Below are 72,089 nucleotides of genomic sequence, written 5' to 3' on the forward strand. Positions count from 1 at the left end.
TATTACATGCTTCGATTCGATAAGGCAAGGCCACTTTATGCCCTTTTTAGTGAAAGAAAAAGGGTTAAAAACGAGTAAAATCCGTAAATTAACAAGGAAATTCACTTTACCACCATTTTGGCCGTTTTTAAAATTTCTAAAATCAACCATGGAAGTCGTAGATATGCTCGTTAGATTTCCTAGGAACTATTACATGGTTCGATTCGATAAGGCTAGGCCACTTTATGCCCTTTTTAGTGAAGGAAAAAGGGTCAAAAACGAGTAAAATCCGTAAATTAACAAGGAAATTAACTTTACCACCATTTTGGCCGTTTTTGAAATTTCTAAATTCAACCATGGAAGTCGTAGATATGCTCGTTAGATTTCCTAGGAACTATTACATGCTTCGATTTGATAAGGCTAGGCCACTTTATGCCTTTTTATTGAAAGAAAAAGGGTCAAAAACGAGTAAAATCCGTAAATTAACAAGGAAATTCACTTTACCACCATTTTGGCCGTTTTTGAAATTTCTAAAATCAACCATGGAAGTCGTAGATATGCTCGTTAGATTTCCTAGGAACTATTACATGCTTCGATTCGATAAGGCTAGGCCACTTTATGCCCTTTTTAGTGAAGGAAAAAGGGTCAAAAACGAGTAAAATCCGTAAATTAACAAGGAAATTCACTTTACCACCATTTTGGCCGTTTTTGAAATTTCTAAAATCAACCATGGAAGTCGTAGATATGCTCGTTAGATTTCCTAGGAACTATTACATGCTTCGATTCGATAAGGCTAGGCCACTTTATGCCCTTTTTAGTGAAGGAAAAAGGGTCAAAAACGAGTAAAATCCGTAAATTAACAAGGAAATTAACTTTACCACCATTTTGGCCGTTTTTGAAATTTCTAAATTCAACCATGGAAGTCGTAGATATGCTCGTTAGATTTCCTAGGAACTATTACATGCTTCGATTCGATAAGGCTAGGCCACTTTATGCCCTTTTTAGTGAAAGAAAAAGGGTTAAAAACGAGTAAAATCCGTAAATTAACAAGGAAATTCACTTTACCACCATTTTGGCCGTTTTTGAAATTTCTAAAATCAACCATGGAAGTCGTAGATATGCTCGTTAGATTTCCTAGGAACTATTACATGCTTCGATTCGATAAGGCTAGGCCACTTTATGCCCTTTTTAGTGAAGGAAAAAGGGTCAAAAACGAGTAAAATCCGTAAATTAACAAGGAAATTAACTTTACCACCATTTTGGCCGTTTTTGAAATTTCTAAATTCAACCATGGAAGTCGTAGATATGCTCGTTAGATTTCCTAGGAACTATTACATGCTTCGATTTGATAAGGCTAGGCCACTTTATGCCCTTTTTATTGAAAGAAAAAGGGTCAAAAACGAGTAAAATCCGTAAATTAACAAGGAAATTCACTTTACCACCATTTTGGCCGTTTTTGAAATTTCTAAAATCAACCATGGAAGTCGTAGATATGCTCGCTAGATTTCCTAGGAACTATTACATGCTTCGATTCGATAAGGCTAGGCCACTTTATGCCCTTTTTTATGAAGGAAAGAGGGTCAAAAACTAGTAAAATCCGTAAATTAAAAAGGAAATTCACTTTACCACCATTTTGGCCGTTTTTGAAATTTCTAAATTCAACCATGGAAGTCGTAGATATGCTCGTTAGATTTCCTAGGAACTATTACATGCTTCGACTCGATAAGGCTAGGCCACTTTATGCCCTTTTTATTGAAAGAAAAAGGGTCAAAAACGAGTAAAATCCGTAAATTAACAAGGAATTTCACTTTACCACCATTTTGGCCGTTTTTGAAATTTCTAAAATCAACCATGGAAGTCGTAGATATGCTCGTTAGATTTCCTTGGAACTATTACATGCTTCGACTCGATAAGGCTAGGCCACTTTATGCCCTTTTTAGTGAAAGAAAAAGGGTAAAAAACGAGTAAAATCGGTAATTTAACAAGGAAATTCACTTTACCACCATTTTGGCCGTTTTTGAAATTTCTAAAATCAACCATGGAAGTCGTAGATATGCTCGTTAGATTTCCTAGGAACTATTACATGCTTCGATTCGATAAGGCTAGGCCACTTTATGCCCTTTTTAGTGAAGGAAAAAGGGTCAAAAACGAGTAAAATCCGTAAATTAACAAGGAAATTCACTTTACCACCATTTTGGCCGTTTTTGAAATTTCTAAAATCAACCATGGAAGTCGTAGATATGCTCGTTAGATTTCCTAGGAACTATTACATGCTTCGATTCGATAAGGCTAGGCCATTTTATGCCCTTTTTAGTGAAGGAAAAAGGGTCAAAAACGAGTAAAATCCGTAAATTAACAAGGAAATTAACTTTACCACCATTTTGGCCGTTTTTGAAATTTCTAAAATCAACCATGGAAGTCGTAGATATGCTCGTTAGATTTCCTAGGAACTATTACATGCTTCGATTCGATAAGGCTAGGCCACTTTATGCCCTTTTTAGTGAAGGAAAAAGGGTCAAAAACGAGTAAAATCCGTAAATTAACAAGGAAATTAACTTTACCACCATTTTGGCCGTTTTTGAAATTTCTAAATTCAACCATGGAAGTCGTAGATATGCTCGTTAGATTTCCTAGGAACTATTACATGCTTCGATTCGATAAGGCTAGGCCACTTTATGCCCTTTTTAGTGAAAGAAAAAGGGTTAAAAACGAGTAAAATCCGTAAATTAACAAGGAAATTAACTTTACCACCATTTTGGCCGTTTTTGAAATTTCTAAAATCAACCATGGAAGTCGTAGATATGCTCGTTAGATTTCCTAGGAACTATTACATGCTTCGATTCGATAAGGCTAGGCCACTTTATGCCCTTTTTAGTGAAGGAAAAAGGGTCAAAAACGAGTAAAATCCGTAAATTAACAAGGAAATTAACTTTACCACCATTTTGGCCGTTTTTGAAATTTCTAAATTCAACCATGAAAGTCGTAGATATGCTCGTTAGATTTCCTAGGAACTATTACATGCTTCGATTTGATAAGGCTAGGCCACTTTATGCCCTTTTTATTGAAAGAAAAAGGGTCAAAAACGAGTAAAATCCGTAAATTAACAAGGAATTTCACTTTACCACCATTTTGGCCGTTTTTGAAATTTCTAAAATCAACCATGGAAGTCGTAGATATACTCGTTAGAGTTCCTAGGAACTATTACATGCTTCGATTCGATAAGGCTAGGCCACTTTTTGCCCTTTTTAGTGAAGGAAAAAGGGTCAAAAACGAGTAAAATTCGTAAATTTACAAGGAAATTAACTTAACCCCCATTTTGGCCGTTTTTGAAAATTCTAAAATCAACCATGGAAGTCGTAGATATGCTCGTTAGATTTCCTTGGAACTATTACATGCTTCGACTCGATAAGGCTAGGCCACTTTATGCCCTTTTTAGTGAAAGAAAAAGGGTCAAAAACGAGTAAAATCCGTAATTTAACAAGGAAATTCACTTTACCACCATTTTGGCCGTTTTTGAAATTTCTAAAATCAACCATGGAAGTCGTAGATATGCTCGTTAGATTTCCTAGGAACTATTACATGCTTCGATTCGATAAGGCTAGGCCACTTTATGCCCTTTTTAGTGAAGGAAAAAGGGTAAAAAACGAGTAAAATCTGTAAATTAACAAGGAAATTCACTTTACCACCATTTTGGCCGTTTTTGATATTTCTAAAATCAACCATGGAAGTCGTAGATATGCTCGTTAGATTTCCTAGGAACTATTACATGCTTCGATTCGATAAGGCTAGGCCACTTTATGCCCTTTTTAGTGAAGGAAAAAGGGTCAAAAACGAGTAAAATCCGTAAATTAACAAGGAAATTCACTTTACCACCATTTTGGCCGTTTTTGAAATTTCTAAAATCAACCATGGAAGTCGTAGATATGCTCGTTAGATTTCCTAGGAACTATTACATGCTTCGATTCGATAAGGCTAGGCCACTTTATGCCCTTTTTAGTGAAGGAAAAAGGGTCAAAAACGAGTAAAATCCGTAAATTAACAAGGAAATTAACTTTACCACCATTTTGGCCGTTTTTGAAATTTCTAAATTCAACCATGGAAGTCGTAGATATGCTCGTTAGATTTCCTAGGAACTATTACATGCTTCGATTCGATAAGGCTAGGCCACTTTATGCCCTTTTTAGTGAAAGAAAAAGGGTTAAAAACGAGTAAAATCCGTAAATTAACAAGGAAATTCACTTTACCACCATTTTGGCCGTTTTTGAAATTTCTAAAATCAACCATGGAAGTCGTAGATATGCTCGTTAGATTTCCTAGGAACTATTACATGCTTCGATTCGATAAGGCTAGGCCACTTTATGCCCTTTTTAGTGAAGGAAAAAGGGTCAAAAACGAGTAAAATCCGTAAATTAACAAGGAAATTAACTTTACCACCATTTTGGCCGTTTTTGAAATTTCTAAATTCAACCATGGAAGTCGTAGATATGCTCGTTAGATTTCCTAGGAACTATTACATGCTTCGATTTGATAAGGCTAGGCCACTTTATGCCCTTTTTATTGAAAGAAAAAGGGTCAAAAACGAGTAAAATCCGTAAATTAACAAGGAAATTCACTTTACCACCATTTTGGCCGTTTTTGAAATTTCTAAAATCAACCATGGAAGTCGTAGATATGCTCGCTAGATTTCCTAGGAACTATTACATGCTTCGATTCGATAAGGCTAGGCCACTTTATGCCCTTTTTTATGAAGGAAAGAGGGTCAAAAACTAGTAAAATCCGTAAATTAAAAAGGAAATTCACTTTACCACCATTTTGGCCGTTTTTGAAATTTCTAAATTCAACCATGGAAGTCGTAGATATGCTCGTTAGATTTCCTAGGAACTATTACATGCTTCGACTCGATAAGGCTAGGCCACTTTATGCCCTTTTTATTGAAAGAAAAAGGGTCAAAAACGAGTAAAATCCGTAAATTAACAAGGAATTTCACTTTACCACCATTTTGGCCGTTTTTGAAATTTCTAAAATCAACCATGGAAGTCGTAGATATGCTCGTTAGATTTCCTTGGAACTATTACATGCTTCGACTCGATAAGGCTAGGCCACTTTATGCCCTTTTTAGTGAAAGAAAAAGGGTAAAAAACGAGTAAAATCGGTAATTTAACAAGGAAATTCACTTTACCACCATTTTGGCCGTTTTTGAAATTTCTAAAATCAACCATGGAAGTCGTAGATATGCTCGTTAGATTTCCTAGGAACTATTACATGCTTCGATTCGATAAGGCTAGGCCACTTTATGCCCTTTTTAGTGAAGGAAAAAGGGTCAAAAACGAGTAAAATCCGTAAATTAACAAGGAAATTCACTTTACCACCATTTTGGCCGTATTTGAAATTTCTAAAATCAACCATGGAAGTCGTAGATATGCTCGTTAGATTTCCTAGGAACTATTACATGCTTCGATTCGATAAGGCTAGGCCATTTTATGCCCTTTTTAGTGAAGGAAAAAGGGTCAAAAACGAGTAAAATCCGTAAATTAACAAGGAAATTAACTTTACCACCATTTTGGCCGTTTTTGAAATTTCTAAAATCAACCATGGAAGTCGTAGATATGCTCGTTAGATTTCCTAGGAACTATTACATGCTTCGATTCGATAAGGCTAGGCCACTTTATGCCCTTTTTAGTGAAGGAAAAAGGGTCAAAAACGAGTAAAATCCGTAAATTAACAAGGAAATTAACTTTACCACCATTTTGGCCGTTTTTGAAATTTCTAAATTCAACCATGGAAGTCGTAGATATGCTCGTTAGATTTCCTAGGAACTATTACATGCTTCGATTCGATAAGGCTAGGCCACTTTATGCCCTTTTTAGTGAAAGAAAAAGGGTTAAAAACGAGTAAAATCCGTAAATTAACAAGGAAATTAACTTTACCACCATTTTGGCCGTTTTTGAAATTTCTAAAATCAACCATGGAAGTCGTAGATATGCTCGTTAGATTTCCTAGGAACTATTACATGCTTCGATTCGATAAGGCTAGGCCACTTTATGCCCTTTTTAGTGAAGGAAAAAGGGTCAAAAACGAGTAAAATCCGTAAATTAACAAGGAAATTAACTTTACCACCATTTTGGCCGTTTTTGAAATTTCTAAATTCAACCATGAAAGTCGTAGATATGCTCGTTAGATTTCCTAGGAACTATTACATGCTTCGATTCGATAAGGCTAGGCCACTTTATGCCCTTTTTAGTGAAGGAAAAAGGGTCAAAAACGAGTAAAATCCGTAAATTAACAAGGAATTTCACTTTACCACCATTTTGGCCGTTTTTGAAATTTCTAAAATCAACCATGGAAGTCGTAGATATACTCGTTAGAGTTCCTAGGAACTATTACATGCTTCGATTCGATAAGGCTAGGCCACTTTTTGCCCTTTTTAGTGAAGGAAAAAGGGTCAAAAACGAGTAAAATTCGTAAATTTACAAGGAAATTAACTTAACCCCCATTTTGGCCGTTTTTGAAAATTCTAAAATCAACCATGGAAGTCGTAGATATGCTCGTTAGATTTCCTTGGAACTATTACATGCTTCGACTCGATAAGGCTAGGCCACTTTATGCCCTTTTTAGTGAAAGAAAAAGGGTCAAAAACGAGTAAAATCCGTAATTTAACAAGGAAATTCACTTTACCACCATTTTGGCCGTTTTTGAAATTTCTAAAATCAACCATGGAAGTCGTAGATATGCTCGTTAGATTTCCTAGGAACTATTACATGCTTCGATTCGATAAGGCTAGGCCACTTTATGCCCTTTTTAGTGAAGGAAAAAGGGTAAAAAACGAGTAAAATCTGTAAATTAACAAGGAAATTCACTTTACCACCATTTTGGCCGTTTTTGATATTTCTAAAATCAACCATGGAAGTCGTAGATATGCTCGTTAGATTTCCTAGGAACTATTACATGCTTCGATTCGATAAGGCTAGGCCACTTTATGCCCTTTTTAGTGAAGGAAAAAGGGTCAAAAACGAGTAAAATCCGTAAATTAACAAGGAAATTCACTTTACCACCATTTTGGCCGTTTTTGAAATTTCTAAAATCAACCATGGAAGTCGTAGATATGCTCGTTAGATTTCCTAGGAACTATTACATGCTTCGATTCGATAAGGCTAGGCCACTTTATGCCCTTTTTAGTGAAGGAAAAAGGGTCAAAAACGAGTAAAATCCGTAAATTAACAAGGAAATTAACTTTACCACCATTTTGGCCGTTTTTGAAATTTCTAAATTCAACCATGGAAGTCGTAGATATGCTCGTTAGATTTCCTAGGAACTATTACATGCTTCGATTCGATAAGGCTAGGCCACTTTATGCCCTTTTTAGTGAAAGAAAAAGGGTTAAAAACGAGTAAAATCCGTAAATTAACAAGGAAATTCACTTTACCACCATTTTGGCCGTTTTTGAAATTTCTAAAATCAACCATGGAAGTCGTAGATATGCTCGTTAGATTTCCTAGGAACTATTACATGCTTCGATTCGATAAGGCTAGGCCACTTTATGCCCTTTTTAGTGAAGGAAAAAGGGTCAAAAACGAGTAAAATCCGTAAATTAACAAGGAAATTAACTTTACCACCATTTTGGCCGTTTTTGAAATTTCTAAATTCAACCATGGAAGTCGTAGATATGCTCGTTAGATTTCCTAGGAACTATTACATGCTTCGATTCGATAAGGCTAGGCCACTTTATGCCCTTTTTAGTGAAAGAAAAAGGGTTAAAAACGAGTAAAATCCGTAAATTAACAAGGAAATTAACTTTACCACCATTTTGGCCGTTTTTGAAATTTCTAAAATCAACCATGGAAGTCGTAGATATGCTCGTTAGATTTCCTAGGAACTATTACATGCTTCGATTCGATAAGGCTAGGCCACTTTATGCCCTTTTTAGTGAAGGAAAAAGGGTCAAAAACGAGTAAAATCCGTAAATTAACAAGGAAATTAACTTTACCACCATTTTGGCCGTTTTTGAAATTTCTAAATTCAACCATGAAAGTCGTAGATATGCTCGTTAGATTTCCTAGGAACTATTACATGCTTCGATTTGATAAGGCTAGGCCACTTTATGCCCTTTTTATTGAAAGAAAAAGGGTCAAAAACGAGTAAAATCCGTAAATTAACAAGGAATTTCACTTTACCACCATTTTGGCCGTTTTTGAAATTTCTAAAATCAACCATGGAAGTCGTAGATATACTCGTTAGAGTTCCTAGGAACTATTACATGCTTCGATTCGATAAGGCTAGGCCACTTTTTGCCCTTTTTAGTGAAGGAAAAAGGGTCAAAAACGAGTAAAATTCGTAAATTTACAAGGAAATTAACTTAACCCCCATTTTGGCCGTTTTTGAAAATTCTAAAATCAACCATGGAAGTCGTAGATATGCTCGTTAGATTTCCTTGGAACTATTACATGCTTCGACTCGATAAGGCTAGGCCACTTTATGCCCTTTTTAGTGAAAGAAAAAGGGTCAAAAACGAGTAAAATCTGTAAATTAACAAGGAAATTCACTTTACCACCATTTTGGCCGTTTTTGATATTTCTAAAATCAACCATGGAAGTCGTAGATATGCTCGTTAGATTTCCTAGGAACTATTACATGCTTCGATTCGATAAGGCTAGGCCACTTTATGCCCTTTTTAGTGAAGGAAAAAGGGTCAAAAACGAGTAAAATCCGTAAATTAACAAGGAAATTCACTTTACCACCATTTTGGCCGTTTTTGAAATTTCTAAAATCAACCATGGAAGTCGTAGATATGCTCGTTAGATTTCCTAGGAACTATTACATGCTTCGATTCGATAAGGCTAGGCCACTTTATGCCCTTTTTAGTGAAGGAAAAAGGGTCAAAAACGAGTAAAATCCGTAAATTAACAAGGAAATTAACTTTACCACCATTTTGGCCGTTTTTGAAATTTCTAAATTCAACCATGGAAGTCGTAGATATGCTCGTTAGATTTCCTAGGAACTATTACATGCTTCGATTCGATAAGGCTAGGCCACTTTATGCCCTTTTTAGTGAAAGAAAAAGGGTTAAAAACGAGTAAAATCCGTAAATTAACAAGGAAATTCACTTTACCACCATTTTGGCCGTTTTTGAAATTTCTAAAATCAACCATGGAAGTCGTAGATATGCTCGTTAGATTTCCTAGGAACTATTACATGCTTCGATTCGATAAGGCTAGGCCACTTTATGCCCTTTTTAGTGAAGGAAAAAGGGTCAAAAACGAGTAAAATCCGTAAATTAACAAGGAAATTAACTTTACCACCATTTTGGCCATTTTTGAAATTTCTAAATTCAACCATGGAAGTCGTAGATATGCTCGTTAGATTTCCTAGGAACTATTACATGGTTCGATTTGATAAGGCTAGGCCACTTTATGCCCTTTTTATTGAAAGAAAAAGGGTCAAAAACGAGTAAAATCCGTAAATTAACAAGGAAATTCACTTTACCACCATTTTGGCCGTTTTTGAAATTTCTAAAATCAACCATGGAAGTCGTAGATATGCTCGCTAGATTTCCTAGGAACTATTACATGCTTCGATTCGATAAGGCTAGGCCACTTTATGCCCTTTTTTATGAAGGAAAGAGGGTCAAAAACTAGTAAAATCCGTAAATTAAAAAGGAAATTCACTTTACCACCATTTTGGCCGTTTTTGAAATTTCTAAATTCAACCATGGAAGTCGTAGATATGCTCGTTAGATTTCCTAGGAACTATTACATGCTTCGACTCGATAAGGCTAGGCCACTTTATGCCCTTTTTATTGAAAGAAAAAGGGTCAAAAACGAGTAAAATCCGTAAATTAACAAGGAATTTCACTTTACCACCATTTTGGCCGTTTTTGAAATTTCTAAAATCAACCATGGAAGTCGTAGATATACTCGTTAGAGTTCCTAGGAACTATTACATGCTTCGATTCGATAAGGCTAGGCCACTTTTTGCCCTTTTTAGTGAAGGAAAAAGGGTCAAAAACGAGTAAAATTCGTAAATTTACAAGGAAATTAACTTAACCCCCATTTTGGCCGTTTTTGAAAATTCTAAAATCAACCATGGAAGTCGTAGATATGCTCGTTAGATTTCCTTGGAACTATTACATGCTTCGACTCGATAAGGCTAGGCCACTTTATGCCCTTTTTAGTGAAAGAAAAAGGGTCAAAAACGAGTAAAATCCGTAATTTAACAAGGAAATTCACTTTACCACCATTTTGGCCGTTTTTGAAATTTCTAAAATCAACCATGGAAGTCGTAGATATGCTCGTTAGATTTCCTAGGAACTATTACATGCTTCGATTCGATAAGGCTAGGCCACTTTATGCCCTTTTTAGTGAAGGAAAAAGGGTAAAAAACGAGTAAAATCTGTAAATTAACAAGGAAATTCACTTTACCACCATTTTGGCCGTTTTTGAAATTTCTAAAATCAACCATGGAAGTCGTAGATATGCTCGTTAGATTTCCTAGGAACTATTACATGCTTCGATTCGATAAGGCTAGGCCACTTTATGCCCTTTTTAGTGAAGGAAAAAGGGTCAAAAACGAGTAAAATCCGTAAATTAACAAGGAAATTCACTTTACCACCATTTTGGCCGTTTTTGAAATTTCTAAAATCAACCATGGAAGTCGTAGATATGCTCGTTAGATTTCCTAGGAACTATTACATGCTTCGATTCGATAAGGCTAGGCCACTTTATGCCCTTTTTAGTGAAGGAAAAAGGGTCAAAAACGAGTAAAATCCGTAAATTAACAAGGAAATTAACTTTACCACCATTTTGGCCGTTTTTGAAATTTCTAAATTCAACCATGGAAGTCGTAGATATGCTCGTTAGATTTCCTAGGAACTATTACATGCTTCGATTCGATAAGGCTAGGCCACTTTATGCCCTTTTTAGTGAAAGAAAAAGGGTTAAAAACGAGTAAAATCCGTAAATTAACAAGGAAATTCACTTTACCACCATTTTGGCCGTTTTTGAAATTTCTAAAATCAACCATGGAAGTCGTAGATATGCTCGTTAGATTTCCTAGGAACTATTACATGCTTCGATTCGATAAGGCTAGGCCACTTTATGCCCTTTTTAGTGAAGGAAAAAGGGTCAAAAACGAGTAAAATCCGTAAATTAACAAGGAAATTAACTTTACCACCATTTTGGCCGTTTTTGAAATTTCTAAATTCAACCATGGAAGTCGTAGATATGCTCGTTAGATTTCCTAGGAACTATTACATGCTTCGATTTGATAAGGCTAGGCCACTTTATGCCCTTTTTATTGAAAGAAAAAGGGTCAAAAACGAGTAAAATCCGTAAATTAACAAGGAAATTCACTTTACCACCATTTTGGCCGTTTTTGAAATTTCTAAAATCAACCATGGAAGTCGTAGATATGCTCGCTAGATTTCCTAGGAACTATTACATGCTTCGATTCGATAAGGCTAGGCCACTTTATGCCCTTTTTTATGAAGGAAAGAGGGTCAAAAACTAGTAAAATCCGTAAATTAAAAAGGAAATTCACTTTACCACCATTTTGGCCGTTTTTGAAATTTCTAAATTCAACCATGGAAGTCGTAGATATGCTCGTTAGATTTCCTAGGAACTATTACATGCTTCAACTCGATAAGGCTAGGCCACTTTATGCCCTTTTTATTGAAAGAAAAAGGGTCAAAAACGAGTAAAATCCGTAAATTAACAAGGAATTTCACTTTACCACCATTTTGGCCGTTTTTGAAATTTCTAAAATCAACCATGGAAGTCGTAGATATACTCGTTAGAGTTCCTAGGAACTATTACATGCTTCGATTCGATAAGGCTAGGCCACTTTTTGCCCTTTTTAGTGAAGGAAAAAGGGTCAAAAACGAGTAAAATTCGTAAATTTACAAGGAAATTAACTTAACCCCCATTTTGGCCGTTTTTGAAAATTCTAAAATCAACCATGGAAGTCGTAGATATGCTCGTTAGATTTCCTTGGAACTATTACATGCTTCGACTCGATAAGGCTAGGCCACTTTATGCCCTTTTTAGTGAAAGAAAAAGGGTCAAAAACGAGTAAAATCCGTAATTTAACAAGGAAATTCACTTTACCACCATTTTGGCCGTTTTTGAAATTTCTAAAATCAACCATGGAAGTCGTAGATATGCTCGTTAGATTTCCTAGGAACTATTACATGCTTCGATTCGATAAGGCTAGGCCACTTTATGCCCTTTTTAGTGAAGGAAAAAGGGTAAAAAACGAGTAAAATCTGTAAATTAACAAGGAAATTCACTTTACCACCATTTTGGCCGTTTTTGAAATTTCTAAAATCAACCATGGAAGTTGTAGATATGCTCGTTAGATTTCCTAGGAACTATTACATGCTTCGATTCGATAAGGCTAGGCCACTTTATGCCCTTTTTAGTGAAGGAAAAAGGGTCAAAAACGAGTAAAATCCGTAAATTAACAAGGAAATTCACTTTACCACCATTTTGGCCGTTTTTTAAATTTCTAAAATCAACCATGGAAGTCGTAGATATGCTCGTTAGATTTCCTAGGAACTATTACATGCTTCGATTCGATAAGGCTAGGCCACTTTATGCCCTTTTTAGTGAAGGAAAAAGGGTCAAAAACGAGTAAAATCCGTAAATTAACAAGGAAATTCACTTTACCACCATTTTGGCCGTTTTTGAAATTTCTAAATTCAACCATGGAAGTCGTAGATATGCTCGTTAGATTTCCTAGGAACTATTACATGCTTCGACTCGATAAGGCTAGGCCACTTTATGCCCTTTTTAGTGACAGAAAAAGGGTCAAAAACGAATAAAATCCGTAATTTAACAAGGAAATTCACTTTACCACCATTTTGGCCGTTTTTGAAATTTCTAAAATCAACCATGGAAGTCATAGATATGCTTGTTAGATTTCCTAAGAACTATTACATGCTTCGACTCGATAAGGCTAGGCCACTTTATGCCCTTTTTAGTGAAAGAAAAAGGGTCAAAAACGAGTAAAATCCGTAATTTAACAAGGAAATTCACTTTACCACCATTTTGGCCGTTTTTGAAATTTCTAAAATCAACCATGGAAGTCATAGATATGCTTGTTAGATTTCCTAAGAACTATTACATGCTTCGACTCGATAAGGCTAGGCCACTTTATGCCCTTTTTAGTGAAAGAAAAAGGGTCAAAAACGAGTAAAATCCGTAATTTAACAAGGAAATTCACTTTACCACCATTTTGGCCGTTTTTGAAATTTCTAAATTCAACCATGGAAGTCGTAGATATGCTCGTTAGATTTCCTAGGAACTATTACATGCTTCGATTCGATAAGGCTAGGCCACAATTTATGCCCTTTTCAGTGAAGGAAAAAGGGTCAAAAACGAGTAAAATCCGTAAATTAACAAGGAAATTCACTTTACCACCATTTTGGCCGTTTTTGAAATTTCTAAATTCAACCATGGAAGTCGTAGATATGCTCGTTAGATTTCCTAGGAACTATTACATGCTTCGATTCGATAAGGCTAGGCCACTTTATGCCCTTTTTAGTGAAAGAAAAAGGGTTAAAAACGAGTAAAATCCGTAAATTAACAAGGAAATTCACTTTACCACCATTTTGGCCGTTTTTGAAATTTCTAAAATCAACCATGGAAGTCGTAGATATGCTCGTTAGATTTCCTAGGAACTATTACATGCTTCGATTCGATAAGGCTAGGCCACTTTATGCCCTTTTTAGTGAAGGAAAAAGGGTCAAAAACGAGTAAAATCCGTAAATTAACAAGGAAATTAACTTTACCACCATTTTGGCCGTTTTTGAAATTTCTAAATTCAACCATGGAAGTCGTAGATATGCTCGTTAGATTTCCTAGGAACTATTACATGCTTCGATTTGATAAGGCTAGGCCACTTTATGCCCTTTTTATTGAAAGAAAAAGGGTCAAAAACGAGTAAAATCCGTAAATTAACAAGGAAATTCACTTTACCACCATTTTGGCCGTTTTTGAAATTTCTAAAATCAACCATGGAAGTCGTAGATATGCTCGCTAGATTTCCTAGGAACTATTACATGCTTCGATTCGATAAGGCTAGGCCACTTTATGCCCTTTTTTATGAAGGAAAGAGGGTCAAAAACTAGTAAAATCCGTAAATTAAAAAGGAAATTCACTTTACCACCATTTTGGCCGTTTTTGAAATTTCTAAATTCAACCATGGAAGTCGTAGATATGCTCGTTAGATTTCCTAGGAACTATTACATGCTTCAACTCGATAAGGCTAGGCCACTTTATGCCCTTTTTATTGAAAGAAAAAGGGTCAAAAACGAGTAAAATCCGTAAATTAACAAGGAATTTCACTTTACCACCATTTTGGCCGTTTTTGAAATTTCTAAAATCAACCATGGAAGTCGTAGATATACTCGTTAGAGTTCCTAGGAACTATTACATGCTTCGATTCGATAAGGCTAGGCCACTTTTTGCCCTTTTTAGTGAAGGAAAAAGGGTCAAAAACGAGTAAAATTCGTAAATTTACAAGGAAATTAACTTAACCCCCATTTTGGCCGTTTTTGAAAATTCTAAAATCAACCATGGAAGTCGTAGATATGCTCGTTAGATTTCCTTGGAACTATTACATGCTTCGACTCGATAAGGCTAGGCCACTTTATGCCCTTTTTAGTGAAAGAAAAAGGGTCAAAAACGAGTAAAATCCGTAATTTAACAAGGAAATTCACTTTACCACCATTTTGGCCGTTTTTGAAATTTCTAAAATCAACCATGGAAGTCGTAGATATGCTCGTTAGATTTCCTAGGAACTATTACATGCTTCGATTCGATAAGGCTAGGCCACTTTATGCCCTTTTTAGTGAAGGAAAAAGGGTAAAAAACGAGTAAAATCTGTAAATTAACAAGGAAATTCACTTTACCACCATTTTGGCCGTTTTTGAAATTTCTAAAATCAACCATGGAAGTCGTAGATATGCTCGTTAGATTTCCTAGGAACTATTACATGCTTCGATTCGATAAGGCTAGGCCACTTTATGCCCTTTTTAGTGAAGGAAAAAGGGTCAAAAACGAGTAAAATCCGTAAATTAACAAGGAAATTCACTTTACCACCATTTTGGCCGTTTTTGAAATTTCTAAAATCAACCATGGAAGTCGTAGATATGCTCGTTAGATTTCCTAGGAACTATTACATGCTTCGATTCGATAAGGCTAGGCCACTTTATGCCCTTTTTAGTGAAGGAAAAAGGGTCAAAAACGAGTAAAATCCGTAAATTAACAAGGAAATTAACTTTACCACCATTTTGGCCGTTTTTGAAATTTCTAAATTCAACCATGGAAGTCGTAGATATGCTCGTTAGATTTCCTAGGAACTATTACATGCTTCGATTCGATAAGGCTAGGCCACTTTATGCCCTTTTTAGTGAAAGAAAAAGGGTTAAAAACGAGTAAAATCCGTAAATTAACAAGGAAATTCACTTTACCACCATTTTGGCCGTTTTTGAAATTTCTAAAATCAACCATGGAAGTCGTAGATATGCTCGTTAGATTTCCTAGGAACTATTACATGCTTCGATTCGATAAGGCTAGGCCACTTTATGCCCTTTTTAGTGAAGGAAAAAGGGTCAAAAACGAGTAAAATCCGTAAATTAACAAGGAAATTAACTTTACCACCATTTTGGCCGTTTTTGAAATTTCTAAATTCAACCATGGAAGTCGTAGATATGCTCGTTAGATTTCCTAGGAACTATTACATGCTTCGATTTGATAAGGCTAGGCCACTTTATGCCCTTTTTATTGAAAGAAAAAGGGTCAAAAACGAGTAAAATCAGTAAATTAACAAGGAAATTCACTTTACCACCATTTTGGCCGTTTTTGAAATTTCTAAAATCAACCATGGAAGTCGTAGATATGCTCGCTAGATTTCCTAGGAACTATTACATGCTTCGATTCGATAAGGCTAGGCCACTTTATGCCCTTTTTTATGAAGGAAAGAGGGTCAAAAACTAGTAAAATCCGTAAATTAAAAAGGAAATTCACTTTACCACCATTTTGGCCGTTTTTGAAATTTCTAAATTCAACCATGGAAGTCGTAGATATGCTCGTTAGATTTCCTAGGAACTATTACATGCTTCAACTCGATAAGGCTAGGCCACTTTATGCCCTTTTTATTGAAAGAAAAAGGGTCAAAAACGAGTAAAATCCGTAAATTAACAAGGAATTTCACTTTACCACCATTTTGGCCGTTTTTGAAATTTCTAAAATCAACCATGGAAGTCGTAGATATACTCGTTAGAGTTCCTAGGAACTATTACATGCTTCGATTCGATAAGGCTAGGCCACTTTTTGCCCTTTTTAGTGAAGGAAAAAGGGTCAAAAACGAGTAAAATTCGTAAATTTACAAGGAAATTAACTTAACCCCCATTTTGGCCGTTTTTGAAAATTCTAAAATCAACCATGGAAGTCGTAGATATGCTCGTTAGATTTCCTTGGAACTATTACATGCTTCGACTCGATAAGGCTAGGCCACTTTATGCCCTTTTTAGTGAAAGAAAAAGGGTCAAAAACGAGTAAAATCCGTAATTTAACAAGGAAATTCACTTTACCACCATTTTGGCCGTTTTTGAAATTTCTAAAATCAACCATGGAAGTCGTAGATATGCTCGTTAGATTTCCTAGGAACTATTACATGCTTCGATTCGATAAGGCTAGGCCACTTTATGCCCTTTTTAGTGAAGGAAAAAGGGTAAAAAACGAGTAAAATCTGTAAATTAACAAGGAAATTCACTTTACCACCATTTTGGCCGTTTTTGAAATTTCTAAAATCAACCATGGAAGTTGTAGATATGCTCGTTAGATTTCCTAGGAACTATTACATGCTTCGATTCGATAAGGCTAGGCCACTTTATGCCCTTTTTAGTGAAGGAAAAAGGGTCAAAAACGAGTAAAATCCGTAAATTAACAAGGAAATTCACTTTACCACCATTTTGGCCGTTTTTTAAATTTCTAAAATCAACCATGGAAGTCGTAGATATGCTCGTTAGATTTCCTAGGAACTATTACATGCTTCGATTCGATAAGGCTAGGCCACTTTATGCCCTTTTTAGTGAAGGAAAAAGGGTCAAAAACGAGTAAAATCCGTAAATTAACAAGGAAATTCACTTTACCACCATTTTGGCCGTTTTTGAAATTTCTAAATTCAACCATGGAAGTCGTAGATATGCTCGTTAGATTTCCTAGGAACTATTACATGCTTCGACTCGATAAGGCTAGGCCACTTTATGCCCTTTTTAGTGACAGAAAAAGGGTCAAAAACGAATAAAATCCGTAATTTAACAAGGAAATTCACTTTACCACCATTTTGGCCGTTTTTGAAATTTCTAAAATCAACCATGGAAGTCATAGATATGCTTGTTAGATTTCCTAAGAACTATTACATGCTTCGACTCGATAAGGCTAGGCCACTTTATGCCCTTTTTAGTGAAAGAAAAAGGGTCAAAAACGAGTAAAATCCGTAATTTAACAAGGAAATTCACTTTACCACCATTTTGGCCGTTTTTGAAATTTCTAAAATCAACCATGGAAGTCATAGATATGCTTGTTAGATTTCCTAAGAACTATTACATGCTTCGACTCGATAAGGCTAGGCCACTTTATGCCCTTTTTAGTGAAAGAAAAAGGGTCAAAAACGAGTAAAATCCGTAATTTAACAAGGAAATTCACTTTACCACCATTTTGGCCGTTTTTGAAATTTCTAAATTCAACCATGGAAGTCGTAGATATGCTCGTTAGATTTCCTAGGAACTATTACATGCTTCGATTCGATAAGGCTAGGCCACAATTTATGCCCTTTTCAGTGAAGGAAAAAGGGTCAAAAACGAGTAAAATCCGTAAATTAACAAGGAAATTCACTTTACCACCATTTTGGCCGTTTTTGAAATTTCTAAATTCAACCATGGAAGTCGTAGATATGCTCGTTAGATTTCCTAGGAACTATTACATGCTTCGATTCGATAAGGCTAGGCCACTTTATGCCCTTTTTAGTGAAGGAAAAAGGGTCAAAAACGAGTAAAATCCGTAAATTAACAAGGAAATTCACTTTACCACCATTTTGGCCGTTTTTTAAATTTCTAAAATCAACCATGGAAGTCGTAGATATGCTCGTTAGATTTCCTAGGAACTATTACATGCTTCGATTCGATAAGGCTAGGCCACTTTATGCCCTTTTTATTGAAAGAAAAAGGGACAAAAACAAGTAAAATCCGTAAATTAACAAGGAAATTCACTTTACCACCATTTTGGCCGTTTTTGAAATTTCTAAATTCAACCATGGAAGTCGTAGATATGCTCGTTAGATTTCCTAAGAACTATTACATGCTTCGATTCGATAAGGCTAGGCCACAATTTATGCCCTTTTCAGTGAAGGAAAAAGGGTCAAAAACGAGTAAAATCCGTAAATTAACAAGGAAATTCACTTTACCACCATTTTGGCCGTTTTTGAAATTTCTAAAATCAACCATGAAAGTCGTATATATGCTCGTTAGATTTCCTAGGAACAATTACATGCTTCGATTCGATAAGGCTAGGCCACTTTATGCCCATTTTAGTGAAAGAAAAAGGGACAAAAACGAGTAAAATCCGTAAATTAACAAGGAAATTCACTTTACCACCATTTTGGCCGTTTTTTAAATTTCTAAAATCAACCATGGAAGTCGTAGATATGCTCGTTAGATTTCCTAGGAACTATTACATGCTTCGATTCGATAAGGCTAGGCCACTTTATGCCCTTTTTAGTGAAGGAAAAAGGGTCAAAAACGAGTAAAATCCGTAAATTAACAAGGAAATTCACTTTACCACCATTTTGGCCGTTTTTGAAATTTCTAAATTCAACCATTGAAGTCGTAGATATGCTCGTTAGATTTCCTAGGAACTATTACATGCTTCGATTCGATAAGGCTAGGCCACTTTATGCCCTTTTTATTGAAGGAAAAAGGGTCAAAAACGAGTAAAATCCGTAAATTAACAAGGAAATTCACTTTACCACCATTTTGGCCGTTTTTTAAATTTCTAAAATCAACCATGGAAGTCGTAGATATGCTCGTTAGATTTCCTAGGAACTATTACATGCTTCGATTCGATAAGGCTAGGCCACTTTATGCCCTTTTTAGTGAAGGAAAAAGGGTCAAAAACGAGTAAAATCCGTAAATTAACAAGGAAATTCACTTTACCACCATTTTGGCCGTTTTTGAAATTTCTAAATTCAACCATGGAAGTCGTAGATATGCTCGTTAGATTTCCTAGGAACTATTACATGCTTCGATTCGATAAGGCTAGGCCACTTTATGCCCTTTTTAGTGAAGGAAAAAGGGTCAAAAACGAGTAAAATCCGTAAATTAACAAGGAAATTCACTTTACCACCATTTTGGCCGTATTTTAAATTTCTAAAATCAACCATGGAAGTCGTAGATATGCTCGTTAGATTTCCTAGGAACTATTACATGCTTCGATTCGATAAGGCTAGGCCACTTTATGCCCTTTTTAGTGAAAGAAAAAGGGTTAAAAACGAGTAAAATCCGTAAATTAACAAGGAAATTCACTTTACCACCATTTTGGCCGTTTTTGAAATGTCTAAAATCAACCATGAAAGTCGTAGATATGCTCGTTAGATTTCCTAGGAACTATTACATGCTTCGATTCGATAAGGCTAGGCCACTTTATGCCCTTTTTATTGAAGGAAAAAGGGTCAAAAACGAGTAAAATCCGTAAATTAACAAGGAAATTCACTCTACCACCATTTTGGCCGTTTTTGAAATTTCTAAATTCAACCATGGAAGCCGTAGATATGCTCGTTAGATTTCCTAGGAACTCTTACATGCTTCGATTCGATAAGGCTATAGGCCACTTTATGCCCTTTTTAGTGAAGGAAAAAGGGTCAAAAACGAGTAAAATCCGTAAATTAACAAGGAAATTCACTTTACCACCATTTTGGCCGTTTTTGAAATTTCTAAATTCAACCATGGAAGTCGTAGATATGCTCGTTAGATTTCCTAGGAACTATTACATGCTTCGATTCGATAAGGCTAGGCCACTTTATGCCCTTTTTAGTGAAAGAAAAAGGGTTAAAAACGAGTAAAATCCGTAAATTAACAAGGAAATTCACTTTACCACCATTTTGGCCGTTTTTGAAATGTCTAAAATCAACCATGAAAGTCGTAGATATGCTCGTTAGATTTCCTAGGAACTATTTCATGCTTCGATTCGATAAGGCTAGGCCACTTTATGCCCTTTTTAGTGAAGGAAAAAGGGTCAAAAACGAGTAAAATCCGTCAATTAACAAGGAAATTCACTTTACCACCATTTTGGCCGTTTTTGAAATTTCTAAATTCAACCATGGAAGTCGTAGATATGCTCGTTAGATTTCCTAGGAACTATTACATGCTTCGATTCGATAAGGCTAGACCACTTTATGCCCTTTTTATTGAAGGAAAAAGGGTCAAAAACGAGTAAAATCCGTAAATTAACAAGGAAATTCACTCTACCACCATTTTGGCCGTTTTTGAAATTTCTAAATTCAACCATGGAAGCCGTAGATATGCTCGTTAGATTTCCTAGGAACTCTTACATGCTTCGATTCGATAAGGCTAGGCCACTTTATGCCCTTTTTAGTGAAGGAAAAAGGGTCAAAAACGAGTAAAATCCGTAAATTAACAAGGAAATTCACTTTACCACCATTTTGGCCATTTTTGAAATTTCTAAATTCAACCATGGAAGTCGTAGATATGCTCGTTAGATTTCCTAGGAACTATTACATGCTTCGATTCGATAAGGCTAGGCCACTTTATGCCCTTTTTAGTGAAGGAAAAAGGGTCAAAAACGAGTAAAATCCGTAAATTAACAAGGAAATTCACTTTACCACCATTTTGGCCGTATTTTAAATTTCTAAAATCAACCATGGAAGTCGTAGATATGCTCGTTAGATTTCCTAGGAACTATTACATGCTTCGATTCGATAAGGCTAGGCCACTTTATGCCCTTTTTAGTGAAAGAAAAAGGGTTAAAAACGAGTAAAATCCGTAAATTAACAAGGAAATTCACTTTACCACCATTTTGGCCGTTTTTGAAATGTCTAAAATCAACCATGAAAGTCGTAGATATGCTCGTTAGATTTCCTAGGAACTATTACATGCTTCGATTCGATAAGGCTAGGCCACTTTATGCCCTTTTTATTGAAGGAAAAAGGGTCAAAAACGAGTAAAATCCGTAAATTAACAAGGAAATTCACTCTACCACCATTTTGGCCGTTTTTGAAATTTCTAAATTCAACCATGGAAGCCGTAGATATGCTCGTTAGATTTCCTAGGAACTCTTACATGCTTCGATTCGATAAGGCTATAGGCCACTTTATGCCCTTTTTAGTGAAGGAAAAAGGGTCAAAAACGAGTAAAATCCGTAAATTAACAAGGAAATTCACTTTACCACCATTTTGGCCGTTTTTGAAATTTCTAAATTCAACCATGGAAGTCGTAGAAATGCTCGTTAGATTTCCTAGGAACTATTACATGCTTCGATTCGATAAGGCTAGGCCACTTTATGCCCTTTTTAGTGAAGGAAAAAGGGTCAAAAACGAGTAAAATCCGTAAATTAACAAGGAAATTCACTTTACCACCATTTTGGCCGTTTTTGAAATTTCTAAATTCAACCATGGAAGTCGTAGATATGCTCGTTAGATTTCCTAGGAACTATTACATGCTTCGATTCGATAAGGCTAGGCCACTTTATGCCCTTTTTAGTGAAGGAAAAAGGGTCAAAAACGAGTAAAATCCGTAAATTAACAAGGAAATTCACTTTACCACCATTTTGGCCGTATTTTAAATTTCTAAAATCAACCATGGAAGTCGTAGATATGCTCGTTAGATTTCCTAGGAACTATTACATGCTTCGATTCGATAAGGCTAGGCCACTTTATGCCCTTTTTAGTGAAAGAAAAAGGGTTAAAAACGAGTAAAATCCGTAAATTAACAAGGAAATTCACTTTACCACCATTTTGGCCGTTTTTGAAATGTCTAAAATCAACCATGAAAGTCGTAGATATGCTCGTTAGATTTCCTAGGAACTATTACATGCTTCGATTCGATAAGGCTAGGCCACTTTATGCCCTTTTTATTGAAGGAAAAAGGGTCAAAAACGAGTAAAATCCGTAAATTAACAAGGAAATTCACTCTACCACCATTTTGGCCGTTTTTGAAATTTCTAAATTCAACCATGGAAGCCGTAGATATGCTCGTTAGATTTCCTAGGAACTCTTACATGCTTCGATTCGATAAGGCTATAGGCCACTTTATGCCCTTTTTAGTGAAGGAAAAAGGGTCAAAAACGAGTAAAATCCGTAAATTAACAAGGAAATTCACTTTACCACCATTTTGGCCGTTTTTGAAATTTCTAAATTCAACCATGGAAGTCGTAGATATGCTCGTTAGATTTCCTAGGAACTATTACATGCTTCGATTCGATAAGGCTAGGCCACTTTATGCCCTTTTTAGTGAAAGAAAAAGGGTTAAAAACGAGTAAAATCCGTAAATTAACAAGGAAATTCACTTTACCACCATTTTGGCCGTTTTTGAAATGTCTAAAATCAACCATGAAAGTCGTAGATATGCTCGTTAGATTTCCTAGGAACTATTACATGCTTCGATTCGATAAGGCTAGGCCACTTTATGCCCTTTTTAGTGAAGGAAAAAGGGTCAAAAACGAGTAAAATCCGTCAATTAACAAGGAAATTCACTTTACCACCATTTTGGCCGTTTTTGAAATTTCTAAATTCAACCATGGAAGTCGTAGATATGCTCGTTAGATTTCCTAGGAACTATTACATGCTTCGATTCGATAAGGCTAGACCACTTTATGCCCTTTTTATTGAAGGAAAAAGGGTCAAAAACGAGTAAAATCCGTAAATTAACAAGGAAATTCACTCTACCACCATTTTGGCCGTTTTTGAAATTTCTAAATTCAACCATGGAAGCCGTAGATATGCTCGTTAGATTTCCTAGGAACTCTTACATGCTTCGATTCGATAAGGCTAGGCCACTTTATGCCCTTTTTAGTGAAGGAAAAAGGGTCAAAAACGAGTAAAATCCGTAAATTAACAAGGAAATTCACTTTACCACCATTTTGGCCATTTTTGAAATTTCTAAATTCAACCATGGAAGTCGTAGATATGCTCGTTAGATTTCCTAGGAACTATTACATGCTTCGATTCGATAAGGCTAGACCACTTTATGCCCTTTTTATTGAAGGAAAAAGGGTCAAAAACGAGTAAAATCCGTAAATTAACAAGGAAATTCACTCTACCACCATTTTGGCCGTTTTTGAAATTTCTAAATTCAACCATGGAAGCCGTAGATATGCTCGTTAGATTTCCTAGGAACTCTTACATGCTTCGATTCGATAAGGCTAGGCCACTTTATGCCCTTTTTAGTGAAGGAAAAAGGGTCAAAAACGAGTAAAATCCGTAAATTAACAAGGAAATTCACTTTACCACCATTTTGGCCGTTTTTGAAATTTCTAAATTCAACCATGGAAGTCGTAGAAATGCTCGTTAGATTTCCTAGGAACTATTACATGCTTCGATTCGATAAGGCTAGGCCACTTTATGCCCTTTTTAGTGAAAGAAAAAGGGTCAAAAATGAGTAAAATCCTTAAATTAACAAGGAAATTCACTTTACCACCATTTTCGCCGTTTTTTAAATTTCTAAAATCAACCATGGAAGTCGTAGATATGCTCGTTAGATTTCCTAGGAACTATTACATGCTTCGATTCGATAAGGCTAGGCCACTTTATGCCCTTTTTAGTGAAGGAAAAAGGGTCAAAAACGAGTAAAATCCGTAAATTAACAAGGAAATTCACTTTACCACCATTTTGGCCGTTTTTGAAATTTCTAAATTCAACCATTGAAGTCGTAGATATGCTCGTTAGATTTCCTAGGAACTATTACATGCTTCGATTCGATAAGGCTAGGCCACTTTATGCCATTTTTATTGAAGGAAAAAGGGTCAAAAACGAGTAAAATCCGTAAATTAACAAGGAAATTCACTTTACCACCATTTTGGCCGTTTTTTAAATTTCTAAAATCAACCATGGAAGTCGTAGATATGCTCGTTAGATTTCCTAGGAACTATTACATGCTTCGATTCGATAAGGCTAGGCCACTTTATGCCCTTTTTAGTGAAGGAAAAAGGGTCAAAAACGAGTAAAATCCGTAAATTAACAAGGAAATTCACTTTACCACCATTTTGGCCGTTTTTGAAATTTCTAAATTCAACCATGGAAGTCGTAGATATGATCGTTAGATTTCCTAGGAACTATTACATGCTTCGATTCGATAAGGCTAGGCCACTTTATGCCCGTTTTATTGAAGGAAAAAAGGTCAAAAACGAGTAAAATCCGTAAATTAACAAGGAAATTCACTCTACCACCATTTTGGCCGTTTTTGAAATTTCTAAATTCAACCATGGAAGCCGTAGATATGCTCGTTAGATTTCCTAGGAACTCTTACATGCTTCGATTCGATAAGGCTATAGGCCACTTTATGCCCTTTTTAGTGAAGGAAAAAGGGTCAAAAACGAGTAAAATCCGTAAATTAACAAGGAAATTCACTTTACCACCATTTTGGCCGTTTTTGAAATTTCTAAATTCAACCATGGAAGTCGTAGAAATGCTCGTTAGATTTCCTAGGAACTATTACATGCTTCGATTCGATAAGGCTAGGCCACTTTATGCCCTTTTCAGTGAAGGAAAAAGGGACAAAAACGAGTAAAATCCGTAAATTAACAATGAAATTCACTTTACCACCATTTTGGCCGTTTTTGAAATTTCTAAAATCAACCATGAAAGTCGTAGATATGCTCGTTAGATTTCCTAGGAACTATTACATGCTTCGATTCGATAAGGCTAGGCCACTTTATGCCCTTTTTAGTGAAAGAAAAAGGGACAAAAACGAGTAAAATCCGTAATTTAACAAGGAAATTCACTTTACCACCATTTTGGCCGTTTTTGAAATTTCTAAATTCAACCATTGAAGTCGTAGATATGCTCGTTAGATTTCCTAGGAACTATTACATGCTTCGATTTGATAAGGCTAGGCCACTTTATGCCCTTTTTAGTGAAGGAAAAAGGGTCAAAAACGAGTAAAATCCGTAAATTAACAAGGAAATTCACTTTACCACCATTTTGGCCGATTTTGAAATTTCTAAATTCAACCATGGAAGTCGTGGATATGCTCGTTAGATTTCCTAGGAACTATTACATGCTTCGATTCGATAAGGCTAGGCCAATTTATGCCCTTTTTAGTGAAGGGAAAAGGGTCAAAAACGAGTAAAAACCGTAAATTAACAAGGAAATTCACTTTACCACCATTTTGGCCGTTTTTTAAATTTCTAAAATCAACCATGGAAGTCGTAGATATGCTCGTTAGATTTCCTAGGAACTATTACATGCTTCGATTCGATAAGGCTAGGCCACTTTATGCCCTTTTTAGTGAAGGAAAAAGGGTCAAAAACGAGTAAAATCCGTAAATTAACAAGGAAATTCACTTTACCACCATTTTGGCCGTTTTTGAAATTTCTAAATTCAACCATGGAAGTCGTAGATATGCTCGTTAGATTTCCTAGGAACTATTACATGCTTCGATTCGATAAGGCTAGGCCACTTTATGCCCTTTTTATTGAAGGAAAAAGGGTCAAAAATGAGTAAAATCCGTAAATTAACAAGAAAATTCACTCTACCACCATTTTGGCCGTTTTTGAAATTTCTAAATTCAACCATGGAAGCCGTAGATATGCTCGTTAGATTTCCTAGGAACTCTTACATGCTTCGATTCGATAAGGCTAGGCCACTTTATGCCCTTTTTAGTGAAGGAAAAAGGGTCAAAAACGAGTAAAATCCGTAAATTAACAAGGAAATTCACTTTACCACCATTTTGGCCGTTTTTGAAATTTCTAAATTCAACCATGGAAGTCGTAGATATGCTCGTTAGATTTCCTAGGAACTATTACATGCTTCGATTCGATAAGGCTAGGCCACTTTATGCCCTTTTCAGTGAAGGAAAAAGGGACAAAAACGAGTAAAATCCGTAAATTAACAATGAAATTCACTTTACCACCATTTTGGCCGTTTTTGAAATTTCTAAAATCAACCATGAAAGTCGTAGATATGCTCGTTAGATTTCCTAGGAACTATTACATGCTTCGATTCGATAAGGCTAGGCCACTTTATGCCCTTTTTAGTGAAAGAAAAAGGGACAAAAACGAGTAAAATCCGTAATTTAACAAGGAAATTCACTTTACCACCATTTTGGCCGTTTTTGAAATTTCTAAAATCAACCATGGAAGTCGTAGATATGCTCGTTAGATTTCCTAGGAACTATTACATGCTTCGATTCGATAAGGCTAGGCCACTTTATGCCCTTTTTAGTGAAAGAAAAAGGGACAAAAACGAGTAAAATCCATAAATTAACAAGGAAATTCACTTTACCACCATTTTGGCCGTTTTTTAAATTTCTAAAATCAACCATGGAAGTCGTAGATATGCTCGTTAGATTTCCTAGGAACTATTACATGCTTCGATTCGATAAGGCTAGGCCACTTTATGCCCTTTTGAGTGAAGGAAAAAGGGTCAAAAACGAGTAAAATCCGTAAATTAACAAGGAAATTCACTTTACCACCATTTTGGCCGTTTTTGAAATTTCTAAATTCAACCATGGAAGTCGTAGATATGCTCGTTAGATTTCCTAGGAACTATTACATGCTTCGATTCGATAAGGCTAGGCCACTTTATGCCCTTTTTATTGAAAGAAAAAGGGACAAAAACGAGTAAAAACCGTAAATTAACAAGGAAATTCACTTTACCACCATTTTGGCCGTTTTTGAAATTTCTAAATTCAACCATGGAAGTCGTAGATATGCTCGTTAGATTTTCTAGGAACTATTACATGCTTCGATTCGATAAGGCTAGGCCACTTTATGCCCTTTTTAGTGAAAGAAAAAGGGACAAAAACGAGTAAAATCCGTAAATTAACAAGGAAATTCACTTTACCACCATTTTGGCCGTTTTTGAAATTTCTAAAATCAACCATGAAAGTCGTAGATATGCTCGTTAGATTTCCTAGGAACTATTACATGCTTCGATTCGATAAGGCTAGGCCACTTTATGCCCTTTTTAGTGAAAGAAAAAGGGACAAAAACGAGTAAAATCCGTAAATTAACAAGGAAATTCACTTTACCACCATTTTGGCCGTTTTTTAAATTTCTAAATTCAACCATGGAAGTCGTAGATATGCTCGTTAGATTTCCTAGGAACTATTACATGTTTCGATTCGATAAGGCTAGGCCACTTTATGCCCTTTTTAGTGAAGGAAAAAGGGTCAAAAACGAGTAAAATCCGTAAATTAACAAGGAAATTCACTCTACCACCATTTTGGCTGTTTTTGAAATTTCTAAATTCAACCATGGAAGTCGTAGATATGCTCGTTAGATTTCCTAGGAACTATTACATGCTTCGATTCGATAAGGCTAGGCCACTTTATGCCCTTTTTATTGAAAGAAAAAGGGACAAAAACGAGTAAAATCCGTAAATTAACAAGGAAATTCACTTTACCACCATTTTGGCCGTTTTTGAAATTTCTAAATTCAACCATGGAAGTCGTAGATATGCTCGTTAGATTTCCTAGGAACTATTACATGCTTCGATTCGATAAGGCTAGGCCACAATTTATGCCCTTTTCAGTGAAGGAAAAAGGGTCAAAAACGAGTAAAATCCGTAAATTAACAAGGAAATTCACTTTACCACCATTTTGGCCGTTTTTGAAATTTCTAAAATCAACCATGAAAGTCGTAGATATGCTCGTTAGATTTCCTAGGAACTATTACATGCTTCGATTCGATAAGGCTAGGCCACTTTATGCCCTTTTTAGTGAAGGAAAAAGGGTCAAAAACGAGTAAAATCCGTAAATTAACAAGGAAATTCACTTTACCACCATTTTGGCCGTTTTTTAAATTTCTAAAATCAACCATGGAAGTCGTAGATATGCTCGTTAGATTTCCTAGGAACTATTACATGCTTCGATTCGATAAGGCTAGGCCACTTTATGCCCTTTTTATTGAAAGAAAAAGGGACAAAAACGAGTAAAATCCGTAAATTAACAAGGAAATTCACTTTACCACCATTTTGGCCGTTTTTGAAATTTCTAAATTCAACCATGGAAGTCGTAGATATGCTCGTTAGATTTCCTAGGAACTATTACATGCTTCGATTCGATAAGGCTAGGCCACAATTTATGCCCTTTTCAGTGAAGGAAAAAGGGTCAAAAACGAGTAAAATCCATAAATTAACAAGGAAATTCACTTTACCACCATTTTGGCCGTTTTTGAAATTTCTAAAATCAACCATGAAAGTCGTATATATGCTCGTTAGATTTCCTAGGAACAATTACATGCTTCGATTCGATAAGGCTAGGCCACTTTATGCCCATTTTAGTGAAAGAAAAAGGGACAAAAACGAGTAAAATCCGTAAATTAACAAGGAAATTCACTTTACCACCATTTTGGCCGTTTTTTAAATTTCTAAAATCAACCATGGAAGTCGTAGATATGCTCTTTAGATTTCCTAGGAACTATTACATGCTTCGATTCGATAAGGCTAGGCCACTTTATGCCCTTTTTAGTGAAGGAAAAAGGGTCAAAAACGAGTAAAATCCGTAAATTAACAAGGAAATTCACTTTACCACCATTTTGGCCGTTTTTGAAATTTCTAAATTCAACCATGGAAGTCGTAGATATGCTCGTTAGATTTCCTAGGAACTATTACATGCTTCGATTTGATAAGGCTAGGCCACTTTATGCCCTTTTTATTGAAAGAAAAAGGGTCAAAAACGAGTAAAATCCGTAAATTAACAAGGAAATTCACTTTACCACCATTTTGGCCGTTTTTGAAATTTCTAAATTCAACCATGGAAGTCGTAGATATGCTCGTTAGATTTCCTAGGAACTATTACATGCTTCGATTCGATAAGGCTAGGCCACTTTATGCCCTTTTTATTGAAAGAAAAAGGGACAAAAACGAGTAAAAACCGTAAATTAACAAGGAAATTCACTTTACCACCATTTTGGCCGTTTTTGAAATTTCTAAATTCAACCATGGAAGTCGTAGATATGCTCGTTAGATTTCCTAGGAACTATTACATGCTTCGATTCGATAAGGCAAGGCCACAATTTATGCCCTTTTCAGTGAAGGAAAAAGGGTCAAAAACGAGTAAAATCCGTAAATTAACAAGGAAATTCACTTTACCACCATTTTGGCCGTTTTTGAAATTTCTAAAATCAACCATGAAAGTCGTATATATGCTCGTTAGATTTCCTAGGAACAATTACATGCTTCGATTCGATAAGGCTAGGCCACTTTATGCCCATTTTAGTGAAAGAAAAAGGGACAAAAACGAGTAAAATCCGTAAATTAACAAGGAAATTCACTTTACCACCATTTTGGCCGTTTTTTAAATTTCTAAAATCAACCATGGAAGTCGTAGATATGCTCGTTAGATTTCCTAGGAACTATTACATGCTTCGATTCGATAAGGCTAGGCCACTTTATGCCCTTTTTAGTGAAGGAAAAAGGGTCAAAAACGAGTAAAATCCGTAAATTAACAAGGAAATTCACTTTACCACCATTTTGGCCGTTTTTGAAATTTCTAAATTCAACCATGGAAGTCGTAGATATGCTCGTTAGATTTCCTAGGAACTATTACATGCTTCGATTTGATAAGGCTAGGCCACTTTATGCCCTTTTTATTGAAAGAAAAAGGGTCAAAAACGAGTAAAATCCGTAAATTAACAAGGAAATTCACTTTACCACCATTTGACCGTTTTTGAAATTTCTAAATTCAACCATGGAAGTCGTAGATATGCTCGTTAGATTTCCTAGAAACTATTACATGCTTCGATTCGATAAGGCTAGGCCACTTTATGCCCTTTTTATTGAAAGAAAAAGGGACAAAAACGAGTAAAAACCGTAAATTAACAAGGAAATTCACTTTACCACCATTTTGGCCGTTTTTGAAATTTCTAAATTCAACCATGGAAGTCGTAGATATGCTCGTTAGATTTCCTAGGAACTATTACATGCTTCGATTCGATAAGGCTAGGCCACAATTTATGCCCTTTTCAGTGAAGGAAAAAGGGTCAAAAACGAGTAAAATCCGTAAATTAACAAGGAAATTCACTTTACCACCATTTTGGCCGTTTTTGAAATTTCTAAAATCAACCATGAAAGTCGTAGATATGCTCGTTAGATTTCCTAGGAACTATTACATGCTTCGATTCGATAAGGCTAGGCCACTTTATGCCCTTTTTAGTGAAAGAAAAAGGGACAAAAACGAGTAAAATCCGTAAATTAACAAGGAAATTCACTTTACCACCATTTTGGCCGTTTTTGAAATTTCTAAATTCAACCATGGAAGTCGTAGATATGCTCGTTAGATTTCCTAGGAACTATTACATGCTTCGATTTGATAAGGCTAGGCCACTTTATGCCCTTTTTATTGAAAGAAAAAGGGTCAAAAACGAGTAAAATCCGTAAATTAACAAGGAAATTCACTTTACCACCATTTTGGCCGTTTTTGAAATTTCTAAATTCAACCATGGAAGTCGTAGATATGCTCGTTAGATTTTCTAGGAACTATTACATGCTTCGATTCGATAAGGCTAGGCCACTTTATGCCCATTTTAGTGAAAGAAAAAGGGACAAAAACGAGTAAAATCCGTAAATTAACAAGGAAATTCACTTTACCACCATTTTGGCCGTTTTTTAAATTTCTAAAATCAACCATGGAAGTCGTAGATATGCTCGTTAGATTTCCTAGGAACTATTACATGCTTCGATTCGATAAGGCTAGGCCACTTTATGCCCTTTTTAGTGAAGGAAAAAGGGTCAAAAACGAGTAAAATCCGTAAATTAACAAGGAAATTCACTTTACCACCATTTTGGCCGTTTTTGAAATTTCTAAATTCAACCATGGAAGTCGTAGATATGCTCGTTAGATTTCCTAGGAACTATTACATGCTTCGATTTGATAAGGCTAGGCCACTTTATGCCCTTTTTATTGAAAGAAAAAGGGTCAAAAACGAGTAAAATCCGTAAATTAACAAGGAAATTCACTTTACCACCATTTGACCGTTTTTGAAATTTCTAAATTCAACCATGGAAGTCGTAGATATGCTCGTTAGATTTCCTAGAAACTATTACATGCTTCGATTCGATAAGGCTAGGCCACTTTATGCCCTTTTTATTGAAAGAAAAAGGGACAAAAACGAGTAAAAACCGTAAATTAACAAGGAAATTCACTTTACCACCATTTTGGCCGTTTTTGAAATTTCTAAATTCAACCATGGAAGTCGTAGATATGCTCGTTAGATTTCCTAGGAACTATTACATGCTTCGATTCGATAAGGCTAGGCCACAATTTATGCCCTTTTCAGTGAAGGAAAAAGGGTCAAAAACGAGTAAAATCCGTAAATTAACAAGGAAATTCACTTTACCACCATTTTGGCCGTTTTTGAAATTTCTAAAATCAACCATGAAAGTCGTAGATATGCTCGTTAGATTTCCTAGGAACTATTACATGCTTCGATTCGATAAGGCTAGGCCACTTTATGCCCTTTTTAGTGAAAGAAAAAGGGACAAAAACGAGTAAAATCGTAAATTAACAAGGAAATTCACTTTACCACCATTTTGGCCGTTTTTGAAATTTCTAAATTCAACCATGGAAGTCGTAGATATGCTCGTTAGATTTCCTAGGAACTATTACATGCTTCGATTTGATAAGGCTAGGCCACTTTATGCCCTTTTTATTGAAAGAAAAAGGGTCAAAAACGAGTAAAATCCGTAAATTAACAAGGAAATTCACTTTACCACCATTTTGGCCGTTTTTGAAATTTCTAAATTCAACCATGGAAGTCGTAGATATGCTCGTTAGATTTCCTAGGAACTATTACATGCTTCGATTCGATAAGGCTAGGCCAGTTTATGCCCTTTTTATTGAAAGAAAAAGGGACAAAAACGAGTAAAAACCGTAAATTAACAAGGAAATTCACTTTACCACCATTTTGGCCGTTTTTGAAATTTCTAAATTCAACCATGGAAGTCGTAGATATGCTCGTTAGATTTCCTAGGAACTATTACATGCTTCGATTCGATAAGGCAAGGCCACAATTTATGCCCTTTTCAGTGAAGGAAAAAGGGTCAAAAACGAGTAAAATCCGTAAATTAACAAGGAAATTCACTTTACCACCATTTTGGCCGTTTTTGAAATTTCTAAAATCAACCATGAATGTCGTATATATGCTCGTTAGATTTCCTAGGAACAATTACATGCTTCGATTCGATAAGGCTAGGCCACTTTATGCCCATTTTAGTGAAAGAAAAAGGGACAAAAACGAGTAAAATCCGTAAATTAACAAGGAAATTCACTTTACCACCATTTTGGCCGTTTTTGAAATTTCTAAATTCAACCATGGAAGTCGTAGATATGCTCGTTAGATTTCCTAGGAACTATTACATGCTTCGATTCGATAAGGCTAGGCCACAATTTATGCCCTTTTCAGTGAAGGAAAAAGGGTCAAAAACGAGTAAAATCCGTAAATTAACAAGGAAATTCACTTTACCACCATTTTGGCCGTTTTTGAAATTTCTAAAATCAACCATGAAAGTCGTAGATATGCTCGTTAGATTTCCTAGGAACTATTACATGCTTCGATTCGATAAGGCTAGGCCACTTTATGCCCTTTTTAGTGAAAGAAAAAGGGACAAAAACGAGTAAAATCCGTAAATTAACAAGGAAATTCACTTTACCACCATTTTGGCCGTTTTTGAAATTTCTAAATTCAACCATGGAAGTCGTAGATATGCTCGTTAGATTTCCTAGGAACTATTACATGCTTCGATTTGATAAGGCTAGGCCACTTTATGCCCTTTTTATTGAAAGAAAAAGGGTCAAAAACGAGTAAAATCCGTAAATTAACAAGGAAATTCACTTTACCACCATTTTGGCCGTTTTTGAAATTTCTAAATTCAACCATGGAAGTCGTAGATATGCTCGTTAGATTTCCTAGGAACTATTACATGCTTCGATTCGATAAGGCTAGGCCACTTTATGCCCTTTTTATTGAAAGAAAAAGGGACAAAAACGAGTAAAAACCGTAAATTAACAAGGAAATTCACTTTACCACCATTTTGGCCGTTTTTGAAATTTCTAAATTCAACCATGGAAGTCGTAGATATGCTCGTTAGATTTCCTAGGAACTATTACATGCTTCGATTCGATAAGGCAAGGCCACAATTTATGCCCTTTTCAGTGAAGGAAAAAGGGTCAAAAACGAGTAAAATCCGTAAATTAACAAGGAAATTCACTTTACCACCATTTTGGCCGTTTTTGAAATTTCTAAAATCAACCATGAAAGTCGTATATATGCTCGTTAGATTTCCTAGGAACAATTACATGCTTCGATTCGATAAGGCTAGGCCACTTTATGCCCATTTTAGTGAAAGAAAAAGGGACAAAAACGAGTAAAATCCGTAAATTAACAAGGAAATTCACTTTACCACCATTTTGGCCGTTTTTTAAATTTCTAAAATCAACCATGGAAGTCGTAGATATGCTCGTTAGATTTCCTAGGAACTATTACATGCTTCGATTCGATAAGGCTAGGCCACTTTATGCCCTTTTTAGTGAAGGAAAAAGGGTCAAAAACGAGTAAAATCCGTAAATTAACAAGGAAATTCACTTTACCACCATTTTGGCCGTTTTTGAAATTTCTAAATTCAACCATGGAAGTCGTAGATATGCTCGTTAGATTTCCTAGGAACTATTACATGCTTCGATTTGATAAGGCTAGGCCACTTTATGCCCTTTTTATTGAAAGAAAAAGGGTCAAAAACGAGTAAAATCCGTAAATTAACAAGGAAATTCACTTTACCACCATTTTGACCGTTTTTGAAATTTCTAAATTCAACCATGGAAGTCGTAGATATGCTCGTTAGATTTCCTAGGAACTATTACATGCTTCGATTCGATAAGGCTAGGCCACTTTATGCCCTTTTTATTGAAAGAAAAAGGGACAAAAACGAGTAAAAACCGTAAATTAACAAGGAAATTCACTTTACCACCATTTTGGCCGTTTTTGAAATTTCTAAATTCAACCATGGAAGTCGTAGATATGCTCGTTAGATTTCCTAGGAACTATTACATGCTTCGATTTGATAAGGCTAGGCCACTTTATGCCCTTTTTATTGAAAGAAAAAGGGTCAAAAACGAGTAAAATCCGTAAATTAACAAGGAAATTCACTTTACCACCATTTTGGCCGTTTTTGAAATTTCTAAATTCAACCATGGAAGTCGTAGATATGCTCGTTAGATTTCCTAGGAACTATTACATGCTTCGATTTGATAAGGCTAGGCCACTTTATGCCCTTTTTATTGAAAGAAAAAGGGTCAAAAACGAGTAAAATCCGTAAATTAACAAGGAAATTCACTTTACCACCATTTTGGCCGTTTTTGAAATTTCTAAATTCAACCATGGAAGTCGTAGATATGCTCGTTAAATTTCCTAGGAACTATTACATGCTTCGATTCGATAAGGCTAGGCCAGTTTATGCCCTTTTTATTGAAAGAAAAAGGGACAAAAACGAGTAAAAACCGTAAATTAACAAGGAAATTCACTTTACCACCATTTTGGCCGTTTTTGAAATTTCAAAATTCAACCATGGAAGTCGTAGATATGCTCGTTAGATTTCCTAGGAACTATTACATGCTTCGATTCGATAAGGCAAGGCCACAATTTATGCCCTTTTCAGTGAAGGAAAAAGGGTCAAAAACGAGTAAAATCCGTAAATTAACAAGGAAATTCACTTTACCACCATTTTGGCCGTTTTTGAAATTTCTAAATTCAACCATGGAAGTCGTAGATATGCTCGTTAGATTTCCTAGGAACTATTACATGCTTCGATTTGATAAGGCTAGGCCACTTTATGCCCTTTTTATTGAAAGAAAAAGGGTCAAAAACGAGTAAAATCCGTAAATTAACAAGGAAATTCACTTTACCACCATTTTGGCCGTTTTTGAAATTTCTAAATTCAACCATGGAAGTCGTAGATATGCTCGTTAGATTTCCTAGGAACTATTACATGCTTCGATTTGATAAGGCTAGGCCACTTTATGCCCTTTTTATTGAAAGAAAAAGGGTCAAAAACGAGTAAAATCCGTAAATTAACAAGGAAATTCACTTTACCACCATTTTGGCCGTTTTTGAAATTTCTAAATTCAACCATGGAAGTCGTAGATATGCTCGTTAAATTTCCTAGGAACTATTACATGCTTCGATTCGATAAGGCTAGGCCAGTTTATGCCCTTTTTATTGAAAGAAAAAGGGACAAAAACGAGTAAAAACCGTAAATTAACAAGGAAATTCACTTTACCACCATTTTGGCCGTTTTTGAAATTTCAAAATTCAACCATGGAAGTCGTAGATATGCTCGTTAGATTTCCTAGGAACTATTACATGCTTCGATTCGATAAGGCAAGGCCACAATTTATGCCCTTTTCAGTGAAGGAAAAAGGGTCAAAAACGAGTAAAATCCGTAAATTAACAAGGAAATTCACTTTACCACCATTTTGGCCGTTTTTGAAATTTCTAAAATCAACCATGAATGTCGTATATATGCTCGTTAGATTTCCTAGGAACAATTACATGCTTCGATTCGATAAGGCTAGGCCACTTTATGCCCATTTTAGTGAAAGAAAAAGGGACAAAAACGAGTAAAATCCGTAAATTAACAAGGAAATTCACTTTACCACCATTTTGGCCGTTTTTGAAATTTCTAAATTCAACCATGGAAGTCGTAGATATGCTCGTTAGATTTCCTAGGAACTATTACATGCTTCGATTCGATAAGGCTAGGCCACAATTTATGCCCTTTTCAGTGAAGGAAAAAGGGTCAAAAACGAGTAAAATCCGTAAATTAACAAGGAAATTCACTTTACCACCATTTTGGCCGTTTTTGAAATTTCTAAAATCAACCATGAAAGTCGTAGATATGCTCGTTAGATTTCCTAGGAACTATTACATGCTTCGATTCGATAAGGCTAGGCCACTTTATGCCCTTTTTAGTGAAAGAAAAAGGGACAAAAACGAGTAAAATCCGTAAATTAACAAGGAAATTCACTTTACCACCATTTTAGCCGTTTTTGAAATTTCTAAATTCAACCATGGAAGTCGTAGATATGCTCGTTAGATTTCCTAGGAACTATTACATGCTTCGATTTGATAAGGCTAGGCCACTTTATGCCCTTTTTATTGAAAGAAAAAGGGTCAAAAACGAGTAAAATCCGTAAATTAACAAGGAAATTCACTTTACCACCATTTTGGCTGTTTTTGAAATTTCTAAATTCAACCATGGAAGTCGTAGATATGCTCGTTAGATTTCCTAGGAACTATTACATGCTTCGATTCGATAAGGCTAGGCCATTTTATGCCCTTTTTATTGAAAGAAAAAGGGACAAAAACGAGTAAAAACCGTAAATTAACAAGGAAATTCACTTTACCACCATTTTGGCCGTTTTTGAAATTTCTAAATTCAACCATGGAAGTCGTAGATATGCTCGTTAGATTTCCTAGGAACTATTACATGCTTCGATTCGATAAGGCTAGGCCACAATTTATGCCCTTTTCAGTGAAGGAAAAAGGGTCAAAAACGAGTAAAAACCGTAAATTAACAAGGAAATTCACTTTACCACCATTTTGGCCGTTTTTGAAATTTCTAAAATCAACCATGAATGTCGTATATATGCTCGTTAGATTTCCTAGGAACTATTACATGCTTCGATTCGATAAGGCTAGGCCACTTTATGCCCTTTTTAGTGAAAGAAAAAGGGACAAAAACGAGTAAAATCCGTAAATTAACAAGGAAATTCACTTTACCACCATTTTGGCCGTTTTTGAAATTTCTAAATTCAACCATGGAAGTCGTAGATATGCTCGTTAGATTTCCTAGGAACTATTACATGCTTCGATTTGATAAGGCTAGGCCACTTTATGCCCTTTTTATTGAAAGAAAAAGGGTCAAAAACGAGTAAAATCCGTAAATTAACAAGGAAATTCACTTTACCACAATTTTGGCCGTTTTTGAAATTTCTAAATTCAACCATGGAAGTCGTAGATATGCTCGTTAGATTTCCTAGGAACTATTACATGCTTCGATTTGATAAGGCTAGGCCACCTTATGCCCTTTTTATTGAAAGAAAAAGGGTCAAAAACGAGTAAAATCCGTAAATTAACAAGGAAATTCACTTTACCACCATTTTGGCCGTTTTTGAAATTTCTAAATTCAACCATGGAAGTCGTAGATATGCTCGTTAGATTTCCTAGGAACTATTACATGCTTCGATTCGATAAGGCTAGGCCAGTTTATGCCCTTTTTATTGAAAGAAAAAGGGACAAAAACGAGTAAAAACCGTAAATTAACAAGGAAATTCACTTTACCACCATTTTGGCCGTTTTTGAAATTTCTAAATTCAACCATGGAAGTCGTAGATATGCTCGTTTGATTTCCTAGGAACTATTACATGCTTCGATTCGATAAGGCAAGGCCACAATTTATGCCCTTTTCAGTGAAGGAAAAAGGGTCAAAAACGAGTAAAATCCGTAAATTAACAAGGAAATTCACTTTACCACCATTTTGGCCGTTTTTGAAATTTCTAAAATCAACCATGAATGTCGTATATATGCTCGTTAGATTTCCTAGGAACAATTACATGCTTCGATTCGATAAGGCTAGGCCACTTTATGCCCATTTTAGTGAAAGAAAAAGGTACAAAAACGAGTAAAATCCGTAAATTAACAAGGAAATTCACTTTACCACCATTTTGGCCGTTTTTGAAATTTCTAAATTCAACCATGGAAGTCGTAGATATGCTCGTTAGATTTCCTAGGAACTATTACATGCTTCGATTCGATAAGGCTAGGCCACAATTTATGCCCTTTTCAGTGAAGGAAAAAGGGTCAAAAACGAGTAAAATCCGTAAATTAACAAGGAAATTCACTTTACCACCATTTTGGCCGTTTTTGAAATTTCTAAAATCAACCATGAAAGTCGTAGATATGCTCGTTAGATTTCCTAGGAACTATTACATGCTTCGATTCGATAAGGCTAGGCCACTTTATGCCCTTTTTAGTGAAAGAAAAAGGGACAAAAACGAGTAAAATCCGTAAATTAACAAGGAAATTCACTTTACCACCATTTTGGCCGTTTTTGAAATTTCTAAATTCAACCATGGAAGTCGTAGATATGCTCGTTAGATTTCCTAGGAACTATTACATGCTTCGATTTGATAAGGCTAGGCCACTTTATGCCCTTTTTATTGAAAGAAAAAGGGTCAAAAACGAGTAAAATCCGTAAATTAACAAGGAAATTCACTTTACCACCATTTTGGCCGTTTTTGAAATTTCTAAATTCAACCATGGAAGTCGTAGATATGCTCGTTAGATTTCCTAGGAACTATTACATGCTTCGATTCGATAAGGCTAGGCCAGTTTATGCCCTTTTTATTGAAAGAAAAAGGGACAAAAACGACTAAAAACCGTAAATTAACAAGGAAATTCACTTTACCACCATTTTCGCCGTTTTTGAAATTTCTAAATTCAACCATGGAAGTCGTAGATATGCTCGTTAGATTTCCTAGGAACTATTACATGCTTCGATTCGATAAGGCAAGGCCACAATTTATGCCCTTTTCAGTGAAGGAAAAAGGGTCAAAAACGAGTAAAATCCGTAAATTAACAAGGAAATTCACTTTACCACCATTTTGGCCGTTTTTGAAATTTCTAAAATCAACCATGAAAGTCGTATATATGCTCGTTAGATTTCCTAGGAACAATTACATGCTTCGATTCGATAAGGCTAGGCCACTTTATGCCCATTTTAGTGAAAGAAAAAGGGACAAAAACGAGTAAAATCCGTAAATTAACAAGGAAATTCACTTTACCACCATTTTGGCCGTTTTTTAAATTTCTAAAATCAACCATGGAAGTCGTAGATATGCTCGTTAGATTTCCTAGGAACTATTACATGCTTCGATTCGATAAGGCTAGGCCACTTTATGCCCTTTTTAGTGAAGGAAAAGGGTCAAAAACGAGTAAAATCCGTAAATTAACAAGGAAATTCACTTTACCACCATTTTGGCCGTTTTTGAAATTTCTAAATTCAACCATGGAAGTCGTAGATATGCTCGTTAGATTTCCTAGGAACTATTACATGCTTCGATTTGATAAGGCTAGGCCACTTTATGCCCTTTTTATTGAAAGAAAAAGGGTCAAAAACGAGTAAAATCCGTAAATTAACAAGGAAATTCACTTTACCACCATTTTGGCCGTTTTTGAAATTTCTAAATTCAACCATGGAAGTCGTAGATATGCTCGTTAGATTTCCTAGGAACTATTACATGCTTCGATTCGATAAGGCTAGGCCACTTTATGCCCTTTTTATTGAAAGAAAAAGGGACAAAAACGAGTAAAAACCGTAAATTAACAAGGAAATTCACTTTACCACCATTTTGGCCGTTTTTGAAATTTCTAAATTCAACCATGGAAGTCGTAGATATGCTCGTTAGATTTCCTAGGAACAATTACATGCTTCGATTCGATAAGGCTATGCCACAATTTATGCCCTTTTCAGTGAAGGAAAAAGGGTCAAAAACGAGTAAAATCCGTAAATTAACAAGGAAATTCACTTTACCACCATTTTGGCCGTTTTTGAAATTTCTAAAATCAACCATGAAAGTCGTAGATATGCTCGTTAGATTTCCTAGGAACTATTACATGCTTCGATTCGATAAGGCTAGGCCACTTTATGCCCTTTTTAGTGAAAGAAAAAGGGACAAAAACGAGTAAAATCCGTAAATTAACAAGGAAATTCACTTTACCACCATTTTGGCCGTTTTTTAAATTTCTAAAATCAACCATGGAAGTCGTAGATATGCTCGTTAGATTTCCTAGGAACTATTACATGCTTCGATTCGATAAGGCTAGGCCACTTTATGCCCTTTTTAGTGAAGGAAAAAGGGTCAAAAACGAGTAAAATCCGTAAATTAACAAGGAAATTCACTTTACCACCATTTTGGCCGTTTTTGAAATTTCTAAATTCAACCATGGAAGTCGTAGATATACTCGTTAGATTTCCTAGGAACTATTACATGCTTCGATTTGATAAGGCTAGGCCACTTTATGCCCTTTTTATTAAAAGAAAAAGGGTCAAAAAGGAGTAAAATCCGTAAATTAACAAGGAAATTCACTTTACCACCATTTTGGCCGTTTTTGAAATTTCTAAATTCAACCATGGAAGTCGTAGATATGCTCGTTAGATTTCCTAGGAACTATTACATGCTTCGATTCGATAAGGCTAGGCCATTTTATGCCCTTTTTATTGAAAGAAAAAGGGACAAAAACTAGTAAAAACCGTAAATTAACAAGGAAATTCACTTTACCACCATTTTGGCCGTTTTTGAAATTTCTAAATTCAACCATGGAAGTCGTAGATATGCTCGTTAGATTTCCCAGGAACTATTACATGCTTCGATTCGATAAGGCTAGGCCACAATTTATGCCCTTTTCAGTGAAGGAAAAAGGGTCAAAAACGAGTAAAATCCGTAAATTAACAAGGAAATTCACTTTACCACCATTTTGGCCGTTTTTGAAATTTCTAAAATCAACCATGAAAGTCGTAGATATGCTCGTTAGATTTCCTAGGAACTATTACATGCTTCAATTCGATAAGGCTAGGCCACTTTATGCCCTTTTTAGTGAAAGAAAAAGGGACAAAAACGAGTAAAATCCGTAAATTAACAAGGAAATTCACTTTACCACCATTTTGGCCGTTTTTTAAATTTCTAAAATCAACCATGGAAGTCGCAGATATGCTCGTTAGATTTCCTAGGAACTATTACATGCTTCGATTCGATAAGGCTAGGCCACTTTATGCCCTTTTTAGTGAAGGAAAAAGGGTCAAAAACGAGTAAAATCCGTAAATTAACAAGGAAATTCACTTTACCACCATTTTGGCCGTTTTTGAAATTTCTAAATTCAACCATGGAAGTCGTAGATATGCTCGTTAGATTTCCTAGGAACTATTACATGCTTCGATTCGATAAGGCTAGGCCACTTTATGCCCTTTTTATTGAAAGAAAAAGGGACAAAAACGAGTAAAAACCGTAAATTAACAAGGAAATTCACTTTACCACCATTTTGGCCGTTTTTGAAATTTCTAAATTCAACCATGGAAGTCGTAGATATGCTCGTTAGATTTCCTAGGAACTATTACATGCTTCGATTCGATAAGGCTAGGCCACAATTTATGCCCTTTTCAGTGAAGGAAAAAGGGTCAAAAACGAGTAAAATCCGTAAATTAACAAGGAAATTCACTTTACCACCATTTTGGCCGTTTTTGAAATTTCTAAAATCAACCATGAAAGTCGTATATATGCTCGTTAGATTTCCTAGGAACAATTACATGCTTCGATTCGATAAGGCTAGGCCACTTTATGCCCATTTTAGTGAAAGAAAAAGGGACAAAAACGAGTAAAATCCGTAAATTAACAAGGAAATTCACTTTACCACCATTTTGGCCGTTTTTGAAATTTCTAAATTCAACCATTGAAGTCGTAGATATGCTCGTTAGATTTCCTAGGAACTATTACATGCTTCGATTCGATAAGGCTAGGCCACTTTATGCCCTTTTTTATTGAAGGAAAAAGGGTCAAAAACGAGTAAAATCCGTAAATTAACAAGAAAATTCACTCTACCACCATTTTGGCCGTTTTTGAAATTTCTAAATTCAACCATGGAAGCCGTAGATATGCTCGTTAGATTTCCTAGGAACTCTTACATGCTTCGATTCGATAAGGCTAGGCCACTTTATGCCCTTTTTAGTGAAGGAAAAAGGGTCAAAAACGAGTAAAATCCGTAAATTAACAAGGAAATTCACTTTACCACCATTTTGGCCGTTTTTGAAATTTCTAAATTCAACCATGGAAGTCGTAGATATGCTCGTTATATTTCCTAGGAACTATTACATGCTTCGATTCGATAAGGCTAGGCCACTTTATGCCCTTTTCAGTGAAGGAAAAAGGGACAAAAACGAGTAAAATCCGTAAATTAACAATGAAATTCACTTTACCACCATTTTGGCCGTTTTTGAAATTTCTAAAATCAACCATGAAAGTCGTAGATATGCTCGTTAGATTTCCTAGGAACTATTACATGCTTCATTCGATAAGGCTAGGCCACTTTATGCCCTTTTTAGTGAAAGAAAAAGGGACAAAAACGAGTAAAATCCGTAATTTAACAAGGAAATTCACTTTACCACCATTTTGGCCGTTTTTGAAATTTCTAAAATCAACCATGGAAGTCGTAGATATGCTCGTTAGATTTTCTAGGAACTATTACATGCTTCGATTCGATAAGGCTAGGCCACTTTATGCCCTTTTTAGTGAAAGAAAAAGGGACAAAAACGAGTAAAATCCATAAATTAACAAGGAAATTCACTTTACCACCATTTTGGCCGTTTTTTAAATTTCTAAAATCAACCATGGAAGTCGTAGATATGCTCGTTAGATTTCCTAGGAACTATTACATGCTTCGATTCGATAAGGCTAGGCCACTTTATGCCCTTTTTACTGAAGGAAAAAGGGTCAAAAACGAGTAAAATCCGTAAATTAACAAGGAAATTCACTTTACCACCATTTTGGCCGTTTTTGAAATTTCTAAATTCAACCATTGAAGTCGTAGATATGCTCGTTAGATTTCCTAGGAACTATTACATGCTTCGATTTGATAAGGCTAGGCCACTTTATGCCCTTTTTATTGAAGGAAAAAGGGTCAAAAACGAGTAAAATCCGTAAATTAACAAGGAAATTCACTTTACCACCATTTTGGCCGTTTTTGAAATTTCTAAAATCAACCATGGAAGTCGTAGATATGCTCGTTAGATTTCCTAGGAACTATTACATGCTTCGATTCGATAAGGCTAGGCCACTTTATGCCCTTTTTAGTGAAGGAAAAAGGGTCAAAAACGAGTAAAATCCGTAAATTAACAAGGAAATTCACTTCACCACCATTTTGGCCGTTTTTGAAATTTCTAAATTCAACCATGGAAGTCGTAGATATGCTCGTTAGATTTCCTAGGAACTATTACATGCTTCGATTCGATAAGGCTAGGCCACTTTATGCCCTTTTTAGTGAAAGAAAAAGGGTCAAAAACGAGTAAAATCCATAAATTAACAAGGAAATTCACTCTACCACCATTTTGGCCGTTTTTGAAATTTCTAAATTCAACCATGGAAGCCGTAGATATGCTCGTTAGATTTCCTAGGAACTCTTACATGCTTCGATTCGATAAGGCTAGGCCACTTTATGCCCTTTTTATTGAAGGAAAAAGGGTCAAAAACGAGTAAAATCCGTAAATTAACAAGGAAATTCACTTTACCACCATTTTGGCCGTTTTTGAAATTTCTAAAATCAACCATGGAAGTCGTAGATATGCTCGTTAGATTTCCTAGGAACTATTACATGCTTCGATTCGATAAGGCTAGGCCACTTTATGCCCTTTTCAGTGAAGGAAAAAGGGACAAAAACGAGTAAATCAGTAAATTAACAATGAAATTCACTTTACCACCATTTTGGCCGTTTTTGAAATTTCTAAAATCAACCATGAAAGTCGTAGATATGCTCGTTAGATTTCCTAGGAACTATTACATGCTTCGATTCGATAAGGCTAGGCCACTTTATGCCCTTTTTAGTGAAAGAAAAAGGGACAAAAACGAGTAAAATCCGTAATTTAACAAGGAAATTCACTTTACCACCATTTTGGCCGTTTTTGAAATTTCTAAAATCAACCATGGAAGTCGTAGATATGCTCGTTAGATTTCCTAGGAACTATTACATGCTTCGATTCGATAAGGCTAGGCCACTTTATGCCCTTTTTAGTGAAAGAAAAAGGGACAAAAACGAGTAAAATCCGTAATTTAACAAGGAAATTCACTTTACCACCATTTTGGCCGTTTTTGAAATTTCTAAAATCAACCATGGAAGTCGTAGATATGCTCGTTAGATTTCCTAGGAACTATTACATGCTTCGATTCGATAAGGCTAGGCCACTTTATGCCCTTTTTAGTGAAAGAAAAAGGGACAAAAACGAGTAAAATCCCTAAATTAACAAGGAAATTCACTTTACCACCATTTTGGCCGTTTTTTAAATTTCTAAAATCAACCATGGAAGTCGTAGATATGCTCGTTAGATTTCCTAGGAACTATTACATGCTTCGATTCGATAAGGCTAGGCCACTTTATGCCCTTTTTAGTGAAGGAAAAAGGGTCAAAAACGAGTAAAATCCGTAAATTAACAAGGAAATTCACTTTACCACCATTTTGGCCGTTTTTGAAATTTCTAAATTCAACCATGGAAGTCGTGGATATGCTCGTTAGATTTCCTAGGAACTATTACATGCTTCGATTCGATAAGGCTAGGCCACTTTATGCCCTTTTTAGTGAAGGAAAAAGGGTCAAAAACGAGTAAAAACCGTAAATTAACAAGGAAATTCACTTTACCACCATTTTGGCCGTTTTTTAAATTTCTAAAATCAACCATGGAAGTCGTAGATATGCTCGTTAGATTTCCTAGGAACTATTACATGCTTCGATTCGATAAGGCTAGGCCACTTTATGCCCTTTTTAGTGAAGGAAAAAGGGTCAAAAACGAGTAAAATCCGTAAATTAACAAGGAAATTCACTTTACCACCATTTTGGCCGTTTTTGAAATTTCTAAATTCAACCATGGAAGTCGTAGATATGCTCGTTAGATTTCCTAGGAACTATTACATGCTTCGATTCGATAAGGCTAGGCCACTTTATGCCCTTTTTATTGAAGGAAAAAGGGTCAAAAACGAGTAAAATCCGTAAATTAACAAGAAAATTCACTCTACCACCATTTTGGCCGTTTTTGAAATTTCTAAATTCAACCATGGAAGCCGTAGATATGCTCGTTAGATTTCCTAGGAACTCTTACATGCTTTGATTCGATAAGGCTAGGCCACTTTATGCCCTTTTTAGTGAAGGAAAAAGGGTCAAAAACGAGTAAAATCCGTAAATTAACAAGGAAATTCACTTTACCACCATTTTGGCCGTTTTTGAAATTTCTAAATTCAACCATGGAAGTCGTAGATATGCTCGTTAGATTTCCTAGGAACTATTACATGCTTCGATTCGATAAGGCTAGGCCACTTTATGCCCTTTTCAGTGAAGGAAAAAGGGACAAAAACGAGTAAATCCGTAAATTAACAATGAAATTCACTTTACCACCATTTTGGCCGTTTTTGAAATTTCTAAAATCAACCATGAAAGTCGTAGATATGCTCGTTAGATTTCCTAGGAACTATTACATGCTTCGATTCGATAAGGCTAGGCCACTTTATGCCCTTTTTAGTGAAAGAAAAAGGGACAAAAACGAGTAAAATCCGTAATTTAACAAGGAAATTCACTTTACCACCATTTTGGCCGTTTTTGAAATTTCTAAAATCAACCATGGAAGTCGTAGATATGCTCGTTAGATTTCCTAGGAACTATTACATGCTTCGATTCAATAAGGCTAGGCCACTTTATGCCCTTTTTAGTGAAAGAAAAAGGGACAAAAACGAGTAAAATCCATAAATTAACAAGGAAATTCACTTTACCACCATTTTGGCCGTTTTTTAAATTTCTAAAATCAACCATGGAAGTCGTAGATATGCTCGTTAGATTTCCTAGGAACTATTACATGCTTCGATTCGATAAGGCTAGGCCACTTTATGCCCTTTTTAGTGAAGGAAAAAGGGTCAAAAACGAGTAAAATCCGTAAATTAACAAGGAAATTCACTTTACCACCATTTTGGCCGTTTTTGAAATTTCTAAATTCAACCATTGAAGTCGTAGATATGCTCGTTAGATTTCCTAGGAACTATTACATGCTTCGATTCGATAAGGCTAGGCCACTTTATGCCCTTTTTATTGAAGGAAAAAGGGTCAAAAACGAGTAAAATCCGTAAATTAACAAGAAAATTCACTCTACCACCATTTTGGCCGTTTTTGAAATTTCTAAATTCAACCATGGAAGCCGTAGATATGCTCGTTAGATTTCCTAGGAACTCTTACATGCTTCGATTCGATAAGGCTAGGCCACTTTATGCCCTTTTTAGTGAAGGAAAAAGGGTCAAAAACGAGTAAAATCCGTAAATTAACAAGGAAATTCACTTTACCACCATTTTGGCCGTTTTTGAAATTTCTAAATTCAACCATGGAAGTCGTAGATATGCTCGTTATATTTCCTAGGAACTATTACATGCTTCGATTCGATAAGGCTAGGCCACTTTATGCCCTTTTCAGTGAAGGAAAAAGGGACAAAAACGAGTAAAATCCGTAAATTAACAATGAAATTCACTTTACCACCATTTTGGCCGTTTTTGAAATTTCTAAAATCAACCATGAAAGTCGTAGATATGCTCGTTAGATTTCCTAGGAACTATTACATGCTTCATTCGATAAGGCTAGGCCACTTTATGCCCTTTTTAGTGAAAGAAAAAGGGACAAAAACGAGTAAAATCCATAAATTAACAAGGAAATTCACTTTACCACCATTTTGGCCGTTTTTTAAATTTCTAAAATCAACCATGGAAGTCGTAGATATGCTCGTTAGATTTCCTAGGAACTATTACATGCTTCGATTCGATAAGGCTAGGCCACTTTATGCCCTTTTTAGTGAAGGAAAAAGGGTCAAAAACGAGTAAAATCCGTAAATTAACAAGGAAATTCACTTTACCACCATTTTGGCCGTTTTTGAGATTTCTAAATTCAACCATTGAAGTCGTAGATATGCTCGTTAGATTTCCTAGGAACTATTACATGCTTCGATTCGATAAGGCTAGGCCACTTTATGCCCTTTTTAGTGAAGGAAAAAGGGTCAAAAACGAGTAAAATCCGTAAATTAACAAGGAAATTCACTTTACCACCATTTTGGCCGTTTTTGAAATTTCTAAATTCAACCATGGAAGTCGTAGATATGCTCGTTAGATTTCCTAGGAACTATTACATGCTTCGATTCGATAAGGCTAGGCCACTTTATGCCCTTTTTAGTGAAAGAAAAAGGGTCAAAAACGAGTAAGATCCATAAATTAACAAGGAAATTCACTCTACCACCATTTTGGCCGTTTTTGAAATTTCTAAATTTAACCATGGAAGTCGTAGATATGCTCGTTAGATTTCCTAGGAACTCTTACATGCTTCGATTCGATAAGGCTAGGCCACTTTATGCCCTTTTTATTGAAGGAAAAAGGGTCAAAAACGAGTAAAATCCGTAAATTAACAAGGAAATTCACTTTACCACCATTTTGGCCGTTTTTGAAATTTCTAAAATCAACCATGGAAGTCGTAGATATGCTCGTTAGATTTCCTAGGAACTATTACATGCTTCGATTCGATAAGGCTAGGCCACTTTATGCCCTTTTCGGTGAAGGAAAAAGGGACAAAAACGAGTAAAATCCGTAAATTAACAATGAAATTCACTTTACCACCATTTTGGCCGTTTTTGAAATTTCTAAAATCAACCATGAAAGTCGTAGATATGCTCGTTAGATTTCCTAGGAACTATTACATGCTTCGATTCGATAAGGCTAGGCCACTTTATGCCCTTTTTAGTGAAAGAAAAAGGGACAAAAACGAGTAAAATCCGTAATTTAACAAGGAAATTCACTTTACCACCATTTTGGCCGTTTTTGAAATTTCTAAAATCAACCATGGAAGTCGTAGATATGCTCGTTAGATTTCCTAGGAACTATTACATGCTTCGATTCGATAAGGCTAGGCCACTTTATGCCCTTTTTAGTGAAGGAAAAAGGGTCAAAAACGAGTAAAATCCGTAAATTAACAAGGAAATTCACTTTACCACCATTTTGGCCGTTTTTGAAATTTCTAAAATCAACCATGAAAGTCGTAGATGTGTTCGTTAGATTTCCTAGGAACTATTACATGCTTCGAATCGATAAGGCTAGGCCACTTTATGCCCTTTTTAGTGAAAGAAAAAGGGACAAAAACGAGTAAAATACGTAAATTAACAAGGAAATACACTTTACCACCATTTTGGCCGTTTTTTAAATTTCTAAAATCAACCATGGAAGTCGTAGATATGCTCGTTAGATTTCCTAGGAACTATTACATGCTTCGATTCGATAAGGCTAGGCCACTTTATGCCCTTTTTAGTGAAGGAAAAAGGGTCAAAAACGAGTAAAATCCGTAAATTAACAAGGAAATTCACTTTACCACCATTTTGGCCGTTTTTGAAATTTCTAAATTCAACCATTGAAGTCGTAGATATGCTCGTTAGATTTCCTAGGAACTATTACATGCTTCGATTTGATAAGGCTAGGCCACTTTATGCCCTTTTTATTGAAAGAAAAAGGGTCAAAAACGAGTAAAATCCGTAAATTAACAAGGAAATTCACTTTACCACCATTTTGGCCGTTTTTGAAATTTCTAAAATCAACCATGGAAAGTCGTAGATATGCTCGTTAGATTTCCTAGGAACTATTACATGCTTCGATTCGATAAGGCTAGGCCACTTTATGCCCTTTTTAGTGAAAGAAAAAGGGACAAAAACGAGTAAAATCCATAAATTAACAAGGAAATTCACTTTACCACCATTTTGGCCGTTTTTTAAATTTCTAAAATCAACCATGGAAGTCGTAGATATGCTCGTTAGATTTCCTAGGAACTATTACATGCTTTGATTCGATAAGGCTAGGCCACTTTATGCCCTTTTTAGTGAAGGAAAAAGGGTCAAAAACGAGTAAAATCCGTAAATTAACAAGGAAATTCACTTTACCACCATTTTGGCCGTTTTTGAAATTTCTAAATTCAACCATTGAAGTCGTAGATATGCTCGTTAGATTTCCTAGGAACTATTACATGCTTCGATTCGATAAGGCTAGGCCACTTTATGCCCTTTTTATTGAAGGAAAAAGGGTCAAAAACGAGTAAAATCCGTAAATTAACAAGAAAATTCACTCTACCACCATTTTGGCCGTTTTTGAAATTTCTAAATTCAACCATGGAAGCCGTAGATATGCTCGTTAGATTTCCTAGGAACTCTTACATGCTTCGATTCGATAAGGCTAGGCCACTTTATGCCCTTTTTAGTGAAGGAAAAAGGGTCAAAAACGAGTAAAATCCGTAAATTAACAAGGAAATTCACTTTACCACCATTTTGGCCGTTTTTGAAATTTCTAAATTCAACCATGGAAGTCGTAGATATGCTCGTTAGATTTCCTAGGAACTATTACATGCTTCGATTCGATAAGGCTAGGCCACTTTATGCCCTTTTCAGTGAAGGAAAAAGGGACAAAAACGAGTAAAATCCGTAAATTAACAATGAAATTCACTTTACCACCATTTTGGCCGTTTTTTAAATTTCTAAAATCAACCATGGAAGTCGTAGATATGCTCGTTAGATTTCCTAGGAACTATTACATGCTTCGATTCGATAAGGCTAGGCCACTTTATGCCCTTTTTAGTGAAAGAAAAAGGGACAAAAACGAGTAAAATCCATAAATTAACAAGGAAATTCACTTTACCACCATTTTGGCCGTTTTTTAAATTTCTAAAATCAACCATGGAAGGCGTAGATATGCTCGTTAGATTTCCTAGGAACTATTACATGCTTCGATTCGATAAGGCTAGGCCACTTTATGCCCTTTTTAGTGAAGGAAAAAGGGTCAAAAACGAGTAAAATCCGTAAATTAACAAGGAAATTCACTTTACCACCATTTTGGCCGTTTTTGAAATTTCTAAATTCAACCATTGAAGTCGTAGATATGCTCGTTAGATTTCCTAGGAACTATTACATGCTTCGATTTGATAAGGCTAGGCCACTTTATGCCCTTTTTATTGAAGGAAAAAGGGTCAAAAACGAGTAAAATCCGTAAATTAACAAGGAAATTCACTTTACCACCATTTTGGCCGTTTTTGAAATTTCTAAAATCAACCATGGAAGTCGTAGATATGCTCGTTAGATTTCCTAGGAACTATTACATGCTTCGATTCGATAAGGCTAGGCCACTTTATGCCCTTTTTAGTGAAGGAAAAAGGGTCAAAAACGAGTAAAATCCGTAAATTAACAAGGAAATTCACTTTACCACCATTTTGGCCGTTTTTGAAATTTCTAAATTCAACCATGGAAGTCGTAGATATGCTCGTTAGATTTCCTAGGAACTATTACATGCTTCGATTCGATAAGGCTAGGCCACTTAATGCCCTTTTTAGTGAAAGAAAAAGGGTCAAAAACGAGTAAAATCCATAAATTAACAAGGAAATTCACTCTACCACCATTTTGGCCGTTTTTGAAATTTCTAAATTCAACCATGGAAGTCGTAGATATGCTCGTTAGATTTCCTAGGAACTCTTACATGCTTCGATTCGATAAGGCTAGGCCACTTTATGCCCTTTTTATTGAAGGAAAAAGGGTCAAAAACGAGTAAAATCCGTAAATTAACAAGGAAATTCACTTTACCACCATTTTGGCCGTTTTTGAAATTTCTAAAATCAACCATGGAAGTCGTAGATATGCTCGTTAGATTTCCTAGGAACTATTACATGCTTCGATTCGATAAGGCTAGGCCACTTTATGCCCTTTTCAGTGAAGGAAAAAGGGACAAAAACGAGTAAAATCCGTAAATTAACAATGAAATTCACTTTACCACCATTTTGGCCGTTTTTGAAATTTCTAAAATCAACCATGAAAGTCGTAGATATGCTCGTTAGATTTCCTAGGAACTATTACATGCTTCGATTCGATAAGGCTAGGACACTTTATGCCCTTTTTAGTGAAAGAAAAAGGGACAAAAACGAGTAAAATCCGTAATTTAACAAGGAAATTCACTTTACCACCATTTTGGCCGTTTTTGAAATTTCTAAAATCAACCATGGAAGTCGTAGATATGCTCGTTAGATTTCCTAGGAACTATTACATGCTTCGATTCGATAAGGCTAGGCCACTTTATGCCCTTTTTAGTGAAGGAAAAAGGGTCAAAAACGAGTAAAATCCGTAAATTAACAAGGAAATTCACTTTACCACCATTTTGGCCGTTTTTGAAATTTCTAAATTCAACCATGGAAGTCGTAGATATGCTCGTTAGATTTCCTAGGAACTATTACATGCTTCGATTCGATAAGGCTAGGCCACTTTATGCCCTTTTTAGTGAAGGAAAAAGGGTCAAAAACGAGTAAAATCCGTAAATTAACAAGGAAATTCACTTTACCACCATTTTGGCCGTTTTTGAAATTTCTAAATTCAACCATTGAAGTCGTAGATATGCTCGTTAGATTTCCTAGGAACTCTTACATGCTTCGATTCGATAAGGCTAGGCCACTTTATGCCCTTTTTAGTGAAGGAAAAAGGGTCAAAAACGAGTAAAATCCGTAAATTAACAAGGAAATTCACTTTACCACCATTTTGGCCGTTTTTGAAATTTCTAAATTCAACCATGGAAGTCGTAGATATGCTCGTTAGATTTCCTAGGAACTATTACATGCTTCGATTCGATAAGGCTAGGCCACTTTATGCCCTTTTCAGTGAAGGAAAAAGGGACAAAAACGAGTAAAATCCGTAAATTAACAATGAAATTCACTTTACCACCATTTTGGCCGTTTTTTAAATTTCTAAAATCAACCATGGAAGTCGTAGATATGCTCGTTAGATTTCCTAGGAACTATTACATGCTTCGATTCGATAAGGCTAGGCCACTTTATGCCCTTTTTAGTGAAAGAAAAAGGGACAAAAACGAGTAAAATCCATAAATTAACAAGGAAATTCACTTTACCACCATTTTGGCCGTTTTTTAAATTTCTAAAATCAACCATGGAAGTCGTAGATATGCTCGTTAGATTTCCTAGGAACTATTACATGCTTCGATTCGATAAGGCTAGGCCACTTTATGCCCTTTTTAGTGAAGGAAAAAGGGTCAAAAACGAGTAAAATCCGTAAATTAACAAGGAAATTCACTTTACCACCATTTTGGCCGTTTTTGAAATTTCTAAATTCAACCATTGAAGTCGTAGATATGCTCGTTAGATTTCCTAGGAACTATTACATGCTTCGATTTGATAAGGCTAGGCCACTTTATGCCCTTTTTATTGAAGGAAAAAGGGTTAAAAACGAGTAAAATCCGTAAATTAACAAGGAAATTCACTTTACCACCATTTTGGCCGTTTTTGAAATTTCTAAAATCAACCATGGAAGTCGTAGATATGCTCGTTAGATTTCCTAGGAACTATTACATGCTTCGATTCGATAAGGCTAGGCCACTTTATGCCCTTTTTAGTGAAGGAAAAAGGGTCAAAAACGAGTAAAATCCGTAAATTAACAAGGAAATTCACTTTACCACCATTTTGGCCGTTTTTGAAATTTCTAAATTCAACCATGGAAGTCGTAGATATGCTCGTTAGATTTCGTAGGAACTATTACATGCTTCGATTCGATAAGGCTAGGCCACTTTATGCCCTTTTTAGTGAAAGAAAAAGGGTCAAAAACGAGTAAAATCCATAAATTAACAAGGAAATTCACTCTACCACCATTTTGGCCGTTTTTGAAATTTCTAAATTCAACCATGGAAGTCGTAGATATGCTCGTTAGATTTCCTAGGAACTCTTACATGCTTCGATTCGATAAGGCTAGGCCACTTTATGCCCTTTTTATTGAAGGAAAAAGGGTCAAAAACGAGTAAAATCCGTAAATTAACAAGGAAATTCACTTTACCACCATTTTGGCCGTTTTTGAAATTTCTAAAATCAACCATGGAAGTCGTAGATATGCTCGTTAGATTTCCTAGGAACTATTACATGCTTCGATTCGATAAGGCTAGGCCACTTTATGCCCTTTTCAGTGAAGGAAAAAGGGACAAAAACGAGTAAAATCCGTAAATTAACAATGAAATTCACTTTACCACCATTTTGGCCGTTTTTGAAATTTCTAAAATCAACCATGAAAGTCGTAGATATGCTCGTTAGATTTCCTAGGAACTATTACATGCTTCGATTCGATAAGGCTAGGCCACTTTATGCCCTTTTTAGTGAAAGAAAAAGGGACAAAAACGAGTAAAATCCGTAATTTAACAAGGAAATTCACTTTACCACCATTTTGGCCGTTTTTGAAATTTCTAAAATCAACCATGGAAGTCGTAGATATGCTCGTTAGATTTCCTAGGAACTATTACATGCTTCGATTCGATAAGGCTAGGCCACTTTATGCCCTTTTTAGTGAAGGAAAAAGGGTCAAAAACGAGTAAAATCCGTAAATTAACAAGGAAATTCACTTTACCACCATTTTGGCCGTTTTTGAAATTTCTAAATTCAACCATGGAAGTCGTAGATATGCTCGTTAGATTTCCTAGGAACTATTACATGCTTCGATTCGATAAGGCTAGGCCACTTTATGCCCTTTTTAGTGAAGGAAAAAGGGTCAAAAACGAGTAAAATCCGTAAATTAACAAGGAAATTCACTTTACCACCATTTTGGCCGTTTTTGAAATTTCTAAATTCAACCATTGAAGTCGTAGATATGCTCGTTAGATTTCCTAGGAACTATTACATGCTTCGATTTGATAAGGCTAGGCCACTTTATGCCCTTTTTATTGAAGGAAAAAGGGTCAAAAACGAGTAAAATCCGTAAATTAACAAGGAAATTCACTTTACCACCATTTTGGCCGTTTTTGAAATTTCTAAAATCAACCATGGAAGTCGTAGATATGCTCGTTAGATTTCCTAGGAACTATTACATGCTTCGATTCGATAAGGCTAGGCCACTTTATGCCCTTTTTAGTGAAGGAAAAAGGGTCAAAAACGAGTAAAATCCGTAAATTAACAAGGAAATTCACTTTACCACCATTTTGGCCGTTTTTGAAATTTCTAAATTCAACCATGGAAGTCGTAGATATGCTCGTTAGATTTCCTAGGAACTATTACATGCTTCGATTCGATAAGGCTAGGCCACTTTATGCCCTTTTTAGTGAAAGAAAAAGGGTCAAAAACGAGTAAAATCCATAAATTAACAAGGAAATTCACTCTACCACCATTTTGGCCGTTTTTGAAATTTCTAAATTCAACCATGGAAGTCGTAGATATGCTCGTTAGATTTCCTAGGAACTCTTACATGCTTCGATTCGATAAGGCTAGGCCACTTTATGCCCTTTTTATTGAAGGAAAAAGGGTCAAAAACGAGTAAAATCCGTAAATTAACAAGGAAATTCACTTTACCACCATTTTGGCCGTTTTTGAAATTTCTAAAATCAACCATGGAAGTCGTAGATATGCTCGTTAGATTTCCTAGGAACTATTACATGCTTCGATTCGATAAGGCTAGGCCACTTTATGCCCTTTTCAGTGAAGGAAAAAGGGACAAAAACGAGTAAAATCCGTAAATTAACAATGAAATTCACTTTACCACCATTTTGGCCGTTTTTGAAATTTCTAAAATCAACCATGAAAGTCGTAGATATGCTCGTTAGATTTCCTAGGAACTATTACATGCTTCGATTCGATAAGGCTAGGCCACTTTATGCCCTTTTTAGTGAAAGAAAAAGGGACAAAAACGAGTAAAATCCGTAATTTAACAAGGAAATTCACTTTACCACCATTTTGGCCGTTTTTGAAATTTCTAAAATCAACCATGGAAGTCGTAGATATGCTCGTTAGATTTCCTAGGAACTATTACATGCTTCGATTCGATAAGGCTAGGCCACTTTATGCCCTTTTTAGTGAAGGAAAAAGGGTCAAAAACGAGTAAAATCCGTAAATTAACAAGGAAATTCACTTTACCACCATTTTGGCCGTTTTTGAAATTTCTAAATTCAACCATGGAAGTCGTAGATATGCTCGTTAGATTTCCTAGGAACTATTACATGCTTCGATTCGATAAGGCTAGGCCACTTTATGCCCTTTTTAGTGAAAGAAAAAGGGTCAAAAACGAGTAAAATCCATAAATTAACAAGGAAATTCACTCTACCAACATTTTGGCCGTTTTTGAAATTTCTAAATTCAACCATGGAAGTCGTAGATATGCTCGTTAGATTTCCTAGGAACTCTTACATGCTTCGATTCGATAAGGCTAGGCCACTTTATGCCCTTTTTATTGAAGGAAAAAGGGTCAAAAACGAGTAAAATCCGTAAATTAACAAGGAAATTCACTTTACCACCATTTTGGCCGTTTTTGAAATTTCTAAAATCAACCATGGAAGTCGTAGATATGCTCGTTAGATTTCCTAGGAACTATTACATGCTTCGATTCGATAAGGCTAGGCCACTTTATGCCCTTTTCAGTGAAGGAAAAAGGGACAAAAACGAGTAAAATCCGTAAATTAACAATGAAATTCACTTTACCACCATTTTGGCCGTTTTTGAAATTTCTAAAATCAACCATGAAAGTCGTAGATATGCTCGTTAGATTTCCTAGGAACTATTACATGCTTCGATTCGATAAGGCTAGGCCACTTTATGCCCTTTTTAGTGAAAGAAAAAGGGACAAAAACGAGTAAAATCCGTAATTTAACAAGGAAATTCACTTTACCACCATTTTGGCCGTTTTTGAAATTTCTAAAATCAACCATGGAAGTCGTAGATATGCTCGTTAGATTTCCTAGGAACTATTACATGCTTCGATTCGATAAGGCTAGGCCACTTTATGCCCTTTTTAGTGAAGGAAAAAGGGTCAAAAACGAGTAAAATCCGTAAATTAACAAGGAAATTCACTTTACCACCATTTTGGCCGTTTTTGAAATTTCTAAAATCAACCATGAAAGTCGTGGATGTGCTCGTTAGATTTCCTAGGAACTATTACATGCTTCGAATCGATAAGGCTAGGCCACTTTATGCCCTTTTTAGTGAAAGAAAAAGGGACAAAAACGAGTAAAATCCGTAAATTAACAAGGAAATTCACTTTACCACCATTTTGGCCGTTTTTTAAATTTCTAAAATCAACCATGGAAGTCGTAGATATGCTCGTTAGATTTCCTAGGAACTATTACATGCTTCGATTCGATAAGGCTAGGCCACTTTATGCCCTTTTTAGTGAAGGAAAAAGGGTCAAAAACGAGTAAAATCCGTAAATTAACAAGGAAATTCACTTTACCACCATTTTGGCCGTTTTTGAAATTTCTAAATTCAACCATTGAAGTCGTAGATATGCTCGTTAGATTTCCTAGGAACTATTACATGCTTCGATTTGATAAGGCTAGGCCACTTTATGCCCTTTTTATTGAAAGAAAAAGGGTCAAAAACGAGTAAAATCCGTAAATTAACAAGGAAATTCACTTTACCACCATTTTGGCCGTTTTTGAAATTTCTAAAATCAACCATGGAAGTCGTAGATATGCTCGTTAGATTTCCTAGGAACTATTACATGCTTCGATTCGATAAGGCTAGGCCACTTTATGCCCTTTTTAGTGAAAGAAAAAGGGACAAAAACGAGTAAAATCCATAAATTAACAAGGAAATTCACTTTACCACCATTTTGGCCGTTTTTGAAATTTCTAAATTCAACCATTGAAGTCGTAGATATGCTCGTTAGATTTCCTAGGAACTATTACATGCTTCGATTCGATAAGGCTAGACCACTTTATGCCCTTTTTATTGAAGGAAAAAGGGTCAAAAACGAGTAAAATCCGTAAATTAACAAGAAAATTCACTCTACCACCATTTTGGCCGTTTTTGAAATTTCTAAATTCAACCATGGAAGCCGTAGATATGCTCGTTAGATTTCCTAGGAACTCTTACATGCTTCGATTCGATAAGGCTAGGCCACTTTATGCCCTTTTTAGTGAAGGAAAAAAGGTCAAAAACGAGTAAAATCCGTAAATTAACAAGGAAATTCACTTTACCACCATTTTGGCCGTTTTTGAAATTTCTAAATTCAACCATGGAAGTCGTAGATATGCTCGTTAGATTTCCTAGGAACTATTACATGCTTCGATTCGATAAGGCTAGGCCACTTTATGCCCTTTTCAGTGAAGGAAAAAGGGACAAAAACGAGTAAAATCCGTAAATTAACAATGAAATTCACTTTACCACCATTTTGGCCGTTTTTTAAATTTCTAAAATCAACCATGGAAGTCGTAGATATGCTCGTTAGATTTCCTAGGAACTATTACATGCTTCGATTCGATAAGGCTAGGCCACTTTATGCCCTTTTTAGTGAAAGAAAAAGGGACAAAAACGAGTAAAATCCATAAATTAACAAGGAAATTCACTTTACCACCATTTTGGCCGTTTTTTAAATTTCTAAAATCAACCATGGAAGTCGTAGATATGCTCGTTAGATTTCCTAGGAACTATTACATGCTTCGATTCGATAAGGCTAGGCCACTTTATGCCCTTTTTAGTGAAGGAAAAAGGGTCAAAAACGAGTAAAATCCGTAAATTAACAAGGAAATTCACTTTACCACCATTTTGGCCGTTTTTGAAATTTCTAAATTCAACCATTGAAGTCGTAGATATGCTCGTTAGATTTCCTAGGAACTATTACATGCTTCGATTTGATAAGGCTAGGCCACTTTATGCCCTTTTTATTGAAGGAAAAAGGGTCAAAAACGAGTAAAATCCGTAAATTAACAAGGAAATTCACTTTACCACCATTTTGGCCGTTTTTGAAATTTCTAAAATCAACCATGGAAGTCGTAGATATGCTCGTTAGATTTCCTAGGAACTATTCCATGCTTCGATTCGATAAGGCTAGGCCACTTTATGCCCTTTTTAGTGAAGGAAAAAGGGTCAAAAACAAGTAAAATCCGTAAATTAACAAGGAAATTCACTTTACCACCATTTTGGCCGTTTTTGAAATTTCTAAATTCAACCATGGAAGTCGTAGATATGCTCGTTAGATTTCCTAGGAACTATTACATGCTTCGATTCGATAAGGCTAGGCCACTTTATGCCCTTTTTAGTGAAAGAAAAAGGGTCAAAAACGAGTAAAATCCATAAATTAACAAGGAAATTCACTCTACCACCATTTTGGCCGTTTTTGAAATTTCTAAATTCAACCATGGAAGTCGTAGATATGCTCGTTAGATTTCCTAGGAACTCTTACATGCTTCGATTCGATAAGGCTAGGCCACTTTATGCCCTTTTTATTGAAGGAAAAAGGGTCAAAAACGAGTAAAATCCGTAAATTAACAAGGAAATTCACTTTACCACCATTTTGGCCGTTTTTGAAATTTCTAAAATCAACCATGGAAGTCGTAGATATGCTCGTTAGATTTCCTAGGAACTATTACATGCTTCGATTCGATAAGGCTAGGCCACTTTATGCCCTTTTCAGTGAAGGAAAAAGGGACAAAAACGAGTAAAATCCGTAAATTAACAATGAAATTCACTTTACCACCATTTTGGCCGTTTTTGAAATTTCTAAAATCAACCATGAAAGTCGTAGATATGCTCGTTAGATTTCCTAGGAACTATTACATGCTTCGATTCGATAAGGCTAGGCCACTTTATGCCCTTTTTAGTGAAAGAAAAAGGGACAAAAACGAGTAAAATCCGTAATTTAACAAGGAAATTCACTTTACCACCATTTTGGCCGTTTTTGAAATTTCTAAAATCAACCATGGAAGTCGTAGATATGCTCGTTAGATTTCCTAGGAACTATTACATGCTTCGATTCGATAAGGCTAGGCCACTTTATGCCCTTTTTAGTGAAGGAAAAAGGGTCAAAAACGAGTAAAATCCGTAAATTAACAAGGAAATTCACTTTACCACCATTTTGGCCGTTTTTGAAATTTCTAAATTCAACCATGGAAGTCGTAGATATGCTCGTTAGATTTCCTAGGAACTATTACATGCTTCGATTCGATAAGGCTAGGCCACTTTATGCCCTTTTTAGTGAAGGAAAAAGGGTCAAAAACGAGTAAAATCCGTAAATTAACAAGGAAATTCACTTTACCACCATTTTGGCCGTTTTTGAAATTTCTAAATTCAACCATTGAAGTCGTAGATATTCTCGTTAGATTTCCTAGGAACTATTACATGCTTCGATTTGATAAGGCTAGGCCACTTTATGCCCTTTTTATTGAAGGAAAAAGGGTCAAAAACGAGTAAAATCCGTAAATTAACAAGGAAATTCACTTTACCACCATTTTGGCCGTTTTTGAAATTTCTAAAATCAACCATGGAAGTCGTAGATATGCTCGTTAGATTTCCTAGGAACTATTACATGCTTCGATTCGATAAGGCTAGGCCACTTTATGCCCTTTTTAGTGAAGGAAAAAGGGTCAAAAACGAGTAAAATCCGTAAATTAACAAGGAAATTCACTTTACCACCATTTTGGCCGTTTTTGAAATTTCTAAATTCAACCATGGAAGTCGTAGATATGCTCGTTAGATTTCCTAGGAACTATTACATGCTTCGATTCGATAAGGCTAGGCCACTTTATGCCCTTTTTAGTGAAAGAAAAAGGGTCAAAAACGAGTAAAATCCATAAATTAACAAGGAAATTCACTCTACCACCATTTTGGCCGTTTTTGAAATTTCTAAATTCAACCATGGAAGTCGTAGATATGCTCGTTAGATTTCCTAGGAACTATTACATGCTTCGATTCGATAAGGCTAGGCCACTTTATGCCCTTTTTAGTGAAGGAAAAAGGGTCAAAAACGAGTAAAATCCGTAAATTAACAAGGAAATTCACTTTACCACCATTTTGGCCGTTTTTGAAATTTCTAAATTCAACCATTGAAGTCGTAGATATGCTCGTTAGATTTCCTAGGAACTATTACATGCTTCGATTTGATAAGGCTAGGCCACTTTATGCCCTTTTTATTGAAGGAAAAAGGGTCAAAAACGAGTAAAATCCGTAAATTAACAAGGAAATTCACTTTACCACCATTTTGGCCGTTTTTGAAATTTCTAAAATCAACCATGGAAGTCGTAGATATGCTCGTTAGATTTCCTAGGAACTATTACATGCTTCGATTCGATAAGGCTAGGCCACTTTATGCCCTTTTTAGTGAAGGAAAAAGGGTCAAAAACGAGTAAAATCCGTAAATTAACAAGGAAATTCACTTTACCACCATTTTGGCCGTTTTTGAAATTTCTAAATTCAACCATGGAAGTCGTAGATATGCTCGTTAGATTTCCTAGGAACTATTACATGCTTCGATTCGATAAGGCTAGGCCACTTTATGCCCTTTTTAGTGAAAGAAAAAGGGTCAAAAACGAGTAAAATCCATAAATTAACAAGGAAATTCACTCTACCACCATTTTGGCCGTTTTTGAAATTTCTAAATTCAACCATGGAAGTCGTAGATATGCTCGTTAGATTTCCTAGGAACTCTTACATGCTTCGATTCGATAAGGCTAGGCCACTTTATGCCCTTTTTATTGAAGGAAAAAGGGTCAAAAACGAGTAAAATCCGTAAATTAACAAGGAAATTCACTTTACCACCATTTTGGCCGTTTTTGAAATTTCTAAAATCAACCATGGAAGTCGTAGATATGCTCGTTAGATTTCCTAGGAACTATTACATGCTTCGATTCGATAAGGCTAGGCCACTTTATGCCCTTTTCAGTGAAGGAAAAAGGGACAAAAACGAGTAAAATCCGTAAATTAACAATGAAATTCACTTTACCACCATTTTGGCCGTTTTTGAAATTTCTAAAATCAACCATGAAAGTCGTAGATATGCTCGTTAGATTTCCTAGGAACTATTACATGCTTCGATTCGATAAGGCTAGGCCACTTTATGCCCTTTTTAGTGAAAGAAAAAGTGACAAAAACGAGTAAAATCCGTAATTTAACAAGGAAATTCACTTTACCACCATTTTGGCCGTTTTTGAAATTTCTAAAATCAACCATGGAAGTCGTAGATATGCTCGTTAGATTTCCTAGGAACTATTACATGCTTCGATTCGATAAGGCTAGGCCACTTTATGCCCTTTTTAGTGAAGGAAAAAGGGTCAAAAACGAGTAAAATCCGTAAATTAACAAGGAAATTCACTTTACCACCATTTTGGCCGTTTTTGAAATTTCTAAATTCAACCATGGAAGTCGTAGATATGCTCGTTAGATTTCCTAGGAACTATTACATGCTTCGATTCGATAAGGCTAGGCCACTTTATGCCCTTTTTAGTGAAGGAAAAAGGGTCAAAAACGAGTAAAATCCGTAAATTAACAAGGAAATTCACTTTACCACCATTTTGGCCGTTTTTGAAATTTCTAAATTCAACCATGGAAGTCGTAGATATGCTCGTTAGATTTCCTAGGAACTATTACATGCTTCGATTCGATAAGGCTAGGCCACTTTATGCCCTTTTTAGTGAAAGAAAAAGGGTCAAAAACGAGTAATATCCATAAATTAACAAGGAAATTCACTCTACCACCATTTTGGCCGTTTTTGAAATTTCTAAATTCAACCATGGAAGTCGTAGATATGCTCGTTAGATTTCCTAGGAACTATTACATGCTTCGATTCGATAAGGCTAGGCCACTTTATGCCCTTTTTAGTGAAGGAAAAAGGGTCAAAAACGAGTAAAATCCGTAAATTAACAAGGAAATTCACTTTACCACCATTTTGGCCGTTTTTGAAATTTCTAAATTCAACCATTGAAGTTGTAGATATGCTCGTTAGATTTCCTAGGAACTATTACATGCTTCGATTTGATAAGGCTAGGCCACTTTATGCCCTTTTTATTGAAGGAAAAAGGGTCAAAAACGAGTAAAATCCGTAAATTAACAAGGAAATTCACTTTACCACCATTTTGGCCGTTTTTGAAATTTCTAAAATCAACCATGGAAGTCGTAGATATGCTCGTTAGATTTCCTAGGAACTATTACATGCTTCGATTCGATAAGGCTAGGCCACTTTATGCCCTTTTTAGTGAAGGAAAAAGGGTCAAAAACGAGTAAAATCCGTAAATTAACAAGGAAATTCACTTTACCACCATTTTGGCCGTTTTTGAAATTTCTAAATTCAACCATGGAAGTCGTAGATATGCTCGTTAGATTTCCTAGGAACTATTACATGCTTCGATTCGATAAGGCTAGGCCACTTTATGCCCTTTTTAGTGAAAGAAAAAGGGTCAAAAACGAGTAAAATCCATAAATTAACAAGGAAATTCACTCTACCACCATTTTGGCCGTTTTTGAAATTTCTAAATTCAACCATGGAAGTCGTAGATATGCTCGTTAGATTTCCTAGGAACTCTTACATGCTTCGATTCGATAAGGCTAGGCCACTTTATGCCCTTTTTATTGAAGGAAAAAGGGTCAAAAACGAGTAAAATCCGTAAATTAACAAGGAAATTCACTTTACCACCATTTTGGCCGTTTTTGAAATTTCTAAAATCAACCATGGAAGTCGTAGATATGCTCGTTAGATTTCCTAGGAACTATTACATGCTTCGATTCGATAAGGCTAGGCCACTTTATGCCCTTTTCAGTGAAGGAAAAAGGGACAAAAACGAGTAAAATCCGTAAATTAACAATGAAATTCACTTTACCACCATTTTGGCCGTTTTTGAAATTTCTAAAATCAACCATGAAAGTCGTAGATATGCTCGTTAGATTTCCTAGGAACTATTACATGCTTCGATTCGATAAGGCTAGGCCACTTTATGCCCTTTTTAGTGAAAGAAAAAGTGACAAAAACGAGTAAAATCCGTAATTTAACAAGGAAATTCACTTTACCACCATTTTGGCCGTTTTTGAAATTTCTAAAATCAACCATGGAAGTCGTAGATATGCTCGTTAGATTTCCTAGGAACTATTACATGCTTCGATTCGATAAGGCTAGGCCACTTTATGCCCTTTTTAGTGAAGGAAAAAGGGTCAAAAACGAGTAAAATCCGTAAATTAACAAGGAAATTCACTTTACCACCATTTTGGCCGTTTTTGAAATTTCTAAATTCAACCATGGAAGTCGTAGATATGCTCGTTAGATTTCCTAGGAACTATTACATGCTTCGATTCGATAAGGCTAGGCCACTTTATGCCCTTTTTAGTGAAAGAAAAAGGGTCAAAAACGAGTAAAATCCATAAATTAACAAGGAAATTCACTCTACCACCATTTTGGCCGTTTTTGAAATTTCTAAATTCAACCATGGAAGTCGTAGATATGCTCGTTAGATTTCCTAGGAACTCTTACATGCTTCGATTCGATAAGGCTAGGCCACTTTATGCCCTTTTTATTGAAGGAAAAAGGGTCAAAAACGAGTAAAATCCGTAAATTAACAAGGAAATTCACTTTACCACCATTTTGGCCGTTTTTGAAATTTCTAAAATCAACCATGGAAGTCGTAGATATGCTCGTTAGATTTCCTAGGAACTATTACATGCTTCGATTCGATAAGGCTAGGCCACTTTATGCCCTTTTCAGTGAAGGAAAAAGGGACAAAAACGAGTAAAATCCGTAAATTAACAATGAAATTCACTTTACCACCATTTTGGCCGTTTTTGAAATTTCTAAAATCAACCATGAAAGTCGTAGATATGCTCGTTAGATTTCCTAGGAACTATTACATGCTTCGATTCGATAAGGCTAGGCCACTTTATGCCCTTTTTAGTGAAAGAAAAAGGGACAAAAACGAGTAAAATCCGTAATTTAACAAGGAAATTCACTTTACCACCATTTTGGCCGTTTTTGAAATTTCTAAAATCAACCATGGAAGTCGTAGATATGCTCGTTAGATTTCCTAGGAACTATTACATGCTTCGATTCGATAAGGCTAGGCCACTTTATGCCCTTTTTAGTGAAGGAAAAAGGGTCAAAAACGAGTAAAATCCGTAAATTAACAAGGAAATTCACTTTACCACCATTTTGGCCGTTTTTGAAATTTCTAAAATCAACCATGAAAGTCGTGGATGTGCTCGTTAGATTTCCTAGGAACTATTACATGCTTCGAATCGATAAGGCTAGGCCACTTTATGCCCTTTTTAGTGAAAGAAAAAGGGACAAAAACGAGTAAAATCCGTAAATTAACAAGGAAATTCACTTTACCACCATTTTGGCCGTTTTTTAAATTTCTAAAATCAACCATGGAAGTCGTAGATATGCTCGTTAGATTTCCTAGGAACTATTACATGCTTCGATTCGATAAGGCTAGGCCACTTTATGCCCTTTTTAGTGAAGGAAAAAGGGTCAAAAACGAGTAAAATCCGTAAATTAACAAGGAAATTCACTTTACCACCATTTTGGCCGTTTTTGAAATTTCTAAATTCAACCATTGAAGTCGTAGATATGCTCGTTAGATTTCCTAGGAACTATTACATGCTTCGATTTGATAAGGCTAGGCCACTTTATGCCCTTTTTATTGAAAGAAAAAGGGTCAAAAACGAGTAAAATCCGTAAATTAACAAGGAAATTCACTTTACCACCATTTTGGCCGTTTTTGAAATTTCTAAAATCAACCATGGAAGTCGTAGATATGCTCGTTAGATTTCCTAGGAACTATTACATGCTTCGATTCGATAAGGCTAGGCCACTTTATGCCCTTTTTAGTGAAAGAAAAAGGGACAAAAACGAGTAAAATCCATAAATTAACAAGGAAATTCACTTTACCACCATTTTGGCCGTTTTTTAAATTTCTAAAATCAACCATGGAAGTCGTAGATATGCTCGTTAGATTTCCTAGGAACTATTACATGCTTCGATTCGATAAGGCTAGGCCACTTTATGCCCTTTTTAGTGAAGGAAAAAGGGTCAAAAACGAGTAAAATCCGTAAATTAACAAGGAAATTCACTTTACCACCATTTTGGCCGTTTTTGAAATTTCTAAATTCAACCATTGAAGTCGTAGATATGCTCGTTAGATTTCCTAGGAACTATTACATGCTTCGATTCGATAAGGCTAGGCCACTTTATGCCCTTTTTATTGAAGGAAAAAGGGTCAAAAACGAGTAAAATCCGTAAATTAACAAGAAAATTCACTCTACCACCATTTTGGCCGTTTTTGAAATTTCTAAATTCAACCATGGAAGCCGTAGATATGCTCGTTAGATTTCCTAGGAACTCTTACATGCTTCGATTCGATAAGGCTAGGCCACTTTATGCCCTTTTTAGTGAAGGAAAAAGGGTCAAAAACGAGTAAAATCCGTAAATTAACAAGGAAATTCACTTTACCACCATTTTGGCCGTTTTTGAAATTTCTAAATTCAACCATGGAAGTCGTAGATATGCTCGTTAGATTTCCTAGGAACTATTACATGCTTCGATTCGATAAGGCTAGGCCACTTTATGCCCTTTTCAGTGAAGGAAAAAGGGACAAAAACGAGTAAAATCCGTAAATTAACAATGAAATTCACTTTACCACCATTTTGGCCGTTTTTGAAATTTCTAAAATCAACCATGAAAGTCGTAGATATGCTCGTTAGATTTCCTAGGAACTATTACATGCTTCGATTCGATAAGGCTAGGCCACTTTATTCCCTTCTTAGTGAAAGAAAAAGGGACAAAAACGAGTAAAATCCGTAATTTAACAAGGAAATTCACTTTACCACCATTTTGGCCGTTTTTGAAATTTCTAAAATCAACCATGGAAGTCGTAGATATGCTCGTTAGATTTCCTAGGAACTATTACATGCTTCGATTCGATAAGGCTAGGCCACTTTATGCCCTTTTTAGTGAAAGAAAAAGGGACAAAAACGAGTAAAATCCATAAATTAACAAGGAAATTCACTTTACCACCATTTTGGCCGTTTTTTAAATTTCTAAAATCAACCATGGAAGTCGTAGATATGCTCGTTAGATTTCCTAGGAACTATTACATGCTTCGATTCGATAAGGCTAGGCCACTTTATGCCCTTTTTAGTGAAGGAAAAAGGGTCAAAAACGAGTAAAATCCGTAAATTAACAAGGAAATTCACTTTACCACCATTTTGGCCGTTTTTGAAATTTCTAAATTCAACCATTGAAGTCGTAGATATGCTCGTTAGATTTCCTAGGAACTATTACATGCTTCGATTTGATAAGGCTAGGCCACTTTATGCCCTTTTTATTGAAGGAAAAAGGGTCAAAAACGAGTAAAATCCGTAAATTAACAAGGAAATTCACTTTACCACCATTTTGGCCGTTTTTGAAATTTCTAAAATCAACCATGGAAGTCGTAGATATGCTCGTTAGATTTCCTAGGAACTATTACATGCTTCGATTCGATAAGGCTAGGCCACTTTATGCCCTTTTTAGTGAAGGAAAAAGGGTCAAAAACGAGTAAAATCCATAAATTAACAAGGAAATTCACTTTACCACCATTTTGGCCGTTTTTGAAATTTCTAAATTCAACCATGGAAGTCGTAGATATGCTCGTTAGATTTCCTAGGAACTATTACATGCTTCGATTCGATAAGGCTAGGCCACTTTATGGCCTTTTTAGTGAAAGAAAAAGGGTCAAAAACGAGTAAAATCCATAAATTAACAAGGAAATTCACTCTACCACCATTTTGGCCGTTTTTGAAATTTCTAAATTCAACCATGGAAGTCGTAGATATGCTCGTTAGATTTCCTAGGAACTCTTACATGCTTCGATTCGATAAGGCTAGGCCACTTTATGCCCTTTTTATTGAAGGAAAAAGGGTCAAAAACGAGTAAAATCCGTAAATTAACAAGGAAATTCACTTTACCACCATTTTGGCCGTTTTTGAAATTTCTAAAATCAACCATGGAAGTCGTAGATATGCTCGTTAGATTTCCTAGGAACTATTACATGATTCGATTCGATAAGGCTAGGCCACTTTATGCCCTTTTCAGTGAAGGAAAAAGGGACAAAAACGAGTAAAATCCGTAAATTAACAATGAAATTCACTTTACCACCATTTTGGCCGTTTTTGAAATTTCTAAAATCAACCATGAAAGTCGTAGATATGCTCGTTAGATTTCCTAGGAACTATTACATGCTTCGATTCGATAAGGCTAGGCCACTTTATGCCCTTTTTAGTGAAAGAAAAAGGGACAAAAACGAGTAAAATCCGTAATTTAACAAGGAAATTCACTTTACCACCATTTTGGCCGTTTTTGAAATTTCTAAATTCAACCATGGAAGTCGTAGATATGCTCGTTAGATTTCCTAGGAACTATTACATGATTCGATTCGATAAGGCTAGGCCACTTTATGCCCTTTTTATTGAAAGAAAAAGGGACAAAAACGAGTAAAATCCGTAAATTAACAAGGAAATTCACTTTACCACCATTTTGGCAGTTTTTGAAATTTCTAAATTCAACCATGGAAGTCGTAGATATGCTCGTTAGATTTCCTAGGAACTATTACATGATTCGATTCGATAAGGCTAGGCCACTTTATGCCCTTTTTATTGAAAGAAAAAGGGACAAAAACGAGTAAAATCCGTAAATTAACAAGGAAATTCACTTTACCACCATTTTGGCAGTTTTTGAAATTTCTAAATTCAACCATGGAAGTCGTAGATATGCTCGTTAGATTTCCTAGGAACTATTACATGATTCGATTCGATAAGGCTAGGCCACTTTATGCCCTTTTTAGTGAAGGAAAAAGGGTCAAAAACGAGTAAAATCCGTAAATTAACAAGGAAATTCACTTTACCACCATTTTGGCCGTTTTTGAAATTTCTAAATTCAACCATTGAAGTCGTAGATATGCTCGTTAGATTTCCTAGGAACTATTACATGCTTCGATTTGATAAGGCTAGGCCACTTTATGCCCTTTTTATTGAAGGAAAAAGGGTCAAAAACGAGTAAAATCCGTAAATTAACAAGGAAATTCACTTTACCACCATTTTGGCCGTTTTTGAAATTTCTAAAATCAACCATGGAAGTCGTAGATATGCTCGTTAGATTTCCTAGGAACTATTACATGCTTCGATTCGATAAGGCTAGGCCACTTTATGCCCTTTTTAGTGAAGGAAAAAGGGTCAAAAACGAGTAAAATCCGTAAATTAACAAGGAAATTCACTTTACCACCATTTTGGCCGTTTTTGAAATTTCTAAATTCAACCATGGAAGTCGTAGATATGCTCGTTAGATTTCCTAGGAACTATTACATGCTTCGATTCGATAAGGCTAGGCCACTTTATGCCCTTTTTAGTGAAGGAAAAAGGGTCAAAAACGAGTAAAATCCGTAAATTAACAAGGAAATTCACTTTACCACCATTTTGGCCGTTTTTGAAATTTCTAAATTCAACCATGGAAGTCGTAGATATGCTCGTTAGATTTCCTAGGAACTATTACATGCTTCGATTCGATAAGGGTAGGCCACTTTATGCCCTTTTCAGTGAAGGAAAAAGGGACAAAAACGAGTAAAATCCGTAAATTAACAATGAAATTCACTTTACCACCATTTTGGCCGTTTTTGAAATTTCTAAAATCAACCATGAAAGTCGTAGATATGCTCGTTAGATTTCCTAGGAACTATTACATGCTTCGATTCGATAAGGCTAGGCCACTTTATGCCCTTTTTAGTGAAAGAAAAAGGGACAAAAACGAGTAAAATCCGTAATTCAACAAGGAAATTCTCTTTACCACCATTTTGGCCGTTTTTGAAATTTCTAAAATCAACCATGGAAGTCGTAGATATGCTCGTTAGATTTCCTAGGAACTATTACATGCTTCGATTCGATAAGGCTAGGCCACTTTATGCCCTTTTTAGTGAAGGAAAAAGGGTCAAAAACGAGTAAAATCCGTAAATTAACAAGGAAATTCACTTTACCACCATTTTGGCCGTTTTTGAAATTTCTAAAATCAACCATGAAAGTCGTAGATGTGCTCGTTAGATTTCCTAGGAACTATTACATGCTTCGATTCGATAAGGCTAGGCCACTTTATGCCCTTTTTAGTGAAAGAAAAAGGGACAAAAACGAGTAAAATCCGTAAATTAACAAGGAAATTCACTTTACCACCATTTTGGTCGTTTTTTAAATTTCTAAAATCAACCATGGAAGTCGTAGATATGCTCGTTAGATTTCCTAGGAACTATTACATGCTTCGATTCGATAAGGCTAGGCCACTTTATGCCCTTTTTAGTGAAGGAAAAAGGGTCAAAAACGAGTAAAATCCATAAATTAACAAGGAAATTCACTTTACCACCATTTTGGCCGTTTTTGAAATTTCTAAATTCAACCATGGAAGTCGTAGATATGCTCGTTAGATTTCCTAGGAACTATTACATGCTTCGATTCGATAAGGCTAGGCCACTTTATGGCCTTTTTAGTGAAAGAAAAAGGGTCAAAAACGAGTAAAATCCATAAATTAACAAGGAAATTCACTCTACCACCATTTTGGCCGTTTTTGAAATTTCTAAATTCAACCATGGAAGTCGTAGATATGCTCGTTAGATTTCCTAGGAACTCTTACATGCTTCGATTCGATAAGGCTAGGCCACTTTATGCCCTTTTTATTGAAGGAAAAAGGGTCAAAAACGAGTAAAATCCGTAAATTAACAAGGAAATTCACTTTACCACCATTTTGGCCGTTTTTGAAATTTCTAAAATCAACCATGGAAGTCGTAGATATGCTCGTTAGATTTCCTAGGAACTATTACATGATTCGATTCGATAAGGCTAGGCCACTTTATGCCCTTTTCAGTGAAGGAAAAAGGGACAAAAACGAGTAAAATCCGTAAATTAACAATGAAATTCACTTTACCACCATTTTGGCCGTTTTTGAAATTTCTAAAATCAACCATGAAAGTCGTAGATATGCTCGTTAGATTTCCTAGGAACTATTACATGCTTCGATTCGATAAGGCTAGGCCACTTTATGCCCTTTTTAGTGAAAGAAAAAGGGACAAAAACGAGTAAAATCCGTAATTTAACAAGGAAATTCACTTTACCACCATTTTGGCCGTTTTTGAAATTTCTAAATTCAACCATGGAAGTCGTAGATATGCTCGTTAGATTTCCTAGGAACTATTACATGATTCGATTCGATAAGGCTAGGCCACTTTATGCCCTTTTTATTGAAAGAAAAAGGGACAAAAACGAGTAAAATCCGTAAATTAACAAGGAAATTCACTTTACCACCATTTTGGCAGTTTTTGAAATTTCTAAATTCAACCATGGAAGTCGTAGATATGCTCGTTAGATTTCCTAGGAACTATTACATGATTCGATTCGATAAGGCTAGGCCACTTTATGCCCTTTTTATTGAAAGAAAAAGGGACAAAAACGAGTAAAATCCGTAAATTAACAAGGAAATTCACTTTACCACCATTTTGGCAGTTTTTGAAATTTCTAAATTCAACCATGGAAGTCGTAGATATGCTCGTTAGATTTCCTAGGAACTATTACATGATTCGATTCGATAAGGCTAGGCCACTTTATGCCCTTTTTAGTGAAGGAAAAAGGGTCAAAAACGAGTAAAATCCGTAAATTAACAAGGAAATTCACTTTACCACCATTTTGGCCGTTTTTGAAATTTCTAAATTCAACCATTGAAGTCGTAGATATGCTCGTTAGATTTCCTAGGAACTATTACATGCTTCGATTTGATAAGGCTAGGCCACTTTATGCCCTTTTTATTGAAGGAAAAAGGGTCAAAAACGAGTAAAATCCGTAAATTAACAAGGAAATTCACTTTACCACCATTTTGGCCGTTTTTGAAATTTCTAAAATCAACCATGGAAGTCGTAGATATGCTCGTTAGATTTCCTAGGAACTATTACATGCTTCGATTCGATAAGGCTAGGCCACTTTATGCCCTTTTTAGTGAAGGAAAAAGGGTCAAAAACGAGTAAAATCCGTAAATTAACAAGGAAATTCACTTTACCACCATTTTGGCCGTTTTTGAAATTTCTAAATTCAACCATGGAAGTCGTAGATATGCTCGTTAGATTTCCTAGGAACTATTACATGCTTCGATTCGATAAGGCTAGGCCACTTTATGCCCTTTTTAGTGAAGGAAAAAGGGTCAAAAACGAGTAAAATCCGTAAATTAACAAGGAAATTCACTTTACCACCATTTTGGCCGTTTTTGAAATTTCTAAATTCAACCATGGAAGTCGTAGATATGCTCGTTAGATTTCCTAGGAACTATTACATGCTTCGATTCGATAAGGGTAGGCCACTTTATGCCCTTTTCAGTGAAGGAAAAAGGGACAAAAACGAGTAAAATCCGTAAATTAACAATGAAATTCACTTTACCACCATTTTGGCCGTTTTTGAAATTTCTAAAATCAACCATGAAAGTCGTAGATATGCTCGTTAGATTTCCTAGGAACTATTACATGCTTCGATTCGATAAGGCTAGGCCACTTTATGCCCTTTTTAGTGAAAGAAAAAGGGACAAAAACGAGTAAAATCCGTAATTCAACAAGGAAATTCTCTTTACCACCATTTTGGCCGTTTTTGAAATTTCTAAAATCAACCATGGAAGTCGTAGATATGCTCGTTAGATTTCCTAGGAACTATTACATGCTTCGATTCGATAAGGCTAGGCCACTTTATGCCCTTTTTAGTGAAGGAAAAAGGGTCAAAAACGAGTAAAATCCGTAAATTAACAAGGAAATTCACTTTACCACCATTTTGGCCGTTTTTGAAATTTCTAAAATCAACCATGAAAGTCGTAGATGTGCTCGTTAGATTTCCTAGGAACTATTACATGCTTCGATTCGATAAGGCTAGGCCACTTTATGCCCTTTTTAGTGAAAGAAAAAGGGACAAAAACGAGTAAAATCCGTAAATTAACAAGGAAATTCACTTTACCACCATTTTGGTCGTTTTTTAAATTTCTAAAATCAACCATGGAAGTCGTAGATATGCTCGTTAGATTTCCTAGGAACTATTACATGCTTCGATTCGATAAGGCTGGGCCACTTTATGCCCTTTTTAGTGAAGGAAAAAGGGTCAAAAACGAGTAAAATCCGTAAATTAACAAGGAAATTCACTTTACCACCATTTTGGCCGTTTTTGAAATTTCTAAATTCAACCATTGAAGTCGTAGATATGCTCGTTAGATTTCCTAGGAACTGTTACATGTTTCGATTTGATAAGGCTAGGCCACTTTATGCCCTTTTTATT

This window comes from Medicago sativa, chromosome 3 (genome assembly GCF_051527215.1).
Source record: "Medicago sativa cultivar Bolivia chromosome 3, Bolivia_mono, whole genome shotgun sequence".
In the NCBI taxonomy this organism is placed as follows: domain Eukaryota; kingdom Viridiplantae; phylum Streptophyta; class Magnoliopsida; order Fabales; family Fabaceae; genus Medicago; species Medicago sativa.